The sequence below is a fragment of the Watersipora subatra genome, chromosome 10 (assembly GCF_963576615.1).
Source record: "Watersipora subatra chromosome 10, tzWatSuba1.1, whole genome shotgun sequence".
In the NCBI taxonomy this organism is placed as follows: domain Eukaryota; kingdom Metazoa; phylum Bryozoa; class Gymnolaemata; order Cheilostomatida; family Watersiporidae; genus Watersipora; species Watersipora subatra.
The window spans coordinates 46,733,895-46,794,842 of record NC_088717.1 but is presented as its reverse complement, the minus strand read 5'-3'; the positions used below and the strand labels follow the sequence as shown (position 1 = coordinate 46,794,842).

General features: G+C 33.8%; 3 protein-coding genes across 3 annotated transcripts; all 3 read left to right on the top strand.

Moving 5' to 3' along the window:
* Positions 1-1,764: 1,764 nt before the first annotated feature.
* On the top strand, positions 1,765-11,436 carry LOC137405986 (2-acylglycerol O-acyltransferase 1-like). Its single transcript, XM_068092479.1, has 6 exons — positions 1,765-1,853; positions 5,680-5,839; positions 7,467-7,807; positions 8,434-8,608; positions 9,796-9,995; positions 11,025-11,436. Exons 2-6 carry the CDS (start codon positions 5,691-5,693, stop codon positions 11,177-11,179), a joined length of 1,020 nt encoding a protein of 339 aa, XP_067948580.1. The 5' UTR covers positions 1,765-1,853; positions 5,680-5,690; the 3' UTR covers positions 11,180-11,436.
* An 8,404-nt stretch (positions 11,437-19,840) lies between these two features.
* On the top strand, positions 19,841-30,854 carry LOC137406365 (2-acylglycerol O-acyltransferase 2-like). Its single transcript, XM_068092935.1, has 5 exons — positions 19,841-19,989; positions 21,635-21,975; positions 24,507-24,681; positions 28,863-29,062; positions 30,700-30,854. The coding sequence occupies exons 1-5, from the start codon at positions 19,841-19,843 to the stop codon at positions 30,852-30,854; spliced, it is 1,020 nt and encodes a 339-aa protein (XP_067949036.1).
* A 14,076-nt stretch (positions 30,855-44,930) lies between these two features.
* Positions 44,931-54,403, top strand: LOC137406442 (2-acylglycerol O-acyltransferase 2-like). The gene is made up of 5 exons (XM_068093027.1): positions 44,931-45,079; positions 46,737-47,077; positions 48,519-48,693; positions 52,590-52,789; positions 54,249-54,403. The coding sequence occupies exons 1-5, from the start codon at positions 44,931-44,933 to the stop codon at positions 54,401-54,403; spliced, it is 1,020 nt and encodes a 339-aa protein (XP_067949128.1).
* Positions 54,404-60,948: the final 6,545 nt, after the last annotated feature.

Below are 60,948 nucleotides of genomic sequence, written 5' to 3'. Positions count from 1 at the left end.
TCTACACGCTTAATTCTATCACTAAATTTTCACACGTACGAGATTTGTAAGTAATCCCTGTTTTGGCCTAGTTATAGAGTGAATCAGAGAGAGTGTGAAAAAAGGTTGAAATTAGTTTAGCCTTAATGTCAACATGTAACAAAAAGTTAATGAGACTCAGGCTGATATAATTATGGAAACAAGATAAGATAACTTCAAAAATCAAGGCCCACAAAAATACAAATATTTTTAAAATATAGCTTTGTTTCTAAGTCTGCATACTATTCATAATGACTGAGAGTTTTTTGTGCAAAATCAGTAACAACGTGTGATTTAAATTCCAGTAAAAATATTGTGTCTGTCAGCAACTAAAATAAACTTTAGCAAATCAAAAATGTTCGTATTAATAATCTTTACATGTGTAATAAAATTAACATAGAACTTTTGACATAAATGTAATTGTACTACAAAATGCTAGCCATAAAAACTTCACATGTCTTGTCTAAAAAAAGTTACATAGGCTATCATGGAGAAACCTTTTAATGCAAAAGGCTAAACTTTTATGCAGGCCTTACTCAAACTTGGATGATTTTGCCACAATCATTTTAAAACCTGTAAAGCATAGCCTGAGTAAAACTGCATAAAGAATTGCAAGGCTACTGTATTTATAGTGCACTTATAAAGCGACAGTTAAAATAAATAGCAGATAACAGCTGTAGTGCTCAATTACAGCAGCTCATGAAATGAGTTCACACCTAGCAGTTCTGTTTTCAAGAATCTTATTATTTATATCTTTGTTCTACATGTGTTAAAAAAATTGCATCCTACTTGATAAAAAAATTTTGACAAGCGTTGCTATCATAATCCTCGTTTTCTTTGTTGCCATTGACATGGCAAACCACCAGCAGTCGGTGCCAACTGTTGAATGATTAATCTTGCCTGCTATTAACTTGTAAGGAGTAACAAATTGTATGATTTGTTGTTAAAGGGGAAATTACACAAAATTTTAGTAGATTTTATCAGAAAGTATATATATCTTTCTACCATTTACAATTTTTGTTGTTGTTTGAGGTGATCTGACTTCCGGGATGTTTCAAAATTAAAATCAACAAAACTTGACCCTGGTTTAAATGTTCAGATTAAACAAATTGTGATTTTGATGTCTATAGCTTCAAAGAGATTGACACAATAATGACAAGCAATCATTCAATTCGAATGCAATAGCCGATATTAAATGTATCAACTGTATGGGATCTCACTTGTATTTTTTCTGAGCATTTTAACTGTTGTCAAGTTTAGTCGATTTTAATCTTGAAACATCCTGACAATTAAATCACCTCAAATATTAAAAGCGATCATAAATGATAGAAAAATCTCAACAATTTCTGATGGAATGTATTAAAACTTTCAGTAGCTTCATCTTAAAGTCTGCAGTTGCCACACTAAAGTTCTAAACAGTGATTAAACAGCTGCGCTTCTTTGTACAATAACACAGGCTGTAAGCTGCTCAGCTCACCAACTAGACAACAAGCGAGCTAGTTATGCGAATGCATTACGTCATATGGTTAGCCACCCGTGACGAGCTGGCATATTGTCACCCAACTATCGTTTGCGTTTTGCCCTTATCACTGAATGCCAACCTAAAGCTAAAACCAAATGAAGATAAGACTGTAGCCGCCGCTATGACCAGAAAACTTTAAACTTATTAGGTACATCTGTCCCAGCCCGTTAGTTGAGGTAATTTCTATTGTGAGAGTTGAGGCTAGTATTTCGCAAAAGATTACTACTAACTATGCATGTTGTGCTACAGTACATGTAATCGCAAGGACACAGCCGGTTTAATAAGCTTGAAGCCAGCGCATTCATCTTCCTGGGTAAATAGCATTTTCATACTGTGAAAAGGCTACTAGCAGAAGTGAAATTATATGTAAATCGTGGCTACCTTTTCTGTGAATTATACTTTGATAAAGTTGCATGTATTATGTATATGTATAAGCTTTTAGTGACATTGGTAGTTGTCAGCAAAAAGATGTTATTCGCTACATGCCAAAACAAAAATGGGAAGACGGAAGTCAGGAATTATTGAATGGAACAAAAGTGGTTGAACGAAAGTTGATAATCTAATAGTATTGTGCGAGAGTCGAGATAGTGGAGGTAGGAGGTTGTAACTACAAAAAGTTCATAAACTGAAACATACGATGGTTGGATCTTGCATGCTGGTGTTACAAAGTATAAAATAATGTTTTTCTTAGGTCTGGGAGGATAAATACAAATATTTTGGATTGGTGGTCTTGAAATTCTGCTAGATTTCATTGCTTTGACTTGCAATTCACTCCTTTAATTAGAAAGACAGACTACAAAAAACTTCAAATATGATCTACCGCAAGATTTAAATGTATATTTCTTAGCATAAGATAAAGCTAGAGAACCTTTCCAATTGGTTATCAAAGCATGTCCTTTACCAGATTTGTCTCAACCTGTTGATAATTGTTATAGTTTTGTCGAATCTATGTTTAAGCTTAACTGTAGATTGTAGGGTATCAATTCTTAGCCAATATAACCAACGGTGATACTGTGAACATGAATGATGTTCATGACTACAGAGTGGTTAGAGCATACATCAACAAATCTAGTGTGTTTTTAATTATGAAAAATGTTTGAAATACTCTTTAAGTTTCCAAAAGTTTCAAGTCTAATTAAATAAGCGAGCACAATTGATTGCACAATTTAAATTTTCAGTGGGTACAATGTTACTAACTACTGTAAACCTCTATTTGAATGGCATGGTGCACCATTTCTCAACCTTTCCCTTATGATAGTGTTTTATTAGAGGTGACGTTCAAATAGAGGTGACCTTCAAATAAAGCTGGCATTCAAATAGAGGTTTTACAGTAAATTAATTTTGGCTTGCCGAATATAATAAAGGTGCAATTGAGGCAATAAGTTTTGTCCTATTTTTTATCTAAAATAAGGCTAGTTTATTTGCGCTTTATTTGAATATAATGCTAAAATCATATTTTTATGCAGTGTCATCTTAACAAAGACTTTTCCAACTTTGCGAAGCAATTTTTTGCCGCTGTGTACTGAAGCAAATATATATTACATAAAAGTATGCTGAGTAACCAACATATCTATCATCACTTGAGCTACTGTATAGCCAAATTTCAGCACAGTCATTTTTAATTGTTTTGAAAATACTTAACCCTTTCGCGGGCGAATTTTCAAAACTAAATCAGACTCCCATGGGCGAATTAATTTTCCAAAAAATCCATTTTTTTAAAAGGTTCATACACTTTTCTGTGTGTTATTATGTGCATATATCTATGTTTAAATGTGCATATGTATACATGTATATGTCCATAGGCATATATATATATATATATATTATAAACAAATAAAGATGTATAACATAAAATATATGCTTTTCATAATAATTGTCTATTTATGAATAATATTTTCGAAAGCATTCTCCTTTACAAAGGGCCACATCACAGTCTTTGCACCATGTACTTATTCGTGTAACAAAGAGCTCCCACAAAAATGTACTTCCTGGAATGACAGGCTCAAAAAACTTTTCAAAATACTCTACTGGTTGAGCATCTACTAGAGTAAATACTGAGCCTGTCACTGCTATAAACTGCTGAATTGTGGGAGATTTATCTCTGTTTATGTTGGTTATATTCTTCCAGGCACTGGCACCACTCCTACTCACATCCTCATCATTACTGCTACCAGCCTTTTCATCACTGTCACTTCCAGATGTAAAGTCATTACAATCACAATTCAAACCTGATTCACTGTCATCTCTTGCTACTAAATCTAAAAAGTCACTGTCAGCTCTGAATCTCTTAGTAATTTTGGTACTAGTACTTGCTTTATTAGAATAATTTCGGGAGGTTCTTTTAGAAGTCGCCATGATGGTAAACTAAAGTCAAACTCTCAAAAAATTTGGTAAATAAAAGCTAAAACCGAAGCAAGAAAAATAAAAGTTGATAAATTATTTAGAACAATTTTCTAATTTTTTCGAAAGTTTATTTATTCATCACTGCTAAAAACGATCGTTTTTTTTCGACCTTGAAATCAATTTTTGAGGCTAACCGAAACTACTATATCGTAGCTTGCTATTGATAAAAAAAGTAAACAAAAAACGGCATTTAGCTAACCAGAAACGGCAATAATAAAATACATTACCGAAACGACAAAAACGTCGCACTGCCCATTAGCAGCCGTATCGCAAAGCGACAAAAACGTCGCACTGCCCGCGAAAGGGTTAATAGTAATATATGCAGTTATTTTGTTACGTAATGTTTACTATTTCTATAGCAGTTTTATTTTGTACTTCAAGGCTATCCTCTGCCTAGAAACTCATTGATTATCTATTAGTTAGAGCAAAGCTAGCGTAAGCAATTGCTCTCACCAATGGCTAAGCAACTACATCATTGAGTTGCGAACATGCATTAGTTAGTCTTTCATGATATAGTATTTCATCCTTTATCTAGTCTTTTCTAGTAGCCTAAAGTTTAGGAAATTGTTTTATTTTCAAGCTTAAACTCAAGGTGCAATTAAAGAGCTAGAAGTTGCAAGAGTCATTAGCATGTCTAACACATATGTAGGCTATTTTACATTCATCGTATTTATTTGTCATAACCTTTCAGAAAATATGTTACCATGCAAGCCAAAAGTGTTAAATACCAGCTTACTTGGCAGGTCCTAGACAGGAGGAGAAATAAACATAAAGTGTGTCATTGTAGTAATCGTGAAACAAGTAGAGTTTCAAATCTTTTATAAAATTAACTTAAAACCTTGCAAGAGATGGTAATGCTAGTCTGCCAGACTTGATCCTATGGAATGGATGAGAGTCTAACATGAAACTTCAGTATGACAATAAAAGAAACAAATCAAGAATTAGGAGCAATGCTTTTAGATTGCTCATTAAATACTTATGTTACGTAAACATGTAGATAATAAAAATATTGAAAATTTTTATAATATCCTAATTAATAGCTTATAAATATTGAAATAAAGTTTGTTGCCAAAAATATAATATTGAAACCTTATGGGATTATAATTTCAATAGCTTAGTTTTAAGCCCACTGGGTTGAGTTACTTATGTTTTAAAAGCCAAAAACCAAGTTATATGTTGTCTCTAGCTATTTATCAAATCAAACCCTAAACTTCATACACATGTTTACATAAACGACTACTGAATAAAAATTATTTTTCCAATACATTTTAGTCGTAAATGAATATTTATCTGAAGTATCATATTGGAAATTAGCTGCCGCCTATGCTGCATCTACATGCTGCCCTTTTTTACTAACTATAATAGAAGCAAGTAAAATTCATTTTAAAACTGTTAGGAGTTACCTAGAAATAACTATAATGGTCAGGAAAAAAGCAAATATTGTAGGAATATTCAATTTTTAAATTCTGACTAAATACATTGTTAGCATGCTCCAGCAAGTATTTGCGAAAACTAAAGTTGAATTACATGTAACATGCTTTTAAATAAAAATATTATAAACTTTGCTTGTAACTCTGCACCATACAATGGCCAATGATACCAAACCAGCTAGCTACTTGCCTCTAAGCTTATGTTCAGTGGACCACAAGAGCTTCTCACAGTTGGTTTTCAGTACTAACAATGGCAGTGGGCAGCAGTAACTTGTATTCTTTGAAGTTCTTTTGGCTTTGATGCAGACTGGCTCACCATGGCAAAGCTCTTTGGATTGGAGTTCGCTCCCATTCTTATACCATTGAGAAGACGAATTCAAACACTTGCTGTCATGCAGTGGATCGCATCATTTTTATTTCTGGGATTCTTCTGCTCGCTTGTCTTTGTCTACCTCTGTTTCACCAGGTCAGTAGTATATACCTTTTATTAACTCAGAGTTGGATGAATCCATCATTTTGCAATGTTTGTAGATGAGTCTTCTAAAATAAGACCAAATCTGTAGGTATTTTGGAAAAAACCTACTGCTTGAAAACTTTATAATTCAATTGGCATTACTTGGTGTGACACAACATGAAAAATTTGAAAAAAAAGCAAAATCGATACCAGCTTTTCCCGAGTTTAAAAAAGCTTCGATTTGATGACTTATGAGAAAAAAGGAAATGTCTTTGTTTTAACAATTTGATGTGCTGATGATACATTTGTGATACTACTTGCACTTTCAAATAAAATGCTAATACTTCAATTGCTTTTGGGATTTTTTGCTCATGCACCACTTATGCAATGTAAAAATCTCCAAAATCATCAAAAATGAAACAAATCAAGCGTATCAATGATTTTTGCCATTTTAAGCATAGTTTGAAAATAAACTAGCATGCAAATTAATGAAAAAGTATATAACACTAATCTACAGGCTCAGAACTTCAAATGTAGTTTTATTTTAAGTTGCATTCTATTTATTCTTTTAACTACTTGCTCATATGCTACAAGTAAAGTTTTTTGTACCCAATTGAACTTCAATTGTTACAGCAATGAAAAATCATAGTGCTATTAAAAATTGGAGATGCAGACATGATTTGCAAATAGTGATTTCTGAAATACTTCACAACCTTAGGATAACTTTTTGACAAAGTCGTGTCCTTCATTGGAACACCGCCAACTATAACACATATGTTTTTGGCCTAGCTAAGTTTAGGTGTACTCTGCACTAGGAGTATACATGGTACACCTAAAAGGGCATTTTATATTCTTCCTCATTTATAACTGTGTTTTTATGCTTCAAATAGGTTTGGATTTTCCCACTCCTGGTGAATTTGCACCCTACTGTTGTAAAGATTCGGAGTTGAACTATATAGATTTTTGCAATGTTTGCGTTGTATCCTCAAAACAAAACTGGTTAAAGTCAATTGACTTTCAGGTCACAGCCGCTTTTCAACTCATATGTAGTCAACTAGCTGCACTCACTAAGCCAGGATAGCTAATTACAATTTTATTATTGTATTCCTTAATGCTGCGCTCCATCTTACAAGATATCAACAGAGTTTACTACTTAATATACAAATCTTACTTCAGGGGTCGCATGAATTTCAGTCACTTTTAGTACGCAAATCTTTTGAGATTAAAAGAGCTAAGTCTAAGAAAATGTCATGCTGAACAGCTTTACCTCTACTGTGGAGAGCTTAGTCGAGTATTACTGATCCAGATTCATCAGCAGTGAGAATTTTTATGGTGTTAAGTAGTACTCTCACTGCGAATAACTTGGCAAAAATTTAGCGACACAAAATGGCGTCAAATGCATTTTGGTTATACCGGTTTTGTGATTTAGATTGGCAGCAACTTTGAACCTATTTGATTCATAGAAAAACAGTAATTATGAGTTTAGACTCTTGGACTTAGCAATATGCTGAGGACTCTTTATACTTTCTTAATATTAATAGGAGTAAACTTACAGATTGTATCAAAGAGATCAGTTACAGCGAATTTGCACACAATATTTTTATAAACGATCTGATTACTAATGTATTATTGCTTGTAGACTGTGGCCCTTAGCAGTCTTGTATCTGGGGTGGTTTGTATATGATAGAAAAACACCTTTTCGTGGAGGAAGGAGAATTGAGTCCGTACGCCACTGGTCACTATGGAAGTACTTTAGAGATTTTTTTCCATTAAATCTAGTGAAATCGTGTGACCTGGACCCAAACAAAAACTATATATTTGCACTGCATCCACATGGAGTTCTCTGTGTGAGTCACTTCTGCAGCTTTGCCACAGAAGGAACTGGATTTAGTAAGCTGTTCCCTGGACTAACACCCTACCTGCTTGTTTTGGATGGACACTTTTCGTTTCCTTTCTACAGAGATTATTTCATGTCAGCTGGTAAGACAACTACACAAAACTCATATGTTGTATTAAGATTAGAAGTAGCAGTAATAACAGTTTTTAGAAAATGATTTCAAAAAATTGTGCAAATAAAAGCAGATTGACTCACATAGAAAAGTTTGTAAAATATGGCAGGTGTTGCAAGCCTACAGAAAATGAATTGGAAAAATGTGTGATATTAATGTGACAAGATTATGATAAAAACACAATATCTTTGTTGAGGCACAAATAGGGAAAAATGACCTGTTGGTGCTAAAACTTGAAAAGGCGAAAATATTGAGGTCACGCTTTAAAAATAAATTTGGAAAGTGACATCAGAATTTAAAGCAATCTTACTAATCAAATAATATTTGTCTGTTAAAAACCATCACACTGTTGTTGGAGAAAAAACTCAATATACGTTTACGCATTTTTTATATAAAAAACACTATCAATTGTGTGTGACAATTGTGTATGTTTTGAAACTAGGTTACAGCTAAAAGTATTCAAATCATATCATTATGGTCACAATTTCAAGGTCTTCATCTGAAATCTCACAGCGATACACATAACTGTGAGATACTTTGATGAGTAAATTTTCTCGTACTCTCACTATTTCTTTTTACTTATCTAAAAAAATGCAGGTACTTGTGGGTGCAACAAAAGCAGTCTAGAGTATATTCTCCGGTCTAAGGGTCAAGGAAATGCTGCTTGCCTCGCGATTGGAGGAGCACTGGAAGCATTAGAAGCTCACCCAGGCCATTATACTCTAAACCTAGCAAAGAAAATGGGTTTCATCAAAAGTGCCATACGTACAGGGTAAGTGAATCATTGATAGATCGACAAGGCCTATGAAAGATTGATAAACATACTGGATGAGAAAAGGACAGCTATACAAAATAGTGCTGCACGATAGCACGATATAATTCGGTATGACGATATATTTCAGTGGATGATTTTATATTTGGTCAGTTTTCAAGTCGATATGAATATCGAAGCCAATATATTATCGAAATATCGGCCGAATTTATTTGGCAAAAATGGAGTTGTCCATTTTCTTTATTGTAACGAGGTGACAACTCCTGTTTTTTAACCAGTATTAACCAATATCCTCTCATATCGTTCATGTTACAGCTTAACACTATATATCGAGAGAAGATAACTCCATTGTTCAATATTTTTCGATATTCGATATATTTTGAAACCAAATAATGGAATGTACATGCAAAGATATTGTGCAGCACTAATACAAAAGTATACATACTTGTGCAACATTAGTGAAAAGATTCTATGCATACCTAATTAGCAAATGGTGTATATGACAACATTGCGAGTTAAAGCTAGCCATATACACAAACATGTGAAGTTTTACTGTACATACGGAGTAAGCAAAAATGCTATGTGTAATCGTTAAGTTAAGGATGGCTATACCTACAAGATAAGCAACAAATTATTGTTCACTTGATAAATAGAGGTTAAGGAAAAATAATCCGAAGATTTCTAGACGTGCATAACCTAATCATAATAATTTTTGTAAATCCTGTTAGCTAGAGCTTGTTTTTTCAGTCACAGGAAGCATTTCTGTTTTATTTTCACATTTTATGAAGTGCTTTAGTCTGCATGTCTCATCAGCCTTATCAGCTGCAACGGAATTATATACGCAAAAAAAGGCAGTCTTTTGCACACAACAAAATATAACTTCTTTAGGCGTAAAACACAACCACTAACTTTTAAAACTACATGTAATTATATTTACTGGAATTAGTAATTAGGAATGAGGATGTCCGAAGTTGTGCTTTCATTGAGTAATAGAAGATGACTCCTATTATTAAAAGACTTGTAACACCCTTAATCGAAGTAAACAAAGGATTAATGAGTATGTGTTATTTGTGTGCAGTTGTTGAGATTTGAACACCAATTTAAACAAGTGCACATAATAACGCTTCGCAATTGTTTGCCTTAGTAGTATGCAACCAGAAATTACCCAAACTGAACTATCATTTTAGAGCTTCTATCGTACCCGTCTTTAGCTTTGGAGAAAATGAAGTGTTTGTTCAAGTAAATAATCCACATGGATCAAAGGTCAGGGCCCTCCAGCAATGGCTAACCAAGTACTTAGGCTTTTCCCCGCCTCTATTCCACGGCAGAGGAATCTTTCAATACAGTTTCGGACTGATTCCTTACAGGAAACCTGTCACAACTGTTGGTGAGTTTAATTTGTATAACTGTCAAACCTTGCAGAAAACCTAAAGCATATGTTGATGAGCTGAAAGTATATAACTGTGAGTCCTACAGGAAACCTATAAGACCTGTTGGTGAATAAATGTTGTACATACACACAACCGTGTTATCGATTTCACCGTGTAATCAACTGTTATATTACAGTTGATTTTCGCTGATTAAAATAAGATCAAAGATTCGGAAAGCATATAGGCTTATTTAAAGAAGCAAAGTGAGGAACCAATTCAAATGTGCAATAAAACTAAATCAAGCCTATTTGTCTCATCTGCCTTGTTTGAACTAATCAATTCAAATTCATGCCATGACGACCTTTTGACAAACTGTGGTTACTCACTAAAAGTACAACAGTTAACATCCGGCCTAAGACATATTTTATTTTTAAGGAGGTCTTCCAATGTTTTTATTTTTATGTCATTTTAAATAAAAATAAAATATTGCTACAAAAATACATGTTTAATTTGTTTTATTTGAAAATGCTATCACTGTACCATTAAGCTGCATCTGTTTTGAGTATTGCAAAAAGCATTTCTTGCTGGTCAAGCACAACAAATTTGGTCTATAACTGGTATCCGAGTACCTGATGTTTTCCAACTACGTAATTTGCAGGTGGTCATAGCAACTGTCGACTAAGAAATATCATTCAAAAAGCTGTTTGGGTAAAGGCAATGCGTTATAAAATAATAATATTTTAACATTATTATGCATAGCAGTTCATATGTTATATTAAGTTGTGGATTCAAGCTCTCAAAACAAACACTAAAACTGCAGTTCCTGAAGCAAAAAACGCGCAAACATCTATCCATTTAAGCAGTCAAGTAGACAGCTTGCTGCCTTTATTGTTTAATTTCTTAGAGCATTAGTTGTAGTTGCTTTTCCGCATCTAGCTACAAGCTACTCTGTACAATAAGCAACTAATTTAGACAGCTTTAAAGAAAAGACAACTACAGTTTCATGCAGCTCTGCAGCTCACACTTATAAGTAATAATTCTTTCAGTTGGAGAGCCCCTAGAAGTTACGCATAATGCTGAACCAACCAATCAAGAGGTGGCTGAGTTGCATGCAAGGTACATAGCTGCTCTGCAGCATCTATTTGAGACGCACAAAGCTGAGTATGGAATTCCTCAGGTTGAGCATCTGAAGTTTATATAGACAAAACAATTTACATGATAGTATATATCACCCACCAGCTAGTATGCAATGTAATGAACAGGTCTGCGTAGTTACATTAGTATGTTGTGATGTTTAATAGCTACTGCTCTTGGTTTTTTCTGGCGGCTGCTGTAATTTTTCCTTTTTGGTGCTGAAAGGTGCACACTTGAGAATAATTTGTTTGGCATTTATCGAATAGTTTTACAGCATCTAATAATAATCAGTTGTAAGCATTTATTTATTTAGTGTAAAATAATAAAAAACGCCTATGTGATACTATATGTTTTGGTGAACAGGCTGAAAAAAAAATTGTTAAGCTAATGCTAATGAATTCAAGAAAGGCAAAGTCAAGGTCAATTGTAGAAAACTAATTTTACTTGACAAATAATTAAGTTTCTTGAGAGAACCGGTATTTTGTGATAGATAGGAATTTTTTATCCTAGATGCTGCTATAAATAATTAACATATGTTTTCATACCAATGGAATAATACGTGAGAGAGATAACTGTACGAGGTCTGATCCAAAAGTTCCAGGAATGGAGATATAACTCCAAAAGCATTGCTTCAATTTACTTATCTAGTTAGTCCCCTTCAAAGTACTCCCCTTGGCTACCAGTATATTTGTGCCACCTCTTCTGCCATGATGCCATGCAGTGCTGAAAGCCATCGGTGCCGATGCTGTTTAACTCTCTCGTTGTTGCACATTGATTTTTATATCTCGTATTTATAATCTGCGTGTGGTTGCATTCTTCAGGTAATGAAATATTAAAAAAACATTCATTATTTTGCAAAACTATGATTTCTCAGAGAAATAATTTCGATTTTAAATAAATAAATATAGATATTTAAATACATTCTTCAGTTTCGGCAAAAGTGAACAAACCTATTTTAACTTTAAAAAATTTGTAATCATATACTTTTTTGGAAAGCGGTAAATTTTAATCTGTCCAGTATCTAAAATTTCTTTCCTTATAACATTTGGGAAAAGTTGGTATAGAAATCAAAGTTTAAAATGACTTTGGTTGAAGTTTACATGGAATTCAATGAAAATTGATTTGAGATACTTGTATGCACATATATGATTTTCCAAAGTTGGTCTAAACACTCAAAAGAAATGCATCACCAAGTTGCAGTGTAGATATTAACACTTGCACTGCCATATGCCAGTTATGCGAATTTTATGATCGACTGCGGCAGTCACATTTCGCGAAATTCATTGTTGTTCCGTAGTAACTAAATATTAATGACTCGTGACAACATAAACAACGATCATTATTATTTCTAAAGCATTAACAATGTGGTCTGAACGATTCTCTCAAAAATTAGCTTATTTGGCGAAGCAAATTATATAATCTTGGATCAGGAAGTTCCAAGTCAAAAATGAACTTTTTTTCTGACGATCGAACTTGTTAGTTATAATATGGCTTCTGCAAGCACCTCCCATGTTAAAAAACATAATTTATTGTTGAAATTATTGCCGATTCTGATTCAAAAGTAATTAAATACTCAGACAATGAAAGTGACAGCACTGACGCTGATAGTGGTGAAAGCAATAGTTTTGTACAATCAAGGAACATTGTAGAGGATCATTATGGCTTCATAGTGATCATAGCTTCATATAGTTTTAACGATGCACATAGTATAGATATATTGAACTTTTTACATGGCTCTGTTTGTTAACAGCTTTGCAACATAAAATCTATACCAGAAGCGTTCTAGACAGTGTTTCGAAATTGAAAAAAATGGTCTACATATCATGCAGCCAAATAGGCAGTTTTCAGCAAAATTGCCAGCCAATTAAAATAAATCAAAGCAAACCAAATAAATTTGGTTGACATTAGGCCAAAAGCTAAATTTGTACATGGTGGCAGTAAAAGGGTTAAAAGGGGTTCTGCTCACTAATGCAACTTACTGCTTTGTTGTGTTGGCAAATAAATTGACCTATGAAAGTATATTTCAGATACTGAAGACCATGATGCCAATACTGAACTTTTTAGTACGTGGATTTAGTATTGTCAGGATATTGGTGTTGCAGCATGTATAACCAGCATACACTGTACATAACCAATGGTATACGATAGCTGGTTGTGCAGCTATTTGCATTGCAAAGTTTTGCAGAAAAAAAATGGTATATTTCAATGATAGATACAACCAAGTACTACAAAGAAAGTATACAACATAAATTAAATTATAGAAAAAACTATTTCACTTGTTTATAAAATAATTATTTCAAATTCCTCTACACAAAAACAGTTTTAATTTATACTAATAGGTTTTGTACATATGTTACAAGACAAACTATCTTCATCCACATGGCCTATGATTGTTTGGTTGTGTGAAGCTGTGTTGATAATGCTTGTTTGAAGAAACCTTTTGCTCAAATACCATGTCAATTTAAGCTAATCACAATAAATATGTTTTATCTCTACCTACAAAGACCAACATGTTTTTTTCGAACTAACATCGACTACACAAACAATGCATCTTGTCAGTGTCTGTTCTTAAACCATAACTGTCACGAACAACTTTTATTGTATTTACTAGGTAAATCAGACACGCTGATTCCGATTTTGTACTCAAAATAAAGATTAGTCCACTAACCTTCAAAGTCATTTAGGCTTTTTTAAAGCGTTTTAATATCCGTTTCGAAAACAACACAATCGGCATTACAAGCTCCGCCCATAAATATGTGATGAAACCTAGCTTTTTCAGAAACGGAAGTTAGGAAAGTTTAGTCCGATTTAAAATAATAGAGATGGGTGTCTTAAAACCCATTATTATCGAAATCCAGCCTGTAAAATAATTTCAGTTTTTTATGAAAGGGATATAAACTATTTAAAATTGCTCGCAGCTTGTTACATGACGTTTAAATGGGCTGGACGCCGAGAAAAATGAGCTCAAAAAGCGTGGTTTTATCACGAGCTAGCGTTGTTATTGCGCTTTTTAAATATGCAATGCTAAATAGCTTATCTACCTTTCAGAAAAGACTGATATTATTTTTAAAGCTGGATTTAGATATTAATATATTTTAAAACACCCATCTCTATTATTCTAAATCGGTCTAAACATCTCTACGTAACTTCTGTTCCTAAAAAGCTAGGTTACGTCAAGTATTTATGGGCGGAGCTTGTTATGCCGATCGTGTTGTTTTTGAGACCGATATTAAAACGCTATAAAAAATCCTTTATTACTCTGAAAGTTAGTGGCCTAATCTTTATTTTGATTACAAAATCGGAATCAGCGTTTCTGATTTACATAGTAAATACGATAAAAGTTGTTCGTGGCAGTTATGGTTTAAGAATTGGTTCACGCTATATTGTCGAATGTTGGTATGAATTGTACAATACTTTGCTGACCATCTGTAATAACAATGGTCACACTATTACAAAATCTATCCACGCTTACATCAGCAAAATTTCCACAGGCAAGTGTTCTTATTCACTATGTTTCCATGATGCGCAGTGCTTCGGAGTTGGGCTATCTCTGAATCATGGAAACGGCGTCTTCGCACTGAAATCACTGCGCACTGATCAGTGTGAAGCCAGTGCAAATTCGCAGCAAGGAAACAGCGACTGAGCAGTGGCTGTGCATAGCTCTCATGCCGTGGAGACGGATTCTTCGAGGGCCATAAACTAGTACAAAGGTTGTCCTGCTAATCTTGTTTTTTTCTATTCTCCTGATCTTCTTTCAGCTAAATTTAATTATGGTCTGCATTCACGAGAATGATGAGGTTATTACTTTCCTGGACTTTTTTATCGATGCCAACACTTTTCGAAAAATAGCTGGCAAGTCCTAAATTAACGTTTAAATAATATATTACTTGAAAATACTTATTAAAAATATATTACTTTGTAAAAAGTGTGTTAAGGTTTGTAAAACCTTGTGAATGTGTATTGTAAATAAAAGTATAATGACGACAGAATCATAAAAAGACCGCTTATGGCGTTCGGTATCCGTGATCGATTCTATTTCTCTATCAGGCGATTCGATTTATACAGTTTCTCTTCCCTGGCTAATTTGCTGAAAACCACTGCGCAGCATGGAAACGTACAATCCCCTCGACTTCGGAAGGGGCTGCTTCGCACTACTGCGCACCATGGAAACATAGTGATTATAAAAATGTGTTTGGGGAAGTGATGAAATACTACTAGCCTCCCAGCAACTTTCATAAAAATATGAATCGAGAATTTTGTGACAGCGAGTCACCATCACCGAAGTGGTGCACATTTCACAGAATGCTGTGGATGCCCAGCAAACTATCGAACAGGTTTGACAGCCACAAACTTGCCCGAAGTAGCCATGTTGTCTCAACGATGCCTTCAGTTTACAGGGCGCATAGTCGATGAATAATTGCCGAGAGGAAAACCTCAACATATGGCAGTGTAGTGTGAACTAGCCTTAAAGAATCGCTGACAGTTTTACCATTTTTTAAGATTGTCACTGCTATCTCAAATCTTTGGCTTTACATTTAATAGCCATAAAACTTATTACACATAGCAGCATGTGAAACCTGTTTGATGAAAGATAAACTAAAAAGCTTCCAGAAAAAAAACAGAATAAAGAAAACAATGAACATCGGATTAGAAGGTGCTATTAAAAGGCCTGTAGAAACAAAATGCGCTCATATCACAGCGATGAAAATAAGAAAATACTATCTGTTTCATCGAGATCATACAAAACTCAGTATTAATTAAAATTGCAGAGAGATGCTCTAGTTAGTACTTGTAGTCATTAGAAGTTTCGAAAAATACAAACATACAAAGAAAGATTTCGAAAGGAAATGGCAGTTACGCTTGGAGGGCATCAGCAGCCTACAATCTACAATTGAGTCGGGTGACTGCCCCTCATCTGGGACATCACCATCAGCCTAGCAGTTTTGCATTGTGAGTGGAAACTAGAACTTTATATATTAACTAAAACTTTTGGTAACTCCATGTGTGAAGCTTCATGTAGAAGCTCTTATAAAAAATTTCATGTAGAAGCTTTTTATAAGAGAGAGGAAAACTCCATATCATGTTGATTGGGAGTTCAATTTGAACCTTGCGCTTGCTTTCAATGGTAGCCACATACCATAAAACCTTTAATTGAATGCCACCTCTATTTGACTGCAACCATGAGAGAAGGGTTAAAGAATAGAGTGTAACCCTCTATTCGAACGCCACCTCAAATTGATCGCTACTTAAAAAGAAAGGTTGACAAATATAGCGCCATGGTGTTTAACTAAAGGTTTTACGGTAACTTGAGTGTTGACACTTACTTTTGTGACTAGTGATTGAAATAGTTACTAAACATATATCGACTGACTTAAGAAACTCAGCTATTTTAATTTGGTATAATTAGCCAATGATAAGCCCACAACCATTAGTATTGAGTACTGTATTACCAAGAATTGACTCTGACTGACAAATTGAAAGTTATTTTTTGGTAGCAAAAGTATTGTTCTCAGTTCACCTAAGACAGAATGATAACTTACATAAAGTATCCCGGCTAATAAAATAGAAAGTTCACTCAGAGAAGCAGATAGATAAAACAAAATTTTGGAGCACAGTCTACAACTCAAGAAAGTAGATCAAACCTTGCAAAGAGAGCTTGACCCACAGGTCCTTGGCGGTTGCTATGGTGTCTAGGATCTCAAACAAAAGTGTTCTGCGCAGTTGCACAAATTTTAATACAAAAGCTGATGTGTGAATTTTATGGTGCAGTATTCACAGCTAGTAGCATGATGAACTAGTTTAGGATCCCAAAACTAGAGAAAAAAAAGCTTCAAAAAGTCTTTGCTATATTGTAATGATCAAGTTCTGTTTAAGCATTGCTGCTTGTGGGACTGAAGCCATTTATGTTTGCAATGTTGTATGTCTAACTAGCTTTGTGATTATCATAATTATCTTATAATATCATTACACTATTTGTATGCTAACGGTTGCGATCAGCATGTGAACTGGATCATCTGTTAGCATTTTTTGCTTCATTGTCTCTTTAAAAAGCTGCAAGCAAGATTTTATCTTCATGATGTGGATAACAGGATGACAAGTTGGAAGCTTTTTTTGCAAGAATATTGTTGGATAGCAAACTAAACCGCTACCACCTTGACAACCATTGGAAAGTAGTTGCTAACTCAGTTTTCAAATGTAATTTATTTGCAAGTAAAGCAAACCAAATGAGGTTTTTATGCTTTCTTTAGGCAAATCCCACATTCCAAAAATTTGCTTCATCTCTACTTTGACTGCCAAACTCTTCACCTCCCGCCATGTTTAAAAGCCAAAGAGTCATATTGGTAATCTATTTTCTTATCACTGATCACGTAGCTAAAGGCTACGGATCAGCCTTTCATGATAAGATAAGTGAAATCGCATGTTTGTTCGACTTATATAAGCAGCTCCTACACATGTATAGCTTTTCTGAAAGTATCTACAAATGAGGGCTCATGAGACAGTCTAGTACTACACAATTTTGCTCAGCTTTTAGCTGGCGCTCGTCATTGGATAGCTGAACATTTTTGTGAATCTGACAAGCACAGCATTTCTGGTGAGTAGAATGTTTCATTACATTAGTGATGATCAAACTGAGCTTTTAAACATAATTCCACACTAGTATTACTGTAAACTACCCTCTCGAAAATTTAAATTATAGAGGCCACTTGTTGCCAAATTTTGACTTATTTCACTGGTCAGGTTTTTAGAAAGATAATGTGAAATATTTAGTATTTTCAGGACAACTAACTTGAATTGAATAGAAAAGGTTTCTGCTACTAGTCAGTACTTTAATATTTTATAGACTCATATCTGACGCATAAATATATTAGTAAAAATAAAATAAAAAGCAAATTCAACCGAATAAAGTATTCAACTGCAAAGTATTTTATATTATGGTCAAACAGCAGCTCCTTTGCTTCAAAATCAGAATGATATCTTTTAAAAACGCAACCACAGTTTCACAAGCTCAGCCTGTTTTTTATTAGAATTTATAAGTTCATTCTTCTACAAATTTAAAAAAGAAAAATGTCTGACGAGCTTTGTGATTAAACAGGCAAAGATTATCATTTCTTATAATATCATTACACTATTTGTATGATAACGGTTGCGATTAGCGTGTTAACCAAATCATCTGTTAGCTTTTTTCTGTTTCATTGTCTCTTTATGTCATTAATTACATGTTCAATATTGTTTGACTTAACTTTTCATGAACAAAGTCAATTTTCACTATGCCCGCTGATGGTCTGCTAATGTAGCATATCAAACCTGAGCTTGAGCTGTGCCTGTCTAAACCAAATTGAGCACCACAGAAAATACTTGGTGGCAAAGCTTTTGAGAATTAGCTGGTTTGGCTTGTTTCTTCCTTTAGAAATGTATGAGGTCAAAGGTTTTTAGTTTGTTAAAAATGTCCTTATCCATTTTAACTTATAGATAGAAAGGCTATGAAGGGGATCAGTGAAACAGATAAATTCTAGGCATATGGAAATTAATAAAGCCAATGAGCAATAAACTTCAAATTTCATGATGCGTCAAAACTAGTGACAAGGGTGAAAGAAATTGTAAATAACGAAATAATGGGAAACTACTAGCAAAAGAGTAATGGATAAAAACAAAAAGAATGACGATCTATCTCTGAATGTGAAATATAGCATTAAATATGATAAATTTGTTTTATTAACCAAAAGGAAACATTCAATGAGATCGTTTAAGGGTTTCAAAGTATTCAAATTCCCTGTTTTTTATTAATATTTAAAATGGTCTGTGCGGAATTGTTGAGGTAAATCAAACATAAATGCAATAGTAATTGCACAAATAGTATTTAAAAGCAAAAAGTAATTATTTTATCAGTTTTTTATCATGTATCTAAATGACTAACCAGTTGACAGTAACAAGCTTGGTAAGAATGTAAAACTCAACATAAATGGTAGTGTTTACACAAAGAAAAAACAGGCATCTATAGCCCCAAACCCACTGGCGGCTCACAGAAATGCACTGCTTGGGTTAAAAAACAGTTCAAGAAAATTATTTTAATCTTTTGTTTGGTTTCTGCTGGTGCTGTCAGTAAAAGTTTAATAGGTACACGTCTGTGTTTAACATAAAAGCGACTCTATTTTGACTTCTCTATTCATTGTTACTATTATTATCCTAATCAACACCGACTTGAATAACTTACTCTGATTACATGAAAGTAACGCATAAGCCTTTGATCAACTCTATCAACTTTACCATTACTAGATGCAGGGCAAAAGCTGTGGCGCATGCTGATGTTTTGGACCACTGATGTATGACAAGGCATTACTTAGATATTTTTTTCATGATTTTTTATATCATATCCTTTATTAAGTATACTTGTGTAGACGATGATAACGTTTTTTTTTTGTGGGCGTCCAAACGCTATTGTTAAGCTAATCATATCTTTTGTGAGAAATCTCAAAAACATGAAAACTTGTCCTGGTGTCTATCAAAACTAGTTATTAAATAAACTTACAGACAAACTCAAACATTCCAGACCTTGTACTGCTAGAAGCATGGCTATGTCAACACCTGTACCAGCATCAAACACCAACCAGTGGTGTATTCAAAACTATAGAAAATTTTAGCATATAAAAACCTTTTGTTATTTAAAAATTTTAGGACAATAGTTTAGCCTGCTGCCGCTATATCAGTATTTGTTGCAGGCAGCTCGGCAATGGCTAAAATTATGGGAATAGAATTCGCTCCCCTTATTGTACCATTAAAAAGACGACTCCAAGTGGTTGCTGTTGCGCAATGGGTTGCTTCGTTCATGTTCCTAGGATTTTTCTCCCTATTTACAGTCAGCTACCTTGCTTTTACAAGGTGAGTTCTTAATACAGTTGAACATTGTAAGTTCTAGCTACACACTTAATCCAGTTTGTCTTGGGTATCATTTATTTGAGCAGTTATCATTCACCGGGTTTACATGCTTTAAATGCTTAAATGAACAGAAACGATAAAACTCAAACACATTCGACACCATTGCACTTTTCGGAATTTTTGTGAAGGCAGTTGCTGTGAGACTACTATTTGATATTATTATTAAACACAGTTATTGACTACTGTGTTTCGACGCTCTGAATGGGTTGGAGTTGTGTCCTACTGTGCTAACGGTTGGTGTAGTTGTACAATAACTTTTTAAAGATTTTTAACCTATCTACAATCTATCTATTTGCAATCTACTTAAAACCAATTTTGTTAAAATAGACTCGCTGGCGGATCGTAGCCAGTTTTTAATTCATGCGTAGTCAACTAGTTAAACTAAGACAGGATGTGTGATTGCTATTTTTGATGTGAAAATATTTTTACCTTTACTGTGGAGAACTTAGTCAAGTATTATTAATTTGGATCCATCAGCAGTGAGGGTTTCTATAATCCCAAATAGTGCTCTCATGGAACATACTTTCACATAGATTTAGCGAAGTGCAATGGCATCAAATTTGATCGGGTTTTACTATTTCTATGATCCAGAGAGGAAGCAACTTCAAAACTATTTGAAGCATGGAAGCACAGTAAGCAATCCTATGGCAGCCAATCAGGTCGTTTGATGATAAAAGCTTTGATTAGGAGAAAAGTGCAAACTAAGTGAAACAAAAAATATTGCAGCTGAATGGGTACAGTTATGTTTATTTTAAAACGCTCCAGCAAAACTGTCAGTAAAATGTTTTTGTATAAATATATCTTCTTTGTTTTTTCACAAGCAGTTGTTGAACCTATAGTTGCAAAAATCAAGGGTAACTTTAGCGTAAGACAAATAAGAACTAGAATTACATAATTATTTTTGTATAATTCTGACCAACGGGGCTACTCCTTAAAAACCTTTTTCTCTTTTGGCGTAAATATTCGCCTTCAACAAAACTTTGTTTGGCAGCTATAAGGCTAACACTTAACTTAACTTAAGGCTAACACTTAACACGGCAATAAGCTATTAGCACTTCCATTTAGATGCTTCATTACTTAAAAAGTAAATCAAAATGAGGTGTTAGACTTGTTTTAACTGCAAGATAGAACCATGAATTATTTAACAGATATTTGTTTATTAAGGTTATATGAAAAAAACCTGAAATCTATATAAAGGATATACTAACGATTTTACTGTTAGTGTATGACCAGTATACAGAGCAGAGACACTGCAGTGAATATGCGGTTAGCTCCAAATAAGCTATATTTACTAGGCATAGTCATAGGCTTTCAGAATTTATTAACATAGGCTTCCGTACTTGTCTGTGAGAGCTGCTATTTAATCATTCCAATTGTGTAAACCCAAGCAACCAAAAATAATTCATTACCACATTACTTGACAAAAGTGTTTTTTTTTACCCAAGCCTTGCTACCAGTTTGGTACTTTGAAAGCAATTAGATGACATGAGCTGACAGGTTCAATATTTTCCTTGTGCTAAAAGTAATAGTTTAACTGGAACTTCTGAATGTTAAACTGTAATTTTATCTTTGTAAAATTATTTTGCAGGTGGTGGCCACTGGTAGCAGTATACTTAGTCTGGTTTGTGTATGACAGAAACACTCCATCATCTGGTGGACGACGAATGCAGGCTGTTCGCAATTGGTCATTATGGAAGCGTTTCAGAGACTACTTTCCATTAACACTAGTCAAATCGTGTGACCTTGACACCGAAAAAAACTATATCTTCGCGTTGCACCCGCATGGAGTTTTATGCGTAAGTCAATTTTGCAGTTTTGCTACAGAAGGAACTGGATTTAGTAAGCTATTTCCTGGCCTAACTCCACATCTGCTTGTATTGGATGGACACTTCTTGTTTCCCGTTTATAGAGATTATGTTATGACAACAGGTGAGCTGATGAGGTCAGTTATAATATCAGCCGAAATAGTTGCATTTATTGTGGTGAATGTGAAAAGTTACCACAAATCATTGAGGGCCTTGATGACCTACCCTAGGACACTTATGTATTCACGGCATCTAACTTTCGCATTTTCGCGGCAACATACTCTCGCGAAAATTTCATGAGCGAAACTAAACTATCATAACGAACGAGCGAAAACGCGAAATTAAATGGCTTTGTTCATTGATATTCACAATAAAATTGTCATATTAGAAATGCAGGCAAGTTTCGTGTGTGGTTGGCTCATTGGGTAATTTTTGCTAAACTCATTATAGCTAATACACCGACTGAGCAGCATGGCAAAACAAATTAAGATAATAAGTTTTTTTTGGAAAAGCCTAGACAAATTAGGAAAATAATGATATTAGTTTAGTCATTGAATTTGTAACTGATGAGGATGACAGTCTAATAGGGAAAGTCATAAAATTGAATAATAATTATTGTGGTGATGAATTTTATTACCAACCAAAAGCAATAACAACCTGGAGCCATGGCCACCGCGTGCTATAAATACTTGAATTCTAACATCGGTACCACATACGTCACTGCGACAGGGACCTTGATGTCATTGATAGTCCAGGAAACAAATGGCAGCAAGCGATCAAATTGCATTATTGATATCGCCTACACATTTCTACCTGTGGTTTACAAATAAAAACTACCGTACTTTTCGGACTATTAGCCGCTACTTTTTTCTGATGATTTGAGCTATGCGGCTTATATAAGGGTGCGGCTAATCTGTGGCTTTTTCTTTAACCGCTAGGGCGCACTAACGGGAATCTCCAATTAGTGGCTTTTAGCGGTGAAAGAAAATACGAAACAATGCCCCACGGTACTGTCCCGTTAGGCACTAAGTTAAAAAGCGTCGGATAATACGAAACGGTGCCGTTCTCCACTGTTCCGTTTTAAACAGGAATGTTGCTGCCACGTTAAAAAGCATAGTCCTTAGTTCTGCGGCCTATTCAAAGGTGCGACTTATGTATTGTTTTATTATCGTTTATTGGAAAATAAAGCAGATGCAGCTTATATAGAGGTGCGTTTTATAGTCTGAAAAGTACTGTAGTCCCAAATTGAAAAATATTTCGTACCAGTGAACTGGACCTGAGGAACAGACCTGCCAACCCAAGAGTGGGGCAATGCGTGAGATATGGTTTTGGGGCGATTGATGTATCAATGATAGTATATATAAAATTGTGAAAATTGGGGCAAAAATCTCACACATTTTCATTTTTTCTTTGGGGTGATTGCGTGAGTCTCACGCCCAATCCGTGAGAGTTGGCAGGTATGCTGAGGAATCTAATGATGTTTTTTCCGCTGCATTTATTTTCACATCACTATATTTTCGCACTCATCAGAGCTGCGAAATTAAGTTGCAATGAAATTTTACTCTGTATGCTACTCACGAAACTAAATACTAGCGAAATATAAGTGTCCTAGGGGAATAATTCCTCCAAACAAACAAGTTTAACAGGTGGTCACTTTTCTCTAATTGCCTTGAGAAGGTAGCAGTATAGCAGTAGCTGACAGGTGCTTGAGAAGGTAGCAGTAGCTGACAGGTGCTTGAGAAGGTAGCAGTAGCTGACGGGTGCTTGAGAAGGTAGCAGTAGCTGACAGCTGCTTGAGAAGGTAGCAGTAGCTGACAGGTGCTTGAGAAGGTAGCAGTAGCTGACAGGTGTGTACGCATGGGTGTGGGGTTGAGCATGGGCGTGCACAGCATGTGTGTGTGTGTGTGTATGGACATTCATGAGTATTAGGCATTTACTGCATGCCTGTGGGCATTCATATGCGCATGTGAGCAAGCGTGTGAGTGAGAGTAAATAGCTAAGAGTGTGTAGGTGTGCATGAAGTGTAGCCTATTGCGCATTTTTTGGTTAGAATAAGTATGTCTTTGCTATATTTGTGCTTTATAGACTTTTTAACATCTTCATGAAATTGTTTAAAATTTGTGGACTATTGACTTATCAATGAAGGTTTTGAAAACAGAATGTTTTTATAAAGATATTCGTTATTATACCTTGCTTTATTTCGAGGTTTTTTATTATGATACTATTAAGTTTAAGTTTCAAAAGAAAAATCCAAAAAATTATAAAAAGCTGGTCACCACTGATTCCATATAATCATTTAACATCAAAAGAAAAAGTATTTTTAACCATCGTCTTGAAGTGACATCAACTCGTTTAGTGATAGATTGGAATCACACATTTATTCGTTTAAAATGCTAAAATCTCAGTGAAATTTTATTTCATTTGTATAATTTATTGACTAAATAATTGTTAATTTTCTGTTATTTTTGTTATTATAGTCAGTTTTATCATTTTTATGAAAAAATTAACATTCTATATTTTGAGATTTACAAACTTTCTGACTTTTTGGAAATGGTACACAAATATCTTTGCAAACATTTATTGTGTGTAGATTTTAGAAAATCAAAATTATTTTAATATCTAGTTCAGCTAGATAAACATGCATATGTTATGCAGGCATGTGTAGATGTAATAAGCAGAGCTTGGAAAATATTCTGAGCTCTTCAAAAAAAGGAAACGTCGCTTGTCTGGCGGTTGGCGGTGCTCTGGAGACATTTGAGGCCCACCCTCAGCGCCTCACACTTGTACTTCAGAATAGGAAAGGATATATTAAGAGCGCTCTACGCACAGGGTAAGCTCTCACTAGTTATCAATAGAAACTTGTTATATATTGTAGTGGTTCTACATACAGCTGTTTAGCTCTTGATCGGACTAACAAGAAATGGTTTATTTTACCGTATTTGCTCGGTTAGAGTTTTCCACAAAAAGAAATGCAAATAGAGATAACTGAGTTGGTCAAATATTTGGTATATTTGGCTATGAAACAGTAAAAGTCTTTGGCTGTGAGCAAAGATAAACGTGTATATAATAATAAAGCAATAAAGCATAATCAGGAAAAGTGTTAGTATTATGAAAATCTGATAAAAACGAGCCAAAATTAAATCAGTTAGTTAAATAGCTTTAACCGACAGTTTCACATGTTTTGGCCTATGCAGCTGTAAATACCTTTTTGGGTGCTCCTGCACTTTAGACAACTTTTTGAGACCATTTCCATGTCTAGGATTTATAGAGCTTTAGTCTGAAGCACCTTTGTGACAATATTTACTATAATAAGAGCCGTGTCTGTTTTGCCTGTCTGTCTGAAGCCATGCCAAGTGCATAAGGAACAATGTTGCCTTACACGGAGTCGAACTCTGATATTTCCTCTTCCAGTTAGCCACGCTATGACTTGCACCACTCAACTTACACTTCTAATTAAAGAGCACTTATGCAGATACTTATAACAAATGATGATCTCTCACCGCCTGGACTAATAAACGTTGAGGCTGTGGCAAACCCGAATTTACGCCAATGAGATATCTCTGAATACAATTTCTCTAATAGTTTGCCAACTGATCACATGGATAAATCTTCACAGTTGATCAAAGTGTGTCAGCAAAAGCTAGCAGTGTGCATGCTGCACAAGTTTAACAGTTTTAGTGTTTTGAGACTAATTTTTTAATTAATATGAAATCAGAAAGCGGCATTCAAATAAATTCAGAATAAGGCTATTATTGAGCTTTTAATATAAATAATTAAAGTACTAAGACAAAACTTAATTCAATTAGCACTTTATGACAGAAATATTTTGAAATAGAGTAATTAGCCAGTACACACTGATTATTAATGAACAGAAAAATTTGTTACTTACATTGAACTTGAGGAAAATAATGTTAAGTTTACCACAGACAAAGTTAAGTTTACCACAGACAAAATAGTGTTAAGTTTACCACAGACAAGAGTTTACCACAGTCTGTGGTAAACTCTGCTCTGCAGCTCGAAGGCAGCTACAGAGCAGCTTGACCAAAGAGCTTTTCTTGTCAGACTTTCTTGAGTATCAAATTTCTACACAACCGCTACCATCACACCATATGGGAGCCCTATAATAGTTGTATGGATAATTCTCAATATCCTGATTACCTTAGGACACTTATGTATTCGCGGCATCTAACTTTCGCGTTTTCGCGGCAACAGCCTTTCGCGAAAATTTCATGAGCGAAACTAAACTATCACAACGAACGAGCGAAAACGCGAAAATAAATGGCTTTCTTCATTGATATTCACAATAAAATCGTCATATTAGAAATGCAGGCAATTTTCGTGTGTGATTGGCTCATTGGGCAAGTTTTGCTAAACTTATTATAGCTAATACACCGACTGAGCAGCTTGGCAAAACAAATTAAGATAATAAGTTTTTTGGAAAAGCCTAGACAAATGAAGAAGATGATGATATTAGTTTTGCCATTGAATTTGTAACTGATGAGGATGACAGTCTGGTAGGGAAAGTCATAAAATTGAATAATAATTATTGTGGTGATGAATTTTATTACCAACCAAAAGCAATAACAACCCGGGGCCATGGCCACCGCGTGCTATAAATACTTGAATTCTAATATTGGTACAACATCAGACTGCGGCAGTGACCTTGACGTCATTGATAGTCCAGGAGACAAGCTGCAGCAAGCGATCAAATTGCATTATTGATCTCGCCTACACATTTCTATCTGCGGTTCACAAATACAAACTACCGTACTTTTCGGACGATTAGCCGCTACTTTTTTCTGATGATTTGAGCCATGCGGCTTATAGGTAGGCCTACAAGGGTGCGGCTAATCACTGTGGCTTATTCTGTGGCTTTTTCTTTCACCGCTAGGGCGCACTAACGGGAATCTCCAATTAGTGCATTTCTAGCTGTGAAAGAAAATACGAAACAATGCCTCACGGTACTGTCCCGTTAGGCACTAAGTTAAAAAGCGTCGGATAATACGAAACTGTGCCGTTCTGCACTGTTCCGTTTTAAATGGCTTAGTTGCTGCCACGTTAAAAAGCAGTCCTTAGTTCTGCGGCCTATAGTAAGGTGCGGCTTATGTATTGTTTTATTATCGTTTTTGGAAAATAAAGCACATGCAGCTTATATAGAGGTGCGGTTTATAGTCCAAACAGTACGGTAGTCCCAAATTGAAAAATATTTCGTACCAGTGAACTGGACCTGAGGAATCTAATGTTTGTTCCACTGCATTTATTTTCACATCACTATATTTTCGCACTCATCAGAGCTGCGAAATTAAGTTCCAGCGAAATTTTACTCTGTATGCTACTCACGAAACTAAATACTAGCGAAATATAAGTGTCCTAGGGTACTCATGAAAATCTTGCATGAGATGGACAAACATATTAGTAGCCATAAAAATAGTGTCTAAACTATGTACACGTTAAATACAATGCACAGACCGTGATATTTTGATAAAGAGCAGTTAAAGAAAGACACAATAATAATAATAATAATAATAATACAGCATAATAAACCACGAGATGTATTCTAATAAGTGTCAATTTTATGTAATGTGTATAAGTGTGTACTTAAGGAGATAACTCTCAAAGTTCTGGCAATGGTAAAAATGAAGAGGTTAGGGAACTGTATGATTACAAAAATTATTTGTGGAACAATTATTTATTCCTGCTTAGTATTCTTAAAAAAATTGTTTAGCTTTCACACTATTGTTAATCAGTTAGATTTTATTTAAAATGTATATATCTCAAGCAATGATGTTTTTGTCTGGACTGATTTCTATTGTCTTTAAACTTGGTTGATGGGTGCATTGTTGATAAAGTTGGTCACATTTCTAAATTTGTTTGAAATTTTCATCTACAGGAATAATTAGGAATACTAGGAATAATAGCTACTAGTAGTAGCTACTACTAGTAGCTACTAGGAATAATTTTCAACTGTTCACAACCCAGCATTTTTTGCCATTCATTAGTTTAAACTTGGAAAGTCAATGTAGTCACCTTGATCAACTTTTAGACAAATTGTTGCGAAAATTGTCTTCAAGCTTGCTCCATCTTCTGAAGTGCTCTGAAACCAGAATGAAACTTTTAATAGCATTCCACTTACAATACCTAAGAATTTTCACAAAAATGTTTTTAAGAATGAAAAGTGATGCATTTAATTACAAATAACCAGCAAAGGTGTCATTTCATAATAATTAAATTTATAATTACTATAAATAATCTGCAAATGCCATAAATAATCTATAAAAACTATAAATAGTTTATAAATACACAGCACAAAGCTTACAGTTAATTGCTTTTGGCAAGTTATTGAGACATAAATTAAAACTGCTTTGTACAGATCTAGTAAAATTATTTGTAAAGTTTTCCCAGCAATCAATTTAAAACATTTATCACCACACCAAAAGGATATTAATGGAAAGCGATGAACCGGTCTTCATACTTTCAGATAGTTTTCAGAACTTCTGATATGGCTAAAGTCTCTTTGTGCTTTGTTAGAACTTGACTGTCAGTGTTATTTTAAGATAAGAATATATCTGCGTATGGTTCAACAGTTACTTTAGCTTATAATATAACTTGTGTTTTGTATGAGAAACACGAGATAGGTGCTAAGAGAGAAGCAAACAATATTCATGTCAGCCGAAAGGAAAAAAATTGATTAAAGACTCCTTTGACTTAGCCTTATCGCTTTCTTGAAGGAGGCATGACATGAAAGTTCTAAAGCTTAGTAATAGCTATTGCTGTATTGTGTTTGAATCTTCTATGTATAAGCAAATTATAAAGTTGTTTCCCTTGCACTGCCCTAACTATGATGTCGTATTGAGATGCTGACAATCACATATTATATGTATAGATATGAAGCTCTTCATGTAGGCCTATGCATGTATAAATAGCAAAATCTCAAAAATAATTTATTTTTTGTTGCAACATACATATATCTGAAATTGAGGTTTAAAATAAACATGACTTTTCATTTTGTAGTGCTTCCTTAGTGCCAGTGTTTAGTTTTGGAGAAAATGAACTGTACGACCAGCTTAGCAACCCTATTGGCTCCAAACTTAGGAACTTCCAACACTGGGTAACAAAATATTTCGGAACTCCACCACCTTTCTTTCATGGCAGAGGAATATTCCAGTACAGCTTTGGGTTCATACCCCATAGGAAACCCGTCACTACAGTTGGTAAGTCTGGATGCACTCCGTTACAGGGCAAAACTAGATGCTGAGACATGACCAAAATTAAGACCTTTTACAAGGTGAAACTTAGAGGGACATGCTGTTAGAAACTGAAGCGTCGTTTAAACGTTTAACCAAGTTGGAAAAACTATGAAACATACTACATACTTCTATTCAAAAAAGCTGGTCATGTTTACTTTTTGCACCAATTTTGGATGACTACAAACTATAAAATTTTGGCTAAACTGATTGACTTGACTGGCTAAGTTTGGCGAGCTACATAAGTATTTAAGCATAATTATTAGAATAAATTACTACTCTTTGGTAAAGGTTTGAGACAGACATATACCTATGAGTTATTAGAATAATTCTACACTGGGTATCACCTGGGCAATTATTCTGTCTGACATCACCATGTGATGAAGATTAAAAATGCCTTTCAGAGTTTAGGGTTAAACAATGTCACTTACTTGTCTGATGTTACACATTAATGAAGATAAACACAATGTTCATTTCGCATGGCATCAGCTATATCTTTACCATTTTTTGTTTATTCAAAGTCACTTTCATTATTTCATTAATCGCGTGATATTGGATAACTATGGATATAATATATATATGGTAATTTGTTAATTATGGATATATATATATATATATATGCTAGAAGTCATCTTTTCCCATAATGACGCTAATGGATCATAGTATAATGTCCGGCAGTTCAATTCAATCTGCAATACTACTATATATATATACATATATATATATATATATATATATATATATATATATATATATATATATATATACATATATATATATATATATATATATATATATATATATATATATATATATATATATATATATATATATATATATATATATATATATATATATATATATATATATATATATATATATATATATATATATATATATATATATATATATATATATGTATATATATAGTAGTATTGCAGATTGAATTGAACTGCCGGACATTATACTATGATCCATTAGCGCCATTATGGGAAAATATGACTTCTAGCATTTGTTTTCAAGTTTCTTACAGCAAGTTTTCAACCCTTGTTTTTAGCTAATAGGATGACAAACCTTGATTTTTGCTTTTCGGTCTGCTTTTGTACTCATTGGTCAAGAAGGCAACACAAGTAAAAAATGTGCGACGCGCATACATTTAGGATACAATGCCGACACAAGTAATTAACAACACATGCGCCACAACATGACACTGTTAACACATTAATGTTATTAGTAATATTAATGTGTAATAATAACCGTAGAAATAATATAATATTATTATTCAATATTTTATTCATATTTGTAGTCTGTTAATAAAACAGGTCTAAAACATTACACAAAGTATTATATTTATTTTCTATTGACCGTTGTATGTGCGTTGTGATGATAGTGTATGTGCGTTTTATCCACAATGTTTGTGCGTTGCAAGTGCCTTGTATGTGCATTGCGCATGCGTTGTATGCGCGTTGTACCGACCTAGGATGCACCATTGCAGAAAAATGTTTTGTAAGTATAACTTTTCCAATTGGTTTCTTTGCAATATACATGTACAAGATTATTTCAAAATTATGTTTCTTATGGCAACCTATTTTTCTTATTTGCAGTTGGAGCACCAATAGAAGTGAAGCAAACAAAGGAACCAACCAATGAGGAAATAAAAGAGCTGCATTCAAAATACGTGGCTGCTTTATGCCATCTTTTTGAAAAACACAAAAGAAAATATGGAATTCCTGCAAACCAACATTTAAAATTTATATAAATAAATATATTTAAAAATTTGATAACCATGATTATTAAATTCTCATCATCATTGTAGTTACAAAAAGCCATGTTTTGAAAGGACTATTCAAAACTTCAAATTTTAGACAGTAGATAAACAGTGAATAGGGTTCATTCAAAATTGTTTTTATAACAGCACAGCTCCCAAGTTAAACGATACTAGGTTTTTTGAGAAAGGAGCGAGTGTCCTGAATAGTATCTTTTTACTAGCTCTGCCTTCTCCCATACATCTGAATTTAGTGAATATTGCTTTCTTAGCAGCTGATAGGTGCCTTATAATACTCTAGCTTGCCAGCTCATATAAAATCTCTGCATAAGAGTCATGCTCTAACACAAAGTGTACTCTTCATAAAATATGAAAGAACCCTTAAAATCCTTAAAAGACTAGTTGGCGTTTTGCAATCTCTTGTTTATTTATAAAATGAACTGATAGTAAAAATAATAAACAGCCAACACATATGTGTAAGTGTATGTACCAGTGGAGAAATAGAAATCTGGGAAAAATAAGTTATTTCAAAAGCAAGCCATGCACTTTTTAATATTATGAACTGCTGTCATTTTACTTTGCAAAGAAATTAATATAAATTAAATTCCAAAACAAATCAATGACAAAGTACATTAATAGTCTCTCAGTACCATTTTTTGTGGTTTTTTAATATTCTACATTTACTATGATTACGTAATTATGCCTTTCTGTTTTCAGAACTGGCTACATAAAGTTAGATAGTGATTTTTTAATGAGAGTTGCCTTCTCTAATAGGAGACAATTTGTAAAATACTTGTATGAACAATAAAGGATATAAGCATATAAGGCTATGATTGTATAAGAAATGCCTTCAAAATAGTCTATGCAATAATTTATAAAAACATGCATGCTTTCCAACAAATTGTACAGAAATACAAATACCAAACTAAATAACTTTTTTATTAAATTATTGAGTTATTAATATATTTGATACTGCTAGTAAATGCGGCAATAAATACCTCAACCAGATTTGAGTCTGATATAACGGTTAAGTGCAGCTATATAGATGACCAATAAACCAATCTACTTATAAATAGTATTTAATAGTTTATTTTTTATTACTATAAGATAATTTTAAATAATAGGAATATAAGATAATACTTACAGCCATGTGCAATCATAATGGGTCACTGCAATTATCGTCACAACATAATTTAGGTGGTCAACACGTTAAATTAAGCTAAGTTGAATATATCAACAGTAAGTATCATTTAAATCCTTAGATTGCCTCTACGAGTATTTAGATACGTTCACCGACACGGATGCTTTGCCCATCCAGTGAGCTTGAGACTAACTAGTAGTCAACTTTGACCTTTTTTCACAAATGCATTAAAGGATTCTGAAGTGCTTAGTATTTCCAATCATCCATAAATACATACTGACCATTGTTTGTACAGAGTCGGGTTACAGTTTGTGGGAGACCAATATAATTATTGATAGCAGAGCTTTCTTAGGAACTCTCAGAAATGCTACACTCAAAGAAGATTGATCCCTCGCCTCAACTCTTTTATCCCTAACCAATGATGAGACCAGTTGTAATAGGAATAGAAAAATAAACATCTAGTGATGGTATGGCTATCTGCTATATGCTGGCTGTTGATTCCAGCTAAACTTGAAAGGTTTGAAGCAAGAAAAAGGCCAGCGTTTACTGAGCTGTAAGCAACAGCAACAAGTGGTATGATATACAGTTATCCAGTATTGTTGATGGATTTGTGAAAGTGGGTACCCATTTTTGCTGACTTGACCTTGACATTAAAAGACTATTTGAAACTTATAGAAGTATGAAAGTATGTCATAAGGAGATCAGAAGACTTCATGCTTTAATCCAGGAGTCCCACAGCACATTATCTAACGTACTTGTAAGTCATGGTTTAGGGTTTTATGGCATCATCTTGAGTTGGTCGCGCCAATCGTGCAGTGGAAAGGATGTATAAAAAAAACAATTTTTTAATAGCCAACTCTACATAAAATAATGTGAACTAAAAAACTGCAAACTTACATTTTAGCGACATGAATCTTTTAGCAAATTGATCTAACTTGATTAAGGGCCCTATCTAACGCGGTATAATTTTTCTACTTGTAGCAGCAACTTTTATATTTTGAAAAATACATGAAACTGCTAATCACTGTTTTAGTAGGCAATATATTATTCTTTTTTCAGCACAGAATACCATGATGAGGACTTGAAGAGTTGGTGAGTAAGCGCTATATTGCTACTTTTCTGATAATAAATAGCTTATCAAATTTCTGCAACCGAAGTTACGCTTACATCTCTGCAAGTTTTAAGAATTAAAGTATATCTTGCCGTTTCAGCAGCCAGAAGCTTTTTTACCCACAAAACTGTTGAAATATGTATTGATTATAATTAGCTAATTTTATATTATCATTGAATAACTGCCCTATGTATTGAAATTTGGTTTAACCAGATACGTGTCCATTAATTCTATAATTACTTTGTGTATGCCGTTATGCTCTACTTGCTGTTTTATTATTCAGTAGTTCAAAATTTAATACACCCTACCATGTTGCTACACTTACTAAAATACTCAAGACTTTTATAACAATTTAGCACTGAAGTTCAGCAAAAAAGAAAAACCCACATTGATTTGATACAACCTGCAGATAAAACATTTGTCTAGTCCTACATACTCAATACTTACCAAACCTTTGCAAAGATTCTCTGATACACTTCTATTTATTGAGGGATAACTAAAGGTCTCATAATCGCTTTTTTATCACTGTTTTAGAAAAATGGGAGAAACACCGCATAAAAATGCTTTTCAAATGAGCTGCCATACATCCTCGCATATGAGGCAAGTTTAACATTTTAAAAAAGTTACCAAACGAAGGGGCTGATTTACACACAAATAAAACTGATCGTGATCAAACAAATGACATTATGTTAACTTAATGCCAACAACTACAAACTGAAATATGCTAAGCATGTGGCTAGTAGCTCGCTAATTATAGTTTGCTTTATGCAGCTCGTGCTTGAGGAAAAACCGCATGTCACAGTTCCTTAAAAAATGTTCAATGAACCTGGCACATGTTGCTTTTTTTGCCAAGTTTTTGTTCTATTCATTAAAGCATGAACACCCACATGCAAAACATTACTTGGTTGCTAATAGTATGCTATGATAGCAACAATGGTCAGTGATATTTTAATCACAGACATGGTTGCTTACCATTCTATACTCATCATATACAACTTCACGGGCGGCTTACTTGCATTAATAATACTGTTAGTACAATTGTGAAAAGTTTATCGCTGTTAGTAAAAATAAAACTTAACAATAATATTTAATAGTATATAATAATATATAATAGTTATCTTTTTTATTAATTCTCTTCCACAACCTTTTACTGTGATAGGCAAACGCAATTTGTATGGTCAGACTTTACGCGAAGTTTTATGAATTCACCGCTTTAGGGCGGTTTTCTAGAGACAGATGATATGGAAGATTGGCTTACATACAGAGATAGGCAGTAATGGTCAACAGTCAGACTTGAGGTATTGTCTTCTCTTGAAATACTCTAAAAAATAATAACCAGCCATGAGTGTTATGCAGGAGTAAACAATAACTGGTGTTCACAGTAATGATGCTATTTTGATAGCTACTAGTTGCTCTCATCTCATGGGTTCAGGTAAACCTTTGCTGCCTCTGCTATAAATAAACTAAGCTATCTGTCTAAAAAATCATGCCGGAATTCAAACTGCCTCTAATTTCAGGGTAAAGTTTTAATTAACATTATAAATTAGCTATTTAATTACATAGCTGCCTCAAAGGCAGCATGTTTTTGTATTGGAAAAAATAAGATGCCTTTACTTATGGAACAAAAAAAGTTTGACATTAGTAAAATTTGATTAGTTTTGGTGCTTAAAGTGCATATAAGTGTATATTCATCGCTCAACAAATACATTCAAGTTTGCTTTGATGCTAATTAAATTTAGTGAAAAAAGTAATGTTTTTAATGCATTTAACATTAAGTTGATGTCTACTAATTGTTGTATCGATACACACAGTTAATGCTTTGAAATCTTTAGGACTAACCCCACCAATTGAACTGACTGAAACTGCATGTGCTAAGGAAATGATTATGCTATAGAAGTACACTTTTCAAAAAGCCTAAGGACCTGTGACAGTTTTTATTGACAGCTTCAACTCTAACAAAAGTTTGTTGCTAAGGCTATTAAATCTGCTTGATAAGGTAAATTAATGGTGTCAAAATCTAGATGCTATTTATCACCTCACTCTTTGCTCACAATACAAAAGGCCTTAATATAGTCCAAATGCTATAGTGTCATGTCAGCTGTCACATCAGCTGTTGGACTATACCCGAAGGCTTATCAAAGACAACAAAGTGCAAAAGCTGAGCAGAGCGAGTTTGTACAATAAAGTACGCTTTTGCATCAGATTATCTTAGTGACTGCGACCTTATTTTTAACTGAGTCTTATCAGTGAGTACACTAGTATACAAGGCATCTCTATTTTTGCACGCTGCAAGCTATAGTATTTTTACAAAGTTGACACTTAACACTTTGTCCATGAAATACTCAATAAATGTTTGAGTGAGTTGGTGTATAACACCCTATCTTCTTTTGAAAAACTAGGTAGGGTGTTTTTGACCTCATTTTTCTTTTGAAAAACAAAGTCAGAAACTCATAAACATAAATGAGAATTTTGACCTCCTTTTTCAGCAACAATATCAAATTTCAAACTTGAAAGAAAATTAGTTCATACAAAGAATTTTAAATATTGTGATGATGATATATATATATACATGTATATAAAATTGTTTCCTCACCCCAGTTAACCTGTATGGGTGGTAGTGTCTGCTCTAACTCGGGTCTCCTACCAGAGACTTGGGAGTTTGAGCACTCGCATCAAGATCTTAGCTGTTCCCAGTAGCAAACTTTTCTGCAACTCACCTGAGTTGATTGCTGTTGGTATTAGGGCAAGCCACATTTTATGCGCTGGTGTTATTGCGCCCAGTGCCCCAATGACTACTGGGATTACAGTTGATATATATATATATATATACATATATATACATATATAAATATATATATATATATTTATATATATATATATATGATATATATATACATATATATACATATATTTATATATAAATATATGTATATATATATTTATATATATATATGATATATATATACATATATATACATATATTTATATATAAATATATATATATACCATCATATTGATATATCTATATAAGTCTATATAAATATATATACCATCATATTTATATATCTATATAAGTCTATATAAATATATATACCATCATATTTATATATCTATATAAGTCTATATAAATATATATACCATCATATTTATATATCTATATAAGTCTATATAAATATATATACCATCATATTTATATATCTATATAAGTCTATATAAATATATACATATATATATATTTATATATATATATATATATATGATATATATATACATATATATATACATATATTTATATATAAATATATATATATATATATACCATCATATTTATATATCTATATATATATATACCATCATATTTATATATCTATATAAGTCTATATAAATATATATACCATCATATTTATATATCTATATAAGTCTATATAAATATATATATATATATATATACCATCATATTTATATATCTATATAAGTCTATATAAATATATATATATATATATATATACCATCATATTTATATATCTATATAAGTCTATATAAATATATATATATATATATATACCATCATATTTATATATCTATATAAGTCTATATAAATATATATATATATATACGCATACATGTATATACAGTGAAACATGGATAACTCAAACTTCACGGGACAGAGCGAAAGTGTTTGAGTTATCAGAGCACAGTCACAAGTTAATGTATTTATCAGTAGATACAAATACAAACTACATGTATATATAAAACTAAAGTATAGGTTGTTTGTTGTAAGTTAAAGGGCATCTGATGTAGAGTTTTAAAGTATTTATCAGAAAGTATAGATATTTTTATACATTTGAGATTTGTGTGTTGTTTTAGGTGATGTGACTGCCAGAACTTTTCCAGATTAAAATTAGCAAAACCTAATCGCGGTTAAAACGCTCAGAAGACATTTTTTCTTCTGAGTGTTTTATTCGAGATCAATTTTGCCATTTTTAATCTTAAAACGTCTTGTCAGTCACATCACCTAAAACTGCAAACAAATCTCAGCCCAATAGAAAAATATCTATTCTTTCTGATAATTTTTAAAACTGGACATAAGTAAACATTTATGACCAATGCGAAAAAGCATGTTTTACATCTGATCAGTTGTTTTATTTAAAAAACTTATCGAGTGTAGTCTGTGACAAGGTATTTTTTTGACAAAGATCAACAGTGTGACTTATTGTAGAAATAGAGTTTAAACAGTTATTATAGTCCTTAAAAACTTGTTAGCCTTTTCTAACAAAATTGGCCTATCGATAGGTACGCCTTCACTACGCACTTATCTAAACCAAGTCAATAATACACCCTCCAAATCATCGTGCGGCGTTGAACGATCTCTTAGCCTTGATGAATTTTGGTCACATAACGATCTTATGCTTTCTTTTTGTTTACTCCATGTTGACACTGTACTTTTTGGAAGATTTTCTCTTTTTGATAATGCTGATAGCTTTTGCCCTGCTTCGATTTCCTCGAGTACTTTAAGTTTGTCAGAAGGTTTCCACGCCTTTCTTTGCTTGCGTGATGCCATCGTAAAGCGGATGTCTGTTGTAGCGGACGCCAAGCCACAAGCCTATTTGTGACATTTTATCTTTATGTATCCGCATATAATCACTGTTACAATATGTATTTTGCATGCTGTGTCTATCTTTATTAAATCTTTATCGCTAATACTTTCCAACGTTTATAGCTTGGCCGTAACTAAGCGAACGTCTTAGCGACCCTATTAATCATTTTTATACGAATTGTTTTTCGGTTCCATTATACGGTACGGGAAAATTATACCTACACTATACGCGTACTAAAAGCGCTTTCGTTAAGAAAGCAGAGTAGTCTCAGTTTCGCGACTAGTGGAAACTCCTTCGAAATAAATTGAACGGAAACCGTTTGTGAGTTCGGAAAAAAACTGTTCGAGTTAATGGTGCCGAGGTCGAGTTATATAAAGCCATTTATCATTGCGTGGGAACGGACCAAGCAAATCCATTCGAGTTAACCAGGTGTTCGCTATATCCGAGGGCAAGTTATCCATGTTTCACTGTAGTTATTTATATGTATATATATTTTGAAATCTAATATACATAATACATATTATAATATTTAATATATGAAATATAATATATATAATATGTACATCATTTATTGTGTATACAAGCGGGGTGTATAGAGAGGGCTAGAACATATTTAAACTGCAACTTAGATTAACCGGAGTGAGGAACAAGTTTATATATAATTGTTTCTTCATCCCGGTTAACTTAATACTGAAGCTCAAGTTTTTTCCCGGAGACCTGGTTGTTTGAGCACTAGCCCCAAGATTTTCAGTAGCACACTCTCTATATGTAACACTATTTATTTGAAGCAGCTAATTTATAATTAAAAGGAATTATGTCTAACAGCTAAAACTTACCAGCTAGTGCAATAATCCTCATCAAACTCTTTACCGTAGGTAGGGGTACTTGTAAGCAGCATCCTCTATTACATTCACTTGATAATTATCCTTATCTAAAGTAGAGTGTCATGTAGAATTGCTATGCATTTGTCAGCGAGTTATGTTTTTGAGTTTATGCATGACTCAACACGCTGTAACAGGAAATGTGATCAGTAATTAGTCTCCTTCATAGTCTGTATTCAAGCAATTCTTTATCTCAGTCTTGACAAGGGGTCATTAATATTCAACACAGTATAGCATTTACCTAACAACAGTAGTTGCTATGCCTCTTTGGAATGAGGGAGATCAGCACCCACCCTACTTGAGAAAAAATTACAAAACAAAGCTATGGGTCAATCCCTTTGACCGTATAAATAAGAGCCACAATAGATAGGGGATGAACATTGATCCGGTTGCCACTGATATCATTTTCTTCAACAGTCGTCAAGCCGGCTTAGCCCCTCAGACGTAAGTAGAATTGTTGTTTTCTAGTTAGCTTCAGCCATAGTTTATAGTAATAGTTTATAATTACGTTAAGTTTATAGTAAAGTTTATAGTTTCATGTAATCATAGACACCACTGCAATAGTGCCATACATGTATAAGCTACTCGGAAATGCTATAAACAGTTGATTAGACTTACACGAACTTTGTCTAGAGACATTGATAACGTACCATTTCTGGATATGCATTCGGAAATGGTGGTGGTGGAGAGTCGCATTCCTCTTCGAGTATGATTGGAATTGATACTAAATTTTAGCATGCTTTAGAAAGAGGTTGTAGTTAAACTATATTATAAAATTTAATGATTCACCAAAAGAATCAACCGCGCATTTCTTTATTTATATAAACCTTTATAACTACTAAAACACAATGTTACTAAATACAAAATATATCGTTAGTCTAGTTTTAGATAAATCTTCAAAAGCTTTCTCCTAATATTACAAAACTGCTGCATGATCTAGAAGTTTTTGTAATGAAGAGAATGAATAACTGTTAAATGATCTTTTAAACAATGAATACTACGGTAGCAAATGCGAAAGCAAATGGTTGCATCTGCACATAGCTGACCTCTGACCCTAAACTGTGATTTGATCAGAAGTAAAATACTGTTTATTACTGAGTTACAGTAAATCATCTAGAGCTAAGATGCGCTAACAGTATTAGTATAGTTAAGAGCTATTACCACACTGACTACTAGTTAACTTCAGACTTCATGTGAAATATAGGCTTCTTATGTACACGAGCTACAAAGAATCTAACCATCCTTATAAAGTGCACAATTTTGAAATACTATCTAGGCAATCAAAACAAATAAGTAGCAATATTTGTATCTCTTTTAGACAATATTGTATAATTTAAGATCAAGAAACAAGTCTATGAAACATGTAATAGTATATTAGACTAACAACAGTTCTGAAATTTGAGTAGTTATAAGATGCTTTTTATTGCTATTGCTATTCTAATGTGAAGTTTTTTCTTATCGTATACAAACTTAAACCATAACTGTCACGAACAACTTTTATTGTAGTTTCTAGGTAAATCAGACACGCTGATTCCGATTTTGTACTCAAAATAAAGATTAGTCCACTAACCTTCAAAGTCATTTAAGCTTTTTTAAAGCGTTTCAATATCCGTTTCGAAAACAACACAATCGGCATTACAAGCTCCGCCCATAAATATGTGACGAAACCTAGCTTTTTCAGAAACGGAAGTTAGGAAAGTTTAGTCCGATTTAGAATAATAGAGATGGGTGTCTTAAAACCCATTATTATCTAAATCCAGCCTGTAAAATAATTTCAGTTTTTTATGAAAAGGATATAAACTATTTAAAATTGCTCGCAGCTTGTTACATGACGTTTAAATGGGCTGGACGCCGAGAAAAATGAGCTCAAAAAGCGCGGTTTTATCACGAGCTAGCGTTGTTATTGCGCTTTTTAAATATGCAATGCTAAATAGCTTATCTACCTTTCAGAAAAGACTGATATTATTTTTAAAGCTGGATTTAGATATTAATATATTTTAAAACACCCATTTCTATTATTCTAAATCGGTCTAAACATCTCTACGTAACTTCTGTTCCTAAAAAGCTAGGTTACGTCAAGTATTTATGGGCGGAGCTTGTTATGCCGATCGTGTTGTTTTTGAGACCGATATTAAAACGCTACAAAAAATCCTTTATTACTCTGAAAGTTAGTGGCCTAATCTTTATTTTGATTACAAAATCGGAATCAGCATGTCTGATTTACCTAGTAAATACGATAAAAGTTGTTCGTGGCAGTTATGGTTTAAGAATTGGTTCACGCTATATTGTCGAATGTCGGTATGAATTATACAATACTTTGCTGACCGTCTGTAATAACAATGGTCACACTATTACAAAATCTATCCACGCTTACATCAGCAAAATTTCCACAGGCAAGTGTTCTTATTCACTATGTTTCCATGATGCGCAGTGCTTCGGAGTTGGGCTATCTCTGAATCATGGAAACGGCGTCTTCGCACTGAAATCACTGCGCACTGATCAGTGCGAAGCCAGTGCAAATTCGCAGCAAGGAAACAGCGACTGAGCAGTGGCTGCGCATAGCTCTCATGCCGTGGAGACGGATTCTTCGAGGGCCATAAACTAGTACAAAGGTTGACCTGCTAATCTTGTTTTTTTCTATTCTTCTGATCTTCTTTCAGCTAAATTTAATTATGGTCTGCATTCACGAGGATGATGAGGTGATTACTTTCCTGGACTTTTTTTATCGATGCCAACACTTTTCGAAAAATAGCTGGCAAGTCCTAAATTAACGTTTAAATAATATATTACTTGAAAATACTTATTAAAAATATATTACTTTGTAAAAAGTGTGTTAAGGTTTGTAAAACCTTGTGAATGTGTATTGTAAATAAAAGTATAATGACGACAGAATCATAAAAAGACCGCTTATGGCGTTCGGTATCTGTGATCGATTCTATTTCTCTATCAGGCGATTCGATTTATACAATTTCTCTTCTCTGGCTAATTTGCTGAAAACCACTGCGCAGCATGGAAACGTACAATCCCCTCAACTTCGGAAGGGGCTGCTTCGCACTACTGCGCACCATGGAAACATAGTGATTATAAAAATGTGTTTGGGAAAGTGATGAAATACTAGCCTCCCAGAAACTTTCATAAAAATATGAACCGATAATTTTGTAACAGCGAATTACCATCACCGAAGTGGTGCACATTTCACAGAATGCTGTGGATGCCCAGCAAACTATCGAACAGGTTTGACAGCTGCAAACTTGCCCAAAGTATCCTTGTTGCCTCAACGGTGCCTTCAGTTTACAGGGCGCATAGTCGATGAATAATTGCCGAGAGGACAACCTCAACATATAGCAGTGTAGTGTGAACTAGCCTTAAAGAATCGCTGACAGTTTTGCCTTTTTTTAAGATTGTCACTGCTATCTCAAATCTTTGGCTTTACATTTAATAGCCATAAAACTTATTACACATAGCGGCATGCAAAACCTGCTTGATGAAAGATAAAATATGCAGCTTCCAGAAAAAAACAGAATGCGGAAAACAATGAACAGCAGATTAGAAGGGCTATTAAAAGGCCTGTAGAAACAAACTGCGCTCATATCACAACGTCGAAAATAAAAAGATACTATTTGTTTTGTCGAGATTATACAAAGCTCAATATTAATTAAAAAATTGCTGAGAGATGCTTTAGCTGGTAGTTGTAGTCATAGGAAGTGTTGAAAACTAAAAAAATACAAAGAAACATTTCAAAGGGAAATGGCAGTTACGCTTGGAGGGCATCAGCAGCCTTCAGTCTCCAATCGAGTCAGGTCGACTGCCCCTCATCTGGGACATCACCATCAGCCTAGCAGTTTTGCATTGTGAGTGGAGACTAGAACTTTATATATTAACTAACACTTCTGGTAACTCCATAAGTGAAGCTTCATGTAAAGGCTCTTATACAACATTTTAAGTAGAAGCTTTTCATAGGAGTGAGGAAAACTCCACATCGTGTTGATTGAGAGTTCAATTTAAACCTTCCACTTACTGTCAATAGTAGCCACATACCGCAAAACCTTTAATTGATTGCCACCTCTATTTGACTGCAACTATGAGGGAAGGGTTAAAAAATAAAGTGTCACCCTCTATTTGAACGCCACCTCCAATTGATCGCCACTTTAGAGGAAGGGTTGACAAATGAAGGTTTTACGGTAACTGGAGTGCTGACACTTACTTTTTGTGACTAGTGAATGGAATAGTTACTAAATATATATCGAATGACTTAAGAAACTCAATTATTTTAATTTGGTATAATTAGCCAATAATGAGCCCACAACCATTAGTATTGAGTACTTTATTTTCAAGAATTGACTCTGACCAACAATTTGAAAGTCATTTTTTGGTAGCAAAAGTATTGGTCTCGGCTCAGTTAAGACAGAACGATAACATACATAAATTATTCCAGCTAATAAAATAGAAAGTTTACTTAGAGAAGCAGATAGATAAAACAAATTTTTGGAACACAGTCTAATGAAACTCAAGAAAGTAGATCAAACTTTGCAAAGAGAGCTTGACCCGCAAGTTCTTGGCGGTTGCTCTGTCGTCTAAGATCTCAAACAAAAGTGTTCTGAGCAGTCGCACAAATTTTAATACAAAAATTGATGTGTGAATTTTATGGTGCAATATTCACGGCTAGTAGCATGATAAACTAGTTTAAGGTAAAAAAACTAAGGCAAAATAAGCTTCAAAAGTCTTTGTTATATTGTAATGATCGAATTCTGTATAAGCATTGTTGCTTGTGCGACTGAAACCTTTTATGTTTGCAATATTGTACAATGTATTTATAAAAAGCTGCAAACTAAGCTTTATCTTCACGATTTGGATAACGGGATGACAAGTTGAATGGTTTTTTGCAAGAATATTGTTGGATAGCAAACCAAACTGCTACCACCTTGACAGCCATTGAAAAGCAGTTGCTAACTCGGTTTTTAAATGTCATTTATTTGCAAGTAAAGCAAACCAAATGAGATTTTGATGCTTTCTTTAAGCAAATCCCACATTCTAAAGATTTGCTCTACGTCTACTTTGACTGCTGAACTCTTCACCTCCAACCATGTTTAAAAGCCAAAGAGCCATATTGGTTATCTATTTTCTTATCACTGATCACATAGCTAAAAGTTACTTATCAGCCTTTCTTGATAAGAGAAGTGACATCGCATGTTTGTTTGACTTATAGAAGCAGCTCCTACACATGTGTAGCTTTTCTGAAAGTATCTACAAATGAGGGCTCATGAGACAGTCTAGTACTAAAAAATTTTGCTCAGCTTTTAGCTGGCGCTCGTCATTGGATAGCTGAACATTTTTGTGAATCTGACAGGCACAGCTTTCTGGTGAGTAGAATGTTTCATTACATTACTGATGATCAAACCGAGCTTTTAAACAGAGTTCCATAGTAGTATAACTTTAGACTACCCTCTCACAAATTTAAATTATAGAGGTCACTTTTTTGCCAAATTTTGGCTTGTTTCACTGGTCAGGTTTCTAAAAAGATGATGTGAAATATTTAGTATTTTTAAGATAACTTATTTGAAGTGACTAGAAAACGTTTATGCTATTAGTTAATATTTTAATATCTTATAGATTTATATCTGATGCATAATAAGTATTAGTAAAAATAAAATATAAAGCAAATTCAACCGAATAAAGTATTCAACTGCAAAATATTTTATATTATGGTCAAAAAGCAGCTTTTTTGCTTCAAAATCAAGATGAGATCCTTTAAAAACAAAACTACAGTTTTACAAACTCAGCCTGTTTTTATTAGAATTCATAATTTCATTCCTCTACAAACTTGAAAAAGAAAAATGTCTAACTAGTTTTGTGATTAAACAGGCAAAAATTATTGTATCTTGTAATACCATCATACTATTTGTATGCTAAAAGTTGCGATTAGCATGTGAACTAAATCAACTGTTAGCATTTTTTGTTTCATTGTCTCGTTATGTCATTACTCACATGTTCAATATTGTTTGACTTAAGTTGTCATGAACAAATTCAATTTTCACTATGCCCGATGGTCTGCTAATGTAGCATATCAAACCTGAGCTTGAGCTGTGCCTTTCTGAACCAAATTGAGAATGGCTAAAAAATTACAGCAAAATGGCACAGACAAACTCAAACATGCCATACTTTATACTGCTGAAAGCATGGCTATGTCAAAACCTGTACCAGCATCAAACCCCAACCGGTGGTGTATTCAAAACTTTATAGAAAATTCTAGCATATACAAAATTTTTGTTATTTAAATATTTTAGAACACTAGTTTAGCCGGCTGCCACCATATCAGTATTTGTTGCAGGCAGCTCGGCAATGGCTAAAATTATGGGAATAGAATTTGCTCCCCTTATTGTACCATTAAAAAGACGACTCCAAGTGTTTGCTGTTGCGCAATGGGTTTCTTCTTTCATGTTCCTAGGATTCTTTTCCCTATTTACAGTCAGCTACCTTGCTTTTACGAGGTAAGTTCTTACCACAGTTCAACATTGTAAGTTCCAGCTACACACTTAATGCTGTTTGTCCCGGGTATCCTTTATTTGAGCAGTTATTATTCACTGAGTTTCTATGCTTTAGATGCTTAAATGCGCAGAAACGGTAAAACTCAAACACATTCGACACCAATGTACTTCGCGAAATTTTTGTGAAGGCATTTGCTGTAAGACTAGTATTTAATATTATTATTAAACACAGTTATTGATTACTGTGTTTTTATGCTCTGAATGGGTTGGAGTTGCTAAAAAAATTGTGTCCTACCGTGCTAACGATTGGTGTAGTTGTACAATAACTTTTTAAAGATATTTAACCTATCTACAATCTATCTATTTGCAATCTACTTAAAACCAATCTTGTTAAAATGGACTCGCTTGCGGATCGTAGCCAGTTTTTAATTCATGCGTAGTCAACTAGTTAAACTAAGACAGGATGTGTGATTGTTATTTTTGAAGTGCGCTGAAATTTTTTTTACCTTTACTGTGGAGAACTTAGTCAAGTATTATCAATTTGGATTCATCAGCAGTGAGTGTTTCTATAATGCCAAATAGTGCTCTCACAGAAAATACCATCACGTAAAGGTGGCGAAGTGCAATGGCGTCAAATTTGTTTGGGTTTTACCGTTTCCATGATCCAGAGAGGAAGCAATTTCAAAAATATTTGAAGCAAGAAAGCACAGTAAGCAGTCCTATGACAGCCAATCAGGCCGTTTGATGATAAAAGTTTTGATTAGGAGAAAAGTTCAAACTAAGTGAAACAAACAATATTGCAGCTGAATGGCTACAGTTATGTTTATTTTAAAACGCTCCAACAAAACTGTCAGTAAAATGTTTTTGTATAAATATATCTTCTTTGTTTTTGTCACAAGCAGTTGTTGAACCTATAGTTGCAAAAAAAGGTAACTTTAGCATAAGACAAATAAGAACTAGAATTAAATAATTGTTTTGTATAATTCTGACCAACGGGGTCACTCCTTGAAAACCTTTTCCTCTTTTGGCGTAAATATTCGCCTTCAAAAAAATTTTGCTTGGCAGCTATAAGGCTAACACTTAACTTAAGGCTAACACTTAACACTGAAATAAGCCTTTAGCACTTCCAGGTAGATGCTTCATTACTTAAAAAGTAATTCAAAATGAGGTGTTAGACTTGTTTTAACTGCAAGATAGAAACATGAATTATTCAACAGGTATTTGTTTATTAAGATTATATGAAAAAACCTGAAATCCAAATAAAGGATATACTAACGATTTTACTGTTAGTGTATGACCATTATACAAAACAGAGACACTGCAGTGAACATGCGGTTAGCTCCAAATAAGCTACATTGTATATTTACTAAGCATAGTCATAGGCTTTCAGAATTTATTAACATAGGCCTACATACTTGTCCGTGAGAGCTGCTATTCAATCATTCCAATTGTGTTAACCAAAGCCACCAAAAATAGTTCATTACCACATTACTTGACAAAAGTGTTTTTTTACCCAAGCCTTGCTACCAGTTTGGTACTTTGAAAGCAATTAGATGACATGAGCTGACAGGTTCAATATTTTCCTTGTGCTAAAAGTAATAGTTTAATTAGAACCTCTGAATGTTAAACTGTAATTTTATCTTATAAAATTATTTTGCAGGTGGTGGCCACTGGTAGCAGTATACTTAGTCTGGTTTGTGTATGACAGAAACACTCCATCATCTGGTGGACGACGAATGCAGGCTGTTCGCAATTCGTCATTATGGAAGTGTTTCAGAGACTACTTTCCATTAACACTAGTCAAATCGTGTGACTTTGACACCAAAAAAAACTATATCTTCGCGTTGCACCCGCATGGAGTTTTATGCGTAAGTCAATTTTGCAGTTTTGCTACAGAAGGAACTGGATTTAGTAAGCTATTTCCTGGCCTAACTCCACATCTGCTTGTATTGGATGGACACTTCTTGTTTCCCGTTTATAGAGATTATGTTATGACAACAGGTGAGCTGGTGAAGTCAGTTATAATATCAGCTGAAATAGTTGCATTTATTGTGGTGAATGTGAAAAATTACCTCAAATCATTGAGGGCCTTGATGACCTAATAATTCCTCCAAACAAACAAGTTTAACAGGTGGTCACTTTTCTCTAATTGCCTTGAGAAGGTAGCAGTAGCTGACAGGTGCTTGAGAAGGTAGCAATAGCTGACAGGTGCTTGAGAAGGCAGCAGTAGCTGACAGGTGCTTGAGAAGGTAGCAGTAGCTGACAGGTGTGTACACATGGGTGTGGGGTTGAGCATGCCCGTGCACAGCATGTGTGTGTGTGTGCGTGCGTGCGTGTGTGCGTGTGTGCGTGTGTGCATGTGTGCGTGTATGCGTGTGTGTATGTGTGCATGTATGTGTGTGTGTATGTATGCATGTATGCATGCATGTATGCACACGATCTATTGAAGGTTCAGTAGAATTTATACTTAGCTCACTTCAAGCAGAGGCTGTTTGTGTTTTTAAAAGGATTGTTCAGCCAACAATGTCTTTAGGATCTTGACTGAACATATCTGAGTCCAGTAGCAAGGGAACCTCAACAACTAGAAACATTCTCAGTTGCAGAGAGCAATTTAAGGTTGAATGTAATTCCTGTCAACACCATCTCCTTTGTTGGGGTTTCAACCCAACCTGTTGATTGCAGGTTAGGAGCTCTTGACCATTAGGCATTTAGTGCTTGTGTATGGGCATTCATATGTGCATGTGAGCAAGCATGGGAGTGAGAGTAAATAGCTAAGAGTGTGTAGGTGTGCATGAAGTGTAGCTTATTGTGCATTTTTGATTAGTATAAATATGTCTTTGCTATATTTGTGCTTTATAGACTTTTTAACATCTTCATGAAATTGTTCAAAAATTTGTGGACTATTGACTTATCAATGAAGGTTTTGAAAACAGAATGTTTTTATAAAGATATTTGTTATTATACCAGATATTTGTTATTATACCTTGCTTTATTACGAGGTTTTTTATTATGATACTATAAAGTTTAAGTTTCAAAAGAAAAATCCAAAAAACTGGTCACCACTGATTCCATATAATCATTTAGCATCAAAAGAAAAGGTATTTTTAACCATCGTCTTGAAGTGACATCAACTCGTTTAGTGATAAATTGGAATCACACATTTATTTGTTTAAAATGCTAAAATCTGAGTGAAATTTTATTTCATTTGTATAATTTATTGACTAGATAATTGTTAATTTTCTGTTATTTTTGTTATTATAGTCAGTTTTATCATTTTTATGAAAAAAATTAACATTCTATATTTTGAGATTTACAAACTTTCTGACATTTTGAAAATGGTACACAAATATCTTAGCAAACATTTATTGTGTATAGATTTTAGAAAATCAAAAATCTTTTAATATGTATAGTTCATCTAGATAAACATGCATATGTTATGCAGGCATGTGTAGATGTAATAAGCAGAGCTTAGAACATATTCTGAGCTCTTCAAAAAAAGGAAATGTCGCTTGTCTGGCGGTTGGCGGTGCTCTGGAGACATTTGAGGCCCACCCTCAGCGCCTCACACTTGTACTTCAGAATAGGAAAGGATTTATTAAGAGCGCTCTACGTACAGGGTAAGCTCTCACTAGCTATCAATAGAAACTTGTTATAAATTGTAGTGGTTTTACATACAGCTGTTTAGCTCTTGATCGGACTAACAAAAAATGGTTTATTTTACCGTATTTGCTCGGTTAGAGTTTTCAACAAAAAGAAATGCAAATAGAGATAACTGAGTTGGTCAAATATTTGGTATATTTGGCTATGAAACAGTAAAAGTCTTTGGCTGTGAGCAAAGATAAACGTGTATATAATAATTGTTATGTTTCTGCACAGAAGCAATCAAATAGAGTATTAAATTAGAGAAATGTGGTTTATTGCACTCTCCAGAGACAACTGATTTGATAACAGAAAACCCAAGTATTTATGTTTGGTCATAAAAAAGCTTTGTAAAAAGCTACAAGCATTATTAATAGCTATAATGAGACAGTACTATATAATATATTAGCTTGTATAAAGCTTTAGCTAATAAGCATAATGTTTGTTGGCAAAGTACCAATAATACTTGGCACTTGCATGACACCTCCTCACTAAGCTAAAGGTTCTTTCTGGTTCTCTTAGACCTTCGGGGTTTGTCTCTGCTATACTCATCTCCATCAGGTAGACGAGGGTTGCGTGGTCTTCTTCTAGACGGAGGTTGCTCTGTTACAGTTGTAGGGGCTGGTAGTTGCAGTTTTGTCTCCTCTGTTATATCAGGTTTATCTCGGGGTCTTGATCTTCTTCTGTTGAGTATCTTGGTCTGAGTTGTTCAACATGTCTTCTCCAAGTAGGTCCCTTTGGTACCACTTTGACATTGAGACTACGAGTTCCATATCTCTTAGTAACAATGGCTGGAACCCATCTAGGTTGTCTGTCGCGTCTAGGTCCATGATACAAGGCATAGCATGGTGCTCCAAGATTGTAGCTGTGTATCTTGCTAACTGTCTTTTCTGTAGATCGGCTGACTTCTCTGGATTGATGAAACTGTGCTATGTGTGCAGGTGATGGCAATAGGGTGTCAATCTTGCATCTCTTATGATGCAAGATTGACACTGTTGGGACTGGCATCTGTTGTACTGCATCTGCCTTCTTTCCTTTAGTGATTCCCTTTGAAGTGAGTTTGTGTCCCAGATACTCTACTGTCGGTTGAGCAAAACAGCACTTGTCTTTTCTACATCTGAGCCCTCTTTCTTCTAATCTTTGAAGAAGTCGACGTAAGTTTTGTAGATGGCTCTCTGCATTGGCTCCACTCACTAGTATATCATCTAGGTATACTGCTACTCCTGGGAGGTCTTGTGTCAGTTGCTCCATGATTTCTTGAAAATATCCTGGTGCTGAGCTTATGCCAAAGGGCAACCTCTTCTGTAGTAGTACTCCTCGGTGTGTTGATAGTGCTAGTCGTCGTTGACTTTCTGGTGCCAACAATATTTGATTGTAGGCATCTGCTAAATCAATCTTTGTGTAGCAATAGCCTCCACCTAGTTTTCTGATTAGATCTTCTGGTAGTGGGATAGGCTTCCTATGTGTTTCTAGCTGATTATTGATAGTCTTGGAGTAGTCTCCACATACTCTGATCTTCCCTGCAGCTTGACCTGTTGTAGATTTGCGTACAGGTACAACTGGTGTTCCACACTGGTTGAATTGAGTTGGTTCCCATATGCCTTTAGCTACACCTGCTTCGTATGCTTGGTTGAGCTCTTCTGTCAAGGCAATAGGAACTGGTCTGGGTCGGCAGAAGACTGGCTTTGTTGAAGGCTTGAAGTTTATCTCTAGTTCAAAGTTCTTGAGACATCCTAGCTCGTCTTTGAATATTTCTGGAAATTCTTTGCACATCTCCTTACACTTGATTTGTAACCTCCCATCTGGCTGGTTCTCTGTGATTGTTGATACAAGGTTCTGTTGTAGCTTGTCATCAATAGAGATGCCTAGTTGCTGTATAGCAGTTCTTCCTAGTAGGTTGAGATCTTGTACAGCACTAATCACAAATGGTAGTCTGACTTCTTTCTGTGCATCCAATTGGGCAGTTAGCTCACATCTGCCAAGCGTCTCTATGAGATGTCCTGAGGCTGATTTGTAGTTAACTGTAGTAGGTTTTAGGTTTGGCTTTCCTAGCTTCTCCCATATTGATTTACAGATGAAGTTGTCACAAGCTCCAGTGTCCAGTTCAAGTGTGAAGTTGTCTCCCTCCAGTTTGATGTTTTCAGCAAGTTTCACCATCTTGGTTGATGTGCATTCTATCATCTTTACTGGTTTTCCTGCTGCAGATGATTTCTTTTTCTTGCATGCTCTTTCTATGTGACCTTGTTTAGAACAAAAGTTGCAGGTGGCTGCTTTGAATCTGCAGTCATCCGCTGTATGGTTAGTTCGGTCACATCTGTAGCATAGCTTTCCTTCCTTCTGCTTGTCAGGTATAGAGTTGTTTTTCTGGAGTGGTTTGTATCTTGATTTCTGTTGAGCAACCTTGTTGACTTTAGACGAGTTTCCATAAACTGTCTCTTTGGCAACTTTAGCTGCTTCTTCTGTTTCCTGTGCTACCTGTATAGCTTTGTTGAAGTTGAGTTCATTGTCCTTGACCTTGAAGAGAGATTTGAGAACTGCTTCATTGTTTACAGAGCAGATAAATCTTGTTCTGAGAGTCTCATCTAATGGATCTGTAATGTCTATGAAGGCACATGTAGTTGCATCTTGACGAATTCTGGCAGCTAACTCTTGAATAGTTTCTCCAGGTTTCCTCTGCATGTCACTCCAATACTTGTAACGCTCTCTAACAATGAAGCGCTTAGGGTCATACTGGTCTTTGAGAAATTCCAGTATTTCATCCATGTTGAGGTCGTTGATCTGCTTGGGTGTTGAAAGCTGAGCTGCCATATTACTAAGCTGCTTGTAGAGTGTAGGCTGTTGGTTGGTGAGAAAAGTGCCAGCAATCTTGTCTTGATGAATAGAATTTGCTGCAATGAAGGTGTTGAATCTGTCTATGTAATCTGTTAGTAGCTCTGCTGTTGGGTCAAAACCTGGGAAGGCTGGAACAGCGGTTGCAGCTGTTTCTTGTTTCCGTTGTAGGTTTTGTAGTAGTAGCTCCATCAGTTTCTTATTCTCCTCCATTCTTTCATCTAGCTGTTGTCTATGCTCTTCTTGCTGACGTCTGTATTCCTCTTGCTGCTGTCTCTGGTCCTCCTGCTGCTTCTGCATTAGCTTGATCAGGTCTGCTACTTCTGCCATTGTAGTGGTGCAATTTTGAACAGTTACTCTTGTAATAAACTAGAACTCTTTGTATCGATTTTATCAATGATAAAATCTGAACAAAACTCTTTGTAACTGTTCCAAAGAGAAATCCTTGTCGCCAATTAGCTTCTGTTATGTTTCTGCACAGAAGCAATCAAATAGAGTATTAAATTAGAGAAATGTGGTTTATTGCACTCTCCAGAGACAACTGATTTGATAACAGAAAACCCAAGTATTTATTTGTTTAGTAGTTATTTTAAGATATGAAAATATCTGGGTATGGTTCAACAGTTACTTTAGCTCATAATATAACTTGTGTTTTGTATGAGAAACACGAGATAGGTGCTAAGAGAGAAGCAAACGATATTCATGTCAGCCGAAAGGAAAAAAATTGATTAAAGACTCCTTTGTCTTAGCCTTATCGCTTTCTTGACAAAGGCATGACATGAAAGTTCTAAAGCTTAGTAATACCTATTGCTGTATTGTGTTTGAATCTTCTATGTGTATGGAAATTATAAGGTTGTTTCCCTTGCACTGCCCTAACTATGATGTCGTATTGAGATGCTGACAACCACATATTATATGTATAGATATGAAGTTCTTCATGTATGCATGCATAAATAGCAAAATCTCAAAAATAATTTATTTTTTGTTGCAACATACATATATCTGAAATTGAGGTTTAAAATAAACATGACTTTTCATTTTGTAGTGCTTCCTTAGTGCCAGTGTTTAGTTTTGGAGAAAATGAACTGTACGACCAGCTTAGCAACCCTATTGGCTCCAAACTTAGGAACTTCCAACACTGGGTAACAAAATATCTCGGAACTCCACCACCTTTCTTTCATGGCAGAGGAATAATCCAGTACAGCTTTGGGTTCATACCACATAGGAAACCCGTCACTACAGTTGGTAAGTCCGGATGCACTCCGTTACAGGGCAAAACTAGATGCTGAGACATGACCAAAATTAAGACATTTTACAAGGTGAAACTTTGAGGGACATGCTGTTAGAAACTGAAGCGTCGTTTAAACGTTTAACCAAGTTGGAAAAACTATGAAACATACTATATACTTCTTTTCAAAAAAGCTGGTCATGTTTACTTTTTGCACCAATTTTGGATGACTACAAACTATAAAATTTTGGCTAAACTGATTGACTTGACTGGCTAAGTTTGGCGAGCTACATAAGTATTTAAGCATAATTATTAGAATAAATTACCACTCTTTGGTAAAAGTTTGAGACAGACATATACCTATGGGTTATTAGAATAATTCTACACTGGGTATCACCTGGGCAATTATTCTGTCTGACATCACCATGTGATGGAGATTAAAAATGCCTTTCAGAGTTTAGGGTTAAACAATGTCACTTACTTGTCTGATGTTACACATTAATGAAGATATACACAATGTTCATTTCTCATGGCATCAGCTATATCTTTACCATTTTTTGTTTATTCAAAGTCACTTTCATTATTTCATTAATCGCGTGATATTGGATAACTATGGATATAATATATATATGGTAATTTGTTAATTATGGATATATATATATATATATATATATATATGCTAGAAGTCATCTTTTCCCATAATGACGCTAATGGATCATAGTATAATGTCCGGCAGATCAATTCAATCTGCAATACTACTATATATATATATATACATATATATATATATGTATATATATAGTAGTATTGCAGATTGAATTGAACTGCCGGACATTATACTATGATCCATTAGCGTCATTATGGGAAAAGATGACTTCTAGCATTTGTTTTCAAGTTTCTTACAGCAAGTTTTCAACCCTTGTTTTTAGCTAATAGGATGACAAACCTTGATTTTTGCTTTTCGGTCTGCTTTTGTACTCATTGGTCAAGAAGGCAACACAAGTAAAAAATGTGCGACGCGCATACATTTAGGATACAATGCCGACACAAGTAATTAACAACACATGCGCCACAACATGACACTGTTAACACATTAATGTTATTAGTAATATAAATGTGTAATAATAACCGTAGAAATAATATAATATTATTATTCAATATTTTATTCATATTTGTAGTCTGTTAATAAAACAGGTCTAAAACATTACACAAAGTATTATATTTATTTTCTATTGACCGTTGTATGTGCGTTGTGATGATAGTGTATGTGCGTTTTATCCACAATGTTTGTGCGTTGCAAGTGCCTTGTATGTGCATTGCGCATGCGTTGTATGCGCGTTGTACCGACCTAGGATGCACCATTGCAGAAAAATGTTTTGTAAGTATAACTTTTCCAATTGGTTTCTTTGCAATATACATGTACAAGATTATTTCAAAATTATGTTTCTTATGGCAACCTATTTTTCTTATTTGCAGTTGGAGCACCAATAGAAGTGAAGCAAACAAAGGAACCAACCAATGAGGAAATAAAAGAGCTGCATTCAAAATACGTGGCTGCTTTATGCCATCTTTTTGAAAAACACAAAAGAAAATATGGAATTCCTGCAAACCAACATTTAAAATTTATATAAATAAATATATTTAAAAATTTGATAACCATGATTATTAAATTCTCATCATCATTGTAGTTACAAAAAGCCATGTTTTGAAAGGACTATTCAAAACTTCAAATTTTAGACAGTAGATAAACAGTGAATAGGGTTCATTCAAAATTTTTTTTATAACAGCACAGCTCCCAAGTTAAACGATACTAGGTTTTTTGAGAAAGGAGCGAGTGTCCTGAATAGTATCTTTTTACTAGCTCTGCCTTCTCCCATACATCTGAATTTAGTGAATATTGCTTTCTTAGCAGCTGATAGGTGCCTTATAATACTCTAGCTTGCCAGCTCATATAAAATCTCTGCATAAGAGTCATGCTCTAACACAAAGTGTACTCTTCATAAAATATGAAAGAACCCTTAAAATCCTTAAAAGACTAGTTGGCGTTTTGCAATCTCTTGTTTATTTATAAAATGAACTGATAGTAAAAATAATAAACAGCCAACACATATGTGTAAGTGTATGTACCAGTGGAGAAATAGAAATCTGGGAAAAATAAGTTATTTCAAAAGCAAGCCATGCACTTTTTAATATTATGAACTGCTGTCATTTTACTTTGCAAAGAAATTAATATAAATTAAATTCCAAAACAAATCAATGACAAAGTACATTAATAGTCTCTCAGTACCATTTTTTGTGGTTTTTTAATATTCTACATTTACTATGATTACGTAATTATGCCTTTCTGTTTTCAGAACTGGCTACATAAAGTTAGATAGTGATTTTTTAATGAGAGTTGCCTTCTCTAATAGGAGACAATTTGTAAAATACTTGTATGAACAATAAAGGATATAAGCATATAAGGCTATGATTGTATAAGAAATGCCTTCAAAATAGTCTATGCAATAATTTATAAAAACATGCATGCTTTCCAACAAATTGTACAGAAATACAAATACCAAACTAAATAACTTTTTTATTAAATTATTGAGTTATTAATATATTTGATACTGCTAGTAAATGCGGCAATAAATACCTCAACCAGATTTGAGTCTGATATAACGGTTAAGTGCAGCTATATAGATGACCAATAAACCAATCTACTTATAAATAGTATTTAATAGTTTATTTTTTATTACTATAAGATAATTTTAAATAATAGGAATATAAGATAATACTTACAGCCATGTGCAATCATAATGGGTCACTGCAATTATCGTCACAACATAATTTAGGTGGTCAACACGTTAAATTAAGCTAAGTTGAATATATCAACAGTAAGTATCATTTAAATCCTTAGATTGCCTCTACGAGTATTTAGATACGTTCACCGACACGGATGCTTTGCCCATCCAGTGAGCTTGAGACTAACTAGTAGTCAACTTTGACCTTTTTTCACAAATGCATTAAAGGATTCTGAAGTGCTTAGTATTTCCAATCATCCATAAATACATACTGACCATTGTTTGTACAGAGTCGGGTTACAGTTTGTGGGAGACCAATATAATTATTGATAGCAGAGCTTTCTTAGGAACTCTCAGAAATGCTACACTCAAAGAAGATTGATCCCTCGCCTCAACTCTTTTATCCCTAACCAATGATGAGACCAGTTGTAATAGGAATAGAAAAATAAACATCTAGTGATGGTATGGCTATCTGCTATATGCTGGCTGTTGATTCCAGCTAAACTTGAAAGGTTTGAAGCAAGAAAAAGGCCAGCGTTTACTGAGCTGTAAGCAACAGCAACAAGTGGTATGATATACAGTTATCCAGTATTGTTGATGGATTTGTGAAAGTGGGTACCCATTTTTGCTGACTTGACCTTGACATTAAAAGACTATTTGAAACTTATAGAAGTATGAAAGTATGTCATAAGGAGATCAGAAGACTTCATGCTTTAATCCAGGAGTCCCACAGCACATTATCTAACGTACTTGTAAGTCATGGTTTAGGGTTTTATGGCATCATCTTGAGTTGGTCGCGCCAATCGTGCAGTGGAAAGGATGTATAAAAAAAACAATTTTTTAATAGCCAACTCTACATAAAATAATGTGAACTAAAAAACTGCAAACTTACATTTTAGCGACATGAATCTTTTAGCAAATTGATCTAACTTGATTAAGGGCCCTATCTAACGCGGTATAATTTTTCTACTTGTAGCAGCAACTTTTATATTTTGAAAAATACATGAAACTGCTAATCACTGTTTTAGTAGGCAATATATTATTCTTTTTTCAGCACAGAATACCATGATGAGGACTTGAAGAGTTGGTGAGTAAGCGCTATATTGCTACTTTTCTGATAATAAATAGCTTATCAAATTTCTGCAACCGAAGTTACGCTTACATCTCTGCAAGTTTTAAGAATTAAAGTATATCTTGCCGTTTCAGCAGCCAGAAGCTTTTTTACCCACAAAACTGTTGAAATATGTATTGATTATAATTAGCTAATTTTATATTATCATTGAATAACTGCCCTATGTATTGAAATTTGGTTTAACCAGATACGTGTCCATTAATTCTATAATTACTTTGTGTATGCCGTTATGCTCTACTTGCTGTTTTATTATTCAGTAGTTCAAAATTTAATACACCCTACCATGTTGCTACACTTACTAAAATACTCAAGACTTTTATAACAATTTAGCACTGAAGTTCAGCAAAAAAGAAAAACCCACATTGATTTGATACAACCTGCAGATAAAACATTTGTCTAGTCCTACATACTCAATACTTACCAAACCTTTGCAAAGATTCTCTGATACACTTCTATTTATTGAGGGATAACTAAAGGTCTCATAATCGCTTTTTTATCACTGTTTTAGAAAAATGGGAGAAACACCGCATAAAAATGCTTTTCAAATGAGCTGCCATACATCCTCGCATATGAGGCAAGTTTAACATTTTAAAAAAGTTACCAAACGAAGGGGCTGATTTACACACAAATAAAACTGATCGTGATCAAACAAATGACATTATGTTAACTTAATGCCAACAACTACAAACTGAAATATGCTAAGCATGTGGCTAGTAGCTCGCTAATTATAGTTTGCTTTATGCAGCTCGTGCTTGAGGAAAAACCGCATGTCACAGTTCCTTAAAAAATGTTCAATGAACCTGGCACATGTTGCTTTTTTTGCCAAGTTTTTGTTCTATTCATTAAAGCATGAACACCCACATGCAAAACATTACTTGGTTGCTAATAGTATGCTATGATAGCAACAATGGTCAGTGATATTTTAATCACAGACATGGTTGCTTACCATTCTATACTCATCATATACAACTTCACGGGCGGCTTACTTGCATTAATAATACTGTTAGTACAATTGTGAAAAGTTTATCGCTGTTAGTAAAAATAAAACTTAACAATAATATTTAATAGTATATAATAATATATAATAGTTATCTTTTTTATTAATTCTCTTCCACAACCTTTTACTGTGATAGGCAAACGCAATTTGTATGGTCAGACTTTACGCGAAGTTTTATGAATTCACCGCTTTAGGGCGGTTTTCTAGAGACAGATGATATGGAAGATTGGCTTACATACAGAGATAGGCAGTAATGGTCAACAGTCAGACTTGAGGTATTGTCTTCTCTTGAAATACTCTAAAAAATAATAACCAGCCATGAGTGTTATGCAGGAGTAAACAATAACTGGTGTTCACAGTAATGATGCTATTTTGATAGCTACTAGTTGCTCTCATCTCATGGGTTCAGGTAAACCTTTGCTGCCTCTGCTATAAATAAACTAAGCTATCTGTCTAAAAAATCATGCCGGAATTCAAACTGCCTCTAATTTCAGGGTAAAGTTTTAATTAACATTATAAATTAGCTATTTAATTACATAGCTGCCTCAAAGGCAGCATGTTTTTGTATTGGAAAAAATAAGATGCCTTTACTTATGGAACAAAAAAAGTTTGACATTAGTAAAATTTGATTAGTTTTGGTGCTTAAAGTGCATATAAGTGTATATTCATCGCTCAACAAATACATTCAAGTTTGCTTTGATGCTAATTAAATTTAGTGAAAAAAGTAATGTTTTTAATGCATTTAACATTAAGTTGATGTCTACTAATTGTTGTATCGATACACACAGTTAATGCTTTGAAATCTTTAGGACTAACCCCACCAATTGAACTGACTGAAACTGCATGTGCTAAGGAAATGATTATGCTATAGAAGTACACTTTTCAAAAAGCCTAAGGACCTGTGACAGTTTTTATTGACAGCTTCAACTCTAACAAAAGTTTGTTGCTAAGGCTATTAAATCTGCTTGATAAGGTAAATTAATGGTGTCAAAATCTAGATGCTATTTATCACCTCACTCTTTGCTCACAATACAAAAGGCCTTAATATAGTCCAAATGCTATAGTGTCATGTCAGCTGTCACATCAGCTGTTGGACTATACCCGAAGGCTTATCAAAGACAACAAAGTGCAAAAGCTGAGCAGAGCGAGTTTGTACAATAAAGTACGCTTTTGCATCAGATTATCTTAGTGACTGCGACCTTATTTTTAACTGAGTCTTATCAGTGAGTACACTAGTATACAAGGCATCTCTATTTTTGCACGCTGCAAGCTATAGTATTTTTACAAAGTTGACACTTAACACTTTGTCCATGAAATACTCAATAAATGTTTGAGTGAGTTGGTGTATAACACCCTATCTTCTTTTGAAAAACTAGGTAGGGTGTTTTTGACCTCATTTTTCTTTTGAAAAACAAAGTCAGAAACTCATAAACATAAATGAGAATTTTGACCTCCTTTTTCAGCAACAATATCAAATTTCAAACTTGAAAGAAAATTAGTTCATACAAAGAATTTTAAATATTGTGATGATGATATATATATATACATGTATATAAAATTGTTTCCTCACCCCAGTTAACCTGTATGGGTGGTAGTGTCTGCTCTAACTCGGGTCTCCTACCAGAGACTTGGGAGTTTGAGCACTCGCATCAAGATCTTAGCTGTTCCCAGTAGCAAACTTTTCTGCAACTCACCTGAGTTGATTGCTGTTGGTATTAGGGCAAGCCACATTTTATGCGCTGGTGTTATTGCGCCCAGTGCCCCAATGACTACTGGGATTACAGTTGATATATATATATATATATACATATATATACATATATAAATATATATATATATATTTATATATATATATATATGATATATATATACATATATATACATATATTTATATATAAATATATGTATATATATATTTATATATATATATGATATATATATACATATATATACATATATTTATATATAAATATATATATATACCATCATATTGATATATCTATATAAGTCTATATAAATATATATACCATCATATTTATATATCTATATAAGTCTATATAAATATATATACCATCATATTTATATATCTATATAAGTCTATATAAATATATATACCATCATATTTATATATCTATATAAGTCTATATAAATATATATACCATCATATTTATATATCTATATAAGTCTATATAAATATATACATATATATATATTTATATATATATATATATATATGATATATATATACATATATATATACATATATTTATATATAAATATATATATATATATATACCATCATATTTATATATCTATATATATATATACCATCATATTTATATATCTATATAAGTCTATATAAATATATATACCATCATATTTATATATCTATATAAGTCTATATAAATATATATATATATATATATACCATCATATTTATATATCTATATAAGTCTATATAAATATATATATATATATATATATACCATCATATTTATATATCTATATAAGTCTATATAAATATATATATATATATATATACCATCATATTTATATATCTATATAAGTCTATATAAATATATATATATATATACGCATACATGTATATACAGTGAAACATGGATAACTCAAACTTCACGGGACAGAGCGAAAGTGTTTGAGTTATCAGAGCACAGTCACAAGTTAATGTATTTATCAGTAGATACAAATACAAACTACATGTATATATAAAACTAAAGTATAGGTTGTTTGTTGTAAGTTAAAGGGCATCTGATGTAGAGTTTTAAAGTATTTATCAGAAAGTATAGATATTTTTATACATTTGAGATTTGTGTGTTGTTTTAGGTGATGTGACTGCCAGAACTTTTCCAGATTAAAATTAGCAAAACCTAATCGCGGTTAAAACGCTCAGAAGACATTTTTTCTTCTGAGTGTTTTATTCGAGATCAATTTTGCCATTTTTAATCTTAAAACGTCTTGTCAGTCACATCACCTAAAACTGCAAACAAATCTCAGCCCAATAGAAAAATATCTATTCTTTCTGATAATTTTTAAAACTGGACATAAGTAAACATTTATGACCAATGCGAAAAAGCATGTTTTACATCTGATCAGTTGTTTTATTTAAAAAACTTATCGAGTGTAGTCTGTGACAAGGTATTTTTTTGACAAAGATCAACAGTGTGACTTATTGTAGAAATAGAGTTTAAACAGTTATTATAGTCCTTAAAAACTTGTTAGCCTTTTCTAACAAAATTGGCCTAT

Coding starts and splice junctions, on each gene's coding strand:
- LOC137405986 (XM_068092479.1), top strand. CDS start 5,691: ATGGCAAAGCTCTTTGGATTGGAGTTCGCTCCCATTCTTATACCATTG. Junction 7,808..8,433: donor AGATTATTTCATGTCAGCTG/GTAAGACAACTA, acceptor AAAAAAATGCAG/GTACTTGTGGGTGCAACAAA. Junction 9,996..11,024: donor GAAACCTGTCACAACTGTTG/GTGAGTTTAATT, acceptor TAATTCTTTCAG/TTGGAGAGCCCCTAGAAGTT.
- LOC137406365 (XM_068092935.1), top strand. CDS start 19,841: ATGGCTAAAATTATGGGAATAGAATTCGCTCCCCTTATTGTACCATTA. Junction 21,976..24,506: donor AGATTATGTTATGACAACAG/GTGAGCTGATGA, acceptor TATGTTATGCAG/GCATGTGTAGATGTAATAAG. Junction 24,682..28,862: donor AAGAGCGCTCTACGCACAGG/GTAAGCTCTCAC, acceptor TTCATTTTGTAG/TGCTTCCTTAGTGCCAGTGT.
- LOC137406442 (XM_068093027.1), top strand. CDS start 44,931: ATGGCTAAAATTATGGGAATAGAATTTGCTCCCCTTATTGTACCATTA. Junction 48,694..52,589: donor AAGAGCGCTCTACGTACAGG/GTAAGCTCTCAC, acceptor TTCATTTTGTAG/TGCTTCCTTAGTGCCAGTGT. Junction 52,790..54,248: donor GAAACCCGTCACTACAGTTG/GTAAGTCCGGAT, acceptor TCTTATTTGCAG/TTGGAGCACCAATAGAAGTG.